General features: G+C 46.6%; 1 protein-coding gene across 1 annotated transcript; it reads right to left on the bottom strand.

Moving 5' to 3' along the window:
• Positions 1-16,527: 16,527 nt before the first annotated feature.
• LOC142801910 (ras-related C3 botulinum toxin substrate 2-like) lies at positions 16,528-63,160 on the bottom strand. Its single transcript, XM_075887565.1, has 6 exons — positions 62,980-63,160; positions 24,429-24,588; positions 23,508-23,622; positions 23,039-23,156; positions 21,205-21,341; positions 16,528-16,801 (listed from the first exon to the last, which is right to left on the bottom strand). Exons 2-6 carry the CDS (start codon positions 24,545-24,547, stop codon positions 16,724-16,726), a joined length of 567 nt encoding a protein of 188 aa, XP_075743680.1. The 5' UTR covers positions 24,548-24,588; positions 62,980-63,160; the 3' UTR covers positions 16,528-16,723.
• Positions 63,161-72,089: the final 8,929 nt, after the last annotated feature.

The following is a 72,089-nucleotide window of genomic DNA, read 5'->3' as shown; positions in this document are numbered from 1 at the left end:
GCAGGACACTAGCAAGCTTTTCCAAGAAACGAAGAATCTCATTAAGAAGCGTGTGGGGTCTCGGCGAGGCGAACGAGCGCATCGCCACGCCCCGCTCTTGAAGAGAACGGACACAGCAGATACGGTCGGTACAAAGCACACAACATACATACATTTATTAACTAATTTAGACGACGATATCATCCGCCGAATGTTACATCAATTTTAATTAACAGGCTACCATACAAACAACATAACGCAGTGACACACTAAACACACAATAACATGATAAACACACACTTACACACCCAACACACTAACACATACCCAAGGCGGCGTCGCCAACGCCTGACTTTGCACGTGGGACCCCGGCGCGAAGCCCGCGGTGCCGAGCACCGGGGACCCACGCTACAGACAACCGTTCGCGGCAGCCGCTATGCGCAGAAGAGGCTCGCTCAACTCTCGCCCACCACCAAGGCCTGCCTTCCGCCAGGGGCCACCGCCGGCGCTACCACTCTACCAACAGTGGTACTCAAAGTGAACACAACGCCATCTATCGCCCGGTGGTGGTCACCACCGAAATAAAGCCTTGGGGCGAGACAAGTGCGCCACGCGGCGCAGACAACTTTACAGGGGGGTGTCAGCAGCCCCACAAGCGTCAAATCATGAAAACCTCAAGTACAACAGACAAAATAGAACCGGCAGAGCTTTCGAAGCTGATTAATAGGCGTAAGGTATCCGATGTAAGAAGGTATAACATGGAGAGAATTGAACACGCCCTGAAAAACGGAGGAAGCGTCAAAGCAGTGAAGAGGAAACTTGGGATAGGCAAAAATCGGATATATGCACTAAGGGACAAAGAAGGCAAAATAACTACCAATATGGATAGGATAGTTAAAATAGCGGAGGAGTTTTACAAAGATCTGTACAGTAGCCGGGACAACCACGACTTTAATACTATAAGAACTAGCAGTAACCCAGATGACACCCCACCAGTAATGATAGAAGAAGTCAGAAAAGCTTTGGAGAGCATTCAAAAAAGCTTTGGAGAGCTGGTGAGGATCAGGTAACATCAGATCTGCTGAAAGATGGAAGACAGATTGTGTTAGAAAAACTAGCCACCCTGTTTACGAGGTGTTTCCTGACGGGAAGAGTACCAGAGTCTTGGAAGAACGCTAACATCATCTTAATACATAAGAAAGGAGATGACAAGGACTTGAAGAATTACAAGCCGATCAGCTTGCTCTCTGTAGTATACAAACTATTTACAAAGGTAATTGCTAACAGATTAATGAAAACATTGCAATTCAATCAACCAAGGGAACAAGCAGGATTTCGAACAGGCTACCCAACAATCGACCACATTCATACTATCAATCAGGTTATAGAGAAATGTTCAGAATATAACCAACGACTATACATAGCCTTCATAGATTACGAGAAGGCGTTCGATTCATTAGAAATATCAGCCGTCATGCAGACACTGCGGAATCAGGGCGTCGATGAAGTATATATAAACATCCTGGAAGAAATCTACAGGGGATCAACTGCTACCATAGTGCTTCATAAAAAAGCAACAGAATACCAATGAAGAAGGGTGTAAGGCAGGGGGACACAATCTACCCAATGCTATTTACCTCGTGCTTACAGGAGGTTTTCAGAAGCCTAGAATGGGAACAGTTAGGGATAAGAGTTAATGGAGAGTACCTTAGTAACCTGCGCTTCGCCGATGACATTGCATTGCTGAGTAAATCAGGGGAAGAATTGCAACTCGTGATTACGAAGTTAGACAAGGAGAGCAGAAAGGTTGGTCTTAAAATGAATCTGCAGAAAAATAAAGTAATGTACAACAACCTCGGAAAAGAGAAGCGCTTCGAGACAGGTAATAAAGCACTTCAAGTTGTAAAAGACTATGTCTACTTAGGGCAGGTAATAACCGCGGAGCCGAACCACGAGATTGAAGTAACTAGAAGAATAAGAATGGGGTGGAGCACATTTGGCAAGCACTGTCAAATTATGACAAGTAGATTTCCACTGTCCCTCAAGAGGAAGGTATATAACAGCTGTATCTTGCCGGTACTTAGCTACGGAGCAGAAACCTGGAGACTTACAAAGAGGGTTCAGATTAAATTGAGGACAACGCAGCGAGCAATGGAAAGAAAAATGGTAGGTGTAACCTTAAGAGACAAGAAGAGAGCAGAGTGGATTAGGGAACAAACGGGGGTTAAGGATATCATAGCTGAAATCAAGAAGAAATGGACATGGGCCGGACATGTAGCGCGTAGACAGGATAACCGCTGGTCATTAAGGGTAACTAACTGGATTCCCAGAGAAGGCAAGCGGGTTAGGGGGAGACAGAAGGTTAGGTGGGCAGATGAGATTAAGTTTGCTTGTATAAATTGGCAGCAGCAAGCACAGGACCGGGTTAACTGGCGTAACATGGGAGAGGCATTTGTCCTGCAGTGGACGTAGTCAGGCTGATGATGATGACACAAGTGACTACACTTGCTGCTAACGGTGGCCGCGAGAGCGGTTCGCATTCGAGCATGGTGGTTCGCTGCACATGCCTGCCCTCTGTGTGCATGCGCCACGGCATGACATGTTCCACTGGCTACCGCTAAAGCAGCGTCGATTCTCAGCGTACCTCGTAGTAGCACAAACTATGAGCAGGGATAGATAATAACAGCATGCATACCCTAATGACAGCATCATCGTGCACATGACAGCATCAGTGCACGTGAAGTGATCGGCTACATATTACAGCTTTAAAAGGACACTAAAGGCAACTAACAATTTATGTCAGAGCGAAAACTCAATATATGACAACATCTAAAGCGGCAATATAATCAACAGCAGTGCTCTACTAACCGAGAAATTATTGTAAACGTACAAGAATACATGTGCCACAGTCGGACATTCTCAAAATGATACCGATGACGTCAGACGAACCGCCTACAGTTAATCACTAGTAATCGAATCAGCTGCACTAAAAAAAGAGTCTTCCGTGCATCAAGAGCACGCAACAAAATGCTGCCTGTTTGTTTCTGTTTGTTTCATGGAAAAAAGAACCGCCGGATGTTACTGTGGAAAATGGCGCGAGAGCTTCAAAAATTTACTTTTCGCGTGGTTACAGTGGACATTTTGTGCCGTCTAGCGGGACCCAGTAAACTAAAACACGTCTGCGATCTCGGAGCGAATGGCAGGAAATTAATCAATGGCCGTTGTTGTTGCTGTGGCTGTCGCTTCTTTAGTTCTGTCTACCAGTGTCGGCGACCGCGCAGTAAAGTCGGGCAACGTTGTGCACGGCATAAGTGACGTGAGTCGCACCACTTCTTGAGGCGGATTATTTGAATAGTGCTAACCTCATGCAGGCCACTTAAATGTAATTGTATTTCAAAATAAGCACTTCCTTTGCAGAAGCACTACGAGCTTCCTGAACCGCTATTTCAACAATCAACGTCGACTTTATAGTTGCTTTTAGTGTCCCTTTAAGGCTATTTTGTTAGGATACTGCCAGTTTTGTGTCACTTTTAAACACGTCTTTATAAGCCCTACTCGCAACACGAAAAGGAGGATGGAATCTGTCACTACATTTAACGCCCTTTTCATTTAACCAAAATCGAACCCCACGTTCTGGCCACTTTTCGGTCCCTTTAATGTGTAGCAGCTCCACTTGCGCAAAACATGAGAAAGCGTGCAGCACATGCCCCGCCGCGGTGGTCTAGTGGCTAAGGTACTCGGCTGCTGACCCGCAGGTCGCGGGTTCGATTCCCGGCTGCGGCGGCTGCATTTCCGATGGAGGCGGAAATGTTGTAGGCCCGTGTGCTCAGATTTGGGCGCACGTTAAAGAACCCCAGGTGGTCAAAATTTCCGGAGCCCTCCACTACGGCGTCTCTCATAATCATATAGTGGTTTTGGGACGTTAAAACCCTACAAATCAATCAAAGCGTGCAGCACAGGCAGCCGGGCGATTCCTTTGTCAATCGTGCGCTTGCTGAGGTGGTGGCGCCACTTCCTGCACAACGCTCAAGTTACTCTATATATGCGCCATGCAGGACAGCTTGATGCTTCTAAGGTGTTTTTCATGATTTTTTGATTCTCGGTTATTTCTGCGGTTTATACCATTTTAGACAATATCAGCGTCTCCTGCTGTGGTTTTCGGCATTGTTTGCCAATAGCGTCACCAGAGATTTTGTGGGGGGAATTGTCAATCTATAGAGTTTTCTAAAATAATTACCGAGGACTGTGGCACTAACTTTCTTGTTGGCGCTGTGATTGTTCAGTGACCATGGGAATGATGGGTAGTACACGGATTTGCCTAGTCTTCGCTCTTGCGGGCCTCGAGTCGCACTTGTAGCTGCGTTCATTGCTGTGTTTCAGTTGCTGTGTTTCAGTTTTGTTTCGGAGGAAAAAAATTGCCCTTTTGAGCTTTGTGACTCTATATGAAATGATAAGGCTAAAAAATTATAGTGGTGAAGCGTAACCGCTGAACATTTGCTGATTTTTTTTTTCGTGACAAAACAGGTTCAAGCCACGCGAAGCCAAATGGAGCCAGAAGTACGACGATTAGACAAATCCGTGTACTACCATCATTCCCAAGCTCACTGAAGCGCCATGCGTTGCAAATCCCATAGACGCTAGCGCCAGAGTTCCCTCTAGGATATATATTGGAAACTCCATGGATCTTATGCATATTCTTTATGCACACTCGTGCGAAAGTTTGTACTTGTGCATTCATATATACAGAGGCGAAATGAAAAAAAAATAAGGCGAGACAAATTTCTCTGCCCCCCTTGGCTAAACCAGTGTTGTTAGCCTTTTTAATGCCTGTATTGACCACTGCGTGACAATGCGGCATGTAACAGTGGATAGACGACAAGCCGAGCCTAAAGAGTGCTATGCGCTCCTTGTGGGCCCAAACATGGGTTCGGCATCAGTCTTGAGAGCAGGCGGAAGTGCCTTTTGTAACAGGGTTGGAACATCCAGAAAGACGTCCCTGGGAGCAGGTGAAAGTACCCTTTGTAGCAGGGTTGGAACATCCAGAAAGACATATTTGAGAGCAGTCCTGGGAGCAGGAATAAGTGCCTTTCGTAGCAGGGTTGGAGCATCCAGAAAGACGTTTGGGAGCAGTCCTGGGAGCAGGCGACAGTACCTTTTGCAGCAGGGTTGGCATCCAGAAAGGCGTATTCAGGAGCAGTACTAGAAGCAAGCGGAAGTGCCTTTTATAGCAGCGTTTGAGCATCGATAAAGACGTATGGGAGCAGCCCTGAGAGCAAGCGAATGTACATTTTGTAGCAAGGTTGGAGGCATCCAGAAAGACGTATTTGAGAGCATTCCTGAGTGCAGTCGGAAGTGGTTTTTGTAGCAGGGCTGAAGCATCCAGAAAAATGTTTGGGAGAGACCTTAGAGCAGGCGAAAGTACCCTTTATAGCAGGTTTGAAGCATCCACAAAGACTTACTTGTGAGCAGTCCTGGAAGCAGGCAGAAGTGCCTTTTGTAGCAGGGTTGGAGCATCCAGGAAGTCGTTTAAAAGCAGTCCTGGGAGCAAGCGAAAGTACCTTTTGTAGCAGGTTTAACCCAGAAAGAAGTCATTGGGAACAGTTCTGGAAGCAGGCGGAAGTGCCTTTTGTAGCAGGGTTGGAGCATCCAAGAAGACGTTTAGATGCAGTCCTGGGAGCAGGCGAAAGTACCTTTTGTAGCAGGTTTCACCCAGAAAGAAGTCATTGGGAACAGTTCTGGGAGCAGGCGGAAGTGACTTTTGTAGCAGCGTTGGAGCATCCATAAAGATGTTTGGGAGCAGTCTTGAGAGTAGGCAGAAGCACCTTTTGTATCAGCGTTGGAGCATTCATAAGGACGTTTGGAAGCAGTTCAGTGAAAAGGCGAAAGTACCTTTTCTAGCAGGTTCGCATCATCCAACGAGACGTATTTGGGGGCAGTCCTGGGAGCAGGCTGGAGTGCCTTCTGTAGCAGGGTTTAAACATCTGGAAAGATGTATTTGGGGTCAGTCCTTGGAGCAGGCAAAAGTGCCTTTTGAAGCAGGTTTGGAGCATCCAGAAAAACGTTTGAGAGCAGGCGAAGTACCTTTTGTAGCAGGTTTGATGCATCCAGAAAGACTTACTTGGGAGCAGTCCTCGGAGAAGGCAGAAGTGCCCTTTGTAGCAGGAATTGAAGCATCCAGAAAGACGTTTGGGAGAGTCCTGGGCGCTCGCGAAAGCACCTTTTGAAGTAGGTTTGAAGCATCCAGAAAGGCGTATTTGGTAGCAATCCTGAGAGCAGGTGTAAGTGCCTTTTGTAGCAGGCTTGCAGTATCTAGAAAGACGTGTTTGGGAGCAGTTCTGTGAAGGCATGTTCGCACTAGAGAGACACGACACCGATTATGGTCTGCGGGCTGTCTTTGGAAGTGTTTTTCTCTTGTAGTCGTCATATGTACATTGCAACGACACAAACAGTCCGCGGGTGGTCTCTCGAAGACCCCGCCCGCACCTTGCGTGCTTACAGTCTTTGGTTGGCCAATTATGTAGTCACGTTGGAGATACACGATGCGGCACCGACTAAACTTGCACACCTGCACCTCATTTCCAGCCATGCTCCCCACTCTGCCATTGCCCCTCTCCGGCTACGTACAGGGCGCAGCCCCCGCCATGGTAACGAGGGACGGGGTGGTGCACGTGATAGGGACCCGAAGAAAAGACTTCCGTTGGGGGCTCGAGCTGCATATTCAGACGCCGCGTAAGCCTGGGAGAGGCCATCGTTAACTCCCCCAAGATTGCCCGCCTCGTGGTCATTTGAAGCAAACACATGGGGCAAATTTTCGCTCAGCCGCCGATCTCCCGAAGAAACGCCGATGACAGGTCTGCCGATGCGTTTTGCTGATGCTTTCGGTCTCTCATCATGTTGCACTACGATGACATATACTGTATTTTGAGGCGTCGTCGTCGTCGTCGGCCTAGTGTGGCTATGGGGTCTGGTGACTTCGTCGGCGGGCGAGTCGTCGGCCGATGGTTTGCGTCTGCCTCGTGTCTTGGGTGGGCTCGTGTCAGTGTCGTGTCACTCTAGTGTAAACGCGCCTAGAGTAGGCGAAAGTACCTTTGGAGCTGGGTTGGAGAATCCAGAAAAACGTATTTGGGAGCAGTCCTGGGAGCAGGTGAGAGTAGCTTTTGTGGCCTTATTGCAGCATCTAGAAAGACGTGTTCAGGAGCAGCCCTGGGAGCAGGCAAAAGTGTCTTTTGCAGCATGCTTAGAGCATCTAGAAAGACATATTTTGGAGCAGTTTTGGGAGCAGCCAGAAATACCTTTTAAAGCAGGTATGGAGTAGTCAGAGAGAACGTTCAGAGCAAATGTAGCCACATGTTTCACAGTACTTGTGAAGGAGCATTTGTCCAATGCTTCATGTGGCAAACACTGTATATAGGCTGACATATAACTATGTATGTGCGCACTTTCAGGCAGTCATTTTTTGTTCTGTTTTAAATAGTTAGTCTCCCAACGGCCGAAGCCGTGATATATAGTACAATGCCTGCAGAAATATGCTCGTATCCTGAAAGTTTTCATTTAGGTCAAAAGTCTCCAGAACTACAAAAAATAGCATTTCGATATTTCGGTAATATGCATTATTGTACACAATATATTCTCAATAAATTATTATTTAATGCAAAAGATACCTTGGAGAAATGAGATTAAAAATACAAGAACAAAAAAAGAAAGAAAGATAAGAACCTGACCTCAACACCTGTGAGACCTGTGTTCTTTTTTGTTTGTTTTTCTTTTCTTCCATGGCGCGTAGTGCCTACTGAGCCAACACCACCTAGAACTAGTTGACTGAGCCAACCTCCGTATTTGATCACAGCCTCGATGAGCCCGAAACCATAACAGTTTTGATGAAACCGAGAACGCGATGTTTCATCCATATTGAGGACACGGAGCTTGGTGGCTGTTGCATCTTGCGCACAAATTAGGGTGCGGCGGCGCAATAGGATGCTGACAATCAAGTTTGGCGCAAGAGGGGTGGTTCGTTGCAGAATGGCCCAGTTAAACAAACGTGGTGCAGATATTCCACCCCATTTCATATCCTGAGATGAAACGGTTCCTCCACTCTGAGGCGGAAGAGTTTGGACTTGTTTGGGTTCGTATATTTCACCAATCCAAGACACCCAGCCATTGTGCACAGGCAGTGCATGTATATAACTTATGCTAAGAATCTCTGTTAAGTAGCAATCGGAAACCTAAAAGTCTACCACAGTGATCACAAAGCATTTATCAATGTGGTTTCAATGTAAAATTTCGATAAGGTACATTTACTTTGTGGTAGAGGAGTGCAATTACTGAAACTTAGTACCGAACCGAAGTTAGGAGGTCCCGATTCAGTGTATGACTATAGGACCTCCTTCCGTATGCACGAATACTGAATTGATTTTATGACTCATAATCATCAGCCTGACTACGTCCACTGCAGGACAAAGGCCTCTCCCATGTTCCGCCAGTCAACTCGGCCCTGTGCTTGCTGCTGCCACCTTATACACGCTAACTTCCTAATGTCATCTGTCCTGTTAACTTTTTGTCTCCCCCTAACCCGCTTGCATTCTCTGGTAATCCAGTCAGTTACCCTTAATGACCTGCCTTAGGCAGGCTTGATGTCGGGAAAGCAATCACGTTAATACGACTTATAAAGCGTTTTAAAACAGCGAAAGAACTACCAGTCAACGTCCAATGCTCCAACCCATTACAAAAGCTTGTTCTTGTTCTCCTGTTAACTGTGGCACAGACTTACTTCAGCCATAATTCCTCATCGATCGTCATCAGCCACTGCATGAACAATTGGCGCAAAATCCTTTGCAAGCGTTTAGCGGATACTACTCTTCTTAAAAGAATGACGAAAAATAGCATAGTGAATTCTGACTACTACATTAAAAAATTTTATTACTAATGCCATAGTGGGTATCAATCAAGTGTGCTTGCAGTGGTTACCCAATGAGGTTGTGAAAGGCTCTGAACGGCCGCTCTTCAAGTTTTCGCAGTGACTGAGCAGTGCCTTCCACGCAGGCCTGTCGTTTTTTTTTAATTTAGGATATAGACAGCAATTGCTTCAGTTATCGAGGTGGCACTTTGTCACCAGCTTCAAAGTATTACCAAGATCTAAAAGTTAAATAATCTTTCGTAAATAAACACCATGAATCTCATGATGGGACACAATCGCTTTGGAGACGCTGTAGTTTTCGCATAGGTGAAAATTCTTTCGTCCATGCATTAGTAAAGCTTCGAAAGACCTTTGAAAACTTGAACTGCATGCATTTTGGCTAATCACTAGCTAAAATTATTTTCCGTACTTCCTACAGGTCGTTGCTTCGGAGTTTTCCCATCAGGAAAAATTATTTGATAAGTATATTGGAAAAATATTCGGTAATTCGAATATGCACTATTCGATTTGAGTTCCCAGTCAATATACAATGCTATACTGTTCGTCATCCGAGTATTTTCGAATATTCGCACACTCCTATATTGTAGTTTGTTCAAAGCGACATATTATAAAAAAAAACGAGGAAAAAAGGGGCGGCGGGCACGAGCAAAACTCGGGCGCTGGCTTGCTCAGTTCAGACGATCGGGTTCGGGTCTCCTCTCTGTTTTACAGCGAAAGCTGTTATGAGATCACAACTCAGGTCACGCGCAGTTGTCCGCCGTCGCCGCCCATATCCGTAACCTGGCACTAAAGACACAGTGGGGCTCGAAGCCAGGGTCTGCTGGTGGCCAGCCAAGTATTCTACAACTGAGCTACGCCGGTGCTTGTGACTTGTTGGCAAACCTAGCACCTAAGACACAGTGGGGCTCGAACCCGGTGACTGTGCTGTGCCTTCCGCGCAGGCTTGGTATTTGTCACACTACGTTCTGGAGCCGAAGCTCACCCGGTCGTCTGGCCCTCGACTTTCTACAATAGGCCAAATTCGACATCCTACTGGCCAACTCGATGACCCCGGCTCACAGGCTCCAGGAGATCATCGACATTATTGTGGCGAAACACGCTCACCTCATCACCTTCGACAAGGAGATTCAAGCTGCGCTACACCTTGAGGCAGACTTGACAACCACCAGCGAGCTTGAACTTCATAGGGGCTTTGTTTGTTGCTTGACATCATCTACGATGAGTATTTCGGGGCTACAACCGCCACCTTCGTTCCTGTCGTCACCAGGACACCCAGACATCCCATGGGAGCAATGAGTCCTGGTTTTCAAGAACTACATGGTGGCTTCGGGCAGCTCTGACCTACCTGCAATTCGTCTGAAGGCGATCCTGCTGAACAGCTGGGGCATGGAAGGACAACGTATCTTCCAGACCCTGATTTCGGACGACCCGTGCCTCATGACTGCGAGTGCTGCGGGAGCTACACTGACGTCTTCTAGCCCTCATGAGCTTGACCGTGCCATCGCGACGCTGGAAGGTCACTCCAAGAGCTCGTTGATCGTCACTGCAGCGCGTCACCGTTTTCATCGGCGTACACAGGCTCCACGAGAGACTTCGGCTGATTACGTCACCGCGCTGAGAAGTCTTGTAGGAGCATGCAATTTTGGTGACCTAACGGACGACATGATACGCGACAAGCTCATAGAGAAAACAAGTGGATGCTTACGTGAACGTATTCTGCTGGAAGAGTCTCTCACGCTTTTTAGGGCACTTACCATTGCAAAACGCATGATCAAGCGACTAAGGAAGCAAGAGAACTAGAACAAAATGACTCGCAAGTTCATCGTGTATAAGATAAGTCAAATCACAGAGAAAGGCATTGCAGTACGTGTACTTGCTATAACATGCAAACTCGAAGTCACAGATCTCTGAGAGAGCAAGAATGTAATAGTTGTGGTTCTGCGACGCACCTTGCAAATAACTCTCAGTGCAAGGCCAAGGCACATGCACATAAGCGTCGAAATTGTCAGAAAATGGCCATTTTGAAAAGCTGTGCAAGTCGCTGCGAAAGTTGGCGAGAAATGTTCAGCATGTCACGGATGATCACGATACAGTTGACCATGACAATGACTTAAGTGTTTTTCAAATATTGAGCCGCAAAAATGGAATCTACGCAGTATTAGAAATTGAGGAAATTTTTGTGTCATTCTTGATCGACACTGGATCGTCGGTTTCAATTCTGGCCGAAGACCTTTACCAGTGCCACTTTTCTAAACTGTACCCTCTGACGTCTACTTCTACCCAGCTCCTCGATTACTCCAAGTCCGCAATTCATGTTTAAGGATGTTTCATTGCTGCGGCCTGATTCCATGGTAGATCCACCGCTATATTACTGTACGTTGTGCCTGGAGGAACCACCATCCTTGGATTAGATGAAATCGCGGCTCTGGACATGAGAATTCAAGGCTCACCCCTTAAGTGTCTTCTCATGTCACAAGAAGCACCTGTACTACCTCCAGTGTTACGTTCTGAATTTCAGCATTTATTTTCGAAAGAACCCGGAACAGTTAAAGGTTTCTGCCACAAGGTCAGGGTCCGCGCTTCAGCGCAGCCAGTGGCCAGCAAGCTGAGACGACTACCACTTGTCATTTGTGAGCAAGTTTTGGCAGAAATACAGAAATTGGAAGCCCAGGGCATTATTGAGTGCGTTGACTCGTAAGAGTGCGTTTCACCAAGTGTGGTGGCTAGGAAACAAGATGGCTCCATTCGCATGTGCGTTGACTTACGGGAGCCAAACAAAGCTGTGGTTGTGGATTGTTTTCCTCTGCCACAAACTGAAGAACTACTGAACAGCTTGGCTCGGGCACAGCGATTCTCGAAGCTTGACCTAGCATCTGCGTACCACCAATTACCACTCAGTTCAGAGAGCCATGACATACCGCCTTCATAATTCACGATGGACTCTTTCGTTTCAAGAAAGAGTCCATCGCTTCGTAATTTGCTTCGGACTGGCGTCGGCGCCCTCGGCTTTTCAAAAAATGATACATATGATCCTAAAAGGGTGCAAGTGCGTCTTAGTTTACATTGACTATATAATCGTGTGTGTACGCTCCCGAGAGGATTATCTGCGCAATTTGCGCGCTTTTTTGAAGCGCCTCTCTGGTGCGGGCCTCAGGCTCAATCACAAGTGTGTTTTTAACGTCGCAGAGCTGACTTTCCTTGGTCATGTTGTCAGGGCTATAGGATTATTTCCACTAATTCCATCCATTGAGACATCCATTGAGATTATTTCCATCCATTGAGACAATAATCAAGCCACCATAACCTAAAAACATCAACAAACTGCGTTCTATGCTGGGACTTGCAGGTTTTTACTCCAAGAATATTCCACACTTTTCTGACGTCGTGGAGCCAATGCGTACCTTGCTTCGAGGAAATGCGCCAGCACAAACTGCTTTGTGCGGCAGCACAAAGCAGTTTGGAGCAACTGAAAGCCCGGTTAACATCTTGCGAAGTGCTTCATCTCTTCGATCTTCATATACCTGCGTATGTTACGACGGGTGCGTCAGGATATGGACTGGGTGCTGTGGTTCAGCAGGATAACGAAACCTCACTGCAAACTGTCGTATTCGCCTCGCGCACTGTGCAAACGCATGAACGACAGTACTCAGTCGGCGAACATGAGGCTCTTGCTTGCGTCTGGGCTGGCAAACATTGACACTTTTACCTGTAGGGGCGGCCATTTATCCTACGGACTGACCATGCAGCGTTGGTTACGCTCCTCTCAACAAAAGGTACAGGTCACCGTCTATTGAGGATAGCGCGCTGGTCCTCACAATTATACAGAAAGGGCAGTGAAAACTTTGTGACTGACGCTCTCTCCCGGCTGCCTGTACAGAGTTTACTCCCCGGTGCACCTGAGAAAGAATTCATATGCCTTTGGTCTCCAGTTGTGACCATGCAAGAACTTCAAGAAGCAAGTTCCAATGATCAGGCTATCTGTCAAGTTAAGCACTTCACGACTACCTCTTGGTCTGACAAGACATCCTTGTCAAATGAGTTGCTATACCTTACTTTTACGTAAAGGCTTCACTCTCTGTCGTAAGTGACATCCTATGTCGGGGTGACAGGATTGTCATGCCGGCGACTTTGACACGTCGTCTTATGGATCTGGCCCACGTGTCTCATGCAGGCATTAGTCGTACCAAAGCTCGCCTGAAAGAGTCTTATTGGTGGCTGTGCATGCATAGCCATATTGAGAACTCATGCGCATATGCGTGATTTGCTAGTCTTGTGACAAGTCCGCACGTACCTTTGCAGCGCCCCTGCAACCTGTTCCTCTTCCCGACATGGCGTGAGTAAAATTGTCATCGACATTGTAGGACCTTTCACGCAAGCTTCGACCGACGACCATTTTGCAATTACTGTTATTGACTACTATATCAAGAGGTGTGAAGTGGCTTTCCTGCGAGATGCGACCACGTCTACAGTGAAGAAGTTCTTAGTTGAACTTATTGCACGAGAAGGATACCAACGTAGTATTGTATCCGATCATGGACCACGGTTTTTTTCAGCAAGCTTTTCTGAATTTCTCACAGAGCGTCGAATAACGCACTACAACTCCTCTGTGTATTACCCACAAGCTAACGGCTTGGTTGAAAGATTCAACAGGGTGCTGAAGCCATATGTTCAACTAGCCCTGTTTGAAAGTCGTGATATACGAACTGTCATGCTTGATTACCTGCAAGTATATCGCTGTACACCTCAAACGACTACTGTTGTGGCACCCGCAGTTCTCCTTCATCGACGCCAACCTCGCACTAGACTTGTCATAGTGGGATTGCCTAACAGACGGTTCAGCACGGACCCGTCAAGGGCGATTGAGCAGTTGCGAGAGCGCGTAAAAAACAGGAAAATGATCTTGAAGAGCTATACCGATGAAAAACGTGGAGTCAATTGGCGCACCAAACGCACCAACTACAAGGAACCGGTTTCTCACGACCTGAACCACAGCTTGCGAAAGCAGTCCTACTTCCCAGACCCAAAGGACAAGCGCATGTACTGTCCCTCCTGCGGCACCATGTACCCCCAGGACTTGCCTCATGGAGAACAACATGCGGAGCCCTACTTCTGTTCCTAAATGCACCTCAAGCTCGATCCTGGTGGTAGGGTCTCGTACGGTGAGCAGCAGCGCTACTACGAGCCACACTCAACAAGGTAAATGGATCCAATGACCATCCACGATGCCACCGAACATCACAAAAAGATGGCGCCTGACGCCAGATACTTGCGCTGGATGTACGAGCACCACGCCGCACATCTCCAGCACAATGCCATGCGCATCATGCATGGACCCGGCGCAAACGAGAACTTTCGTAAAGCGGGACACACAGTAATCACCAATTTTGCGACTCCGGGTCCTGCGGGTCTCAGTTTGGTAGCGGGCCCCCGTCCTAGGACCCATCGTCGAACAAGTCAGATGAGGCGCTCATAAAAACGAGAACAATTTTATACATGGTTAGTAACTGAGAATTAGAAAGAAGGTGATCAAGTGAGCAGAACTGTATTTGAGAGCTGTTGAACTGTAGAACTTAAAATACACAAAAAGTCTTCCGCTCATATAGCGCCGCGTTGCCAACCCTGGGCACATTGTCCGTGGCTTCAGCCAATACGGCGCTCCATGGTTTAGGTGCTCCACCCACGAAGGAGGGGAAAGACACCACACAACGCATGTGGAGAGGGCACAGTCTACACGATGCCCAAACATAGTCACAAATGCACTGCACCGACGTTTCGCACAGGTCACCAAGTTTCGCGCACGTCCGATGATCTTAGCTGACCTTGGTTTTCAATACTCTCCTGGCAGCTGGGTGAGGTTCGAAAAACCGGCTGCCAGTACACGTGTCAAACTTGCCTGACTGTGTTTGGGTCAGACAATGTAGTGGCGTGCCAGAATATTGTCAAAATATGCCACATCATTCAGCCGATCCTATGGAGAAAGGGAGAAGGAGGAGTAGTCAACTAATCCCTCGTCGTCCAGGCGGGCTCCTGCAAGGGCTGCAGCAGATAGTGCCTTTTCCTTCCCTTCAACCCCACATTCCATTCCTCGTTGTTCGCCAGAAGCAGGGGCTTAGCTGCGAATATCCAAGGCTCCGCTTCTCCCTGCAAGATGCAACCACAACCAGTTTTGCCTTAGCTTCCAGCCTGAACTGCAAATAACATGCTGATTCCGAGATTTCCCGATCCTCGGTGACCTTGAAAATGGCCCAGCTGCCTCCTTGTCTGCCTCGCAGCAAACACAATGTCTTTTCTTGAGTGGCGCTCACAATGGTCTTTCTTGGCCCGTGCGTTTTCTTTGCGCGAACCAGCCCCGAACCCCTCGTTTAGGTTTTCAACCCGTCTTGACGGCACACCCTTGCTCTGAATGAGTCAAAATATTTTCGTCCCGTTCACAAAGGCCGAAAAAATTCAATAATAATCACGGTCGTAACACCAAGTCGTCGGCAGGCTCCCACATCGACGTTTCTAAAAACGCCGCCATGAGTCAGACTCGTGGTCCCGCAAATGTCATCTTGATGTGCGTGGCAGCGGAGCAAGTGGACGAATCTCTGCTGCTTTCTAACGCGGCCAAGATTCCCGCCCTTGGCGAGGTCACTGCCCGACGTAACCAAGATGCTTCGGCACTATCATCATCTTCTTCGAGCGAGAAAGCAGAATCACCGTCGATATTGTAGTCTTCATCCAGCTCGAATGCACCTGTGAGCAAGGCGTTCGCTCAGGACTACTTGACACTCCAAGTGGTCAAGCAGCGCACGATCATGCAGCTACTACGAAGGCTTCAGAAACGATACCAACAGTGGTTGGTGAACAAGGCTGTGAAGAAGCACGTGAATTATCGGACCTTGCGAGTCTAAGACAGCAGGCCAACATCTGACTCTTCCTGCTACAATCTACGCAAGAAGAGCAAAAGCCACCACTATCACCCGAAAATGGCTAACAACGTGACCACCAAGAATTCTCGACATCCTAGCGAGATTGGATGACTTTTCGCTCAAGACAAGCCACCGCCTCCCCAAAGCCTTTCATCGTTGCCTTCTAACAGCCCTACCCTTTCCATCGTTCATGTCTTGCTCGCCAATGTGCGCCTGAACATCTGCCGCTGTGCACCCGAACAATGTCGCGAGTTCGCCGGCCGCGAGAGTGTGTTGCAAGTAAAGGAGGAAGCAGGGGCGGCGGGCACAGGCAGAAGCCATGGGCGCTGGATCGCTCAGTTGTTCTGTTCACCTTCGATGTAGCCAAACAATCGGGTCCGGGTCTCTTTTTTGTTACTCACACATAATATGCTGATCGCAGTAGCTTTATCAAAACTAGTGCGACATGAAGCCTCGCTGGCCATCCATTCTGACAGCGCTATATTTATTTTAAGTTATCTCGTGTCAGGTCACATTTTCACATCTCTTTTTTTTTCTGCGCATAAATTTGTGTCCGCAGAGCGTAAGTGAAACATAGGTTTCACACACACATTGTGGTTAAAAGAAATAGAGGGCAGAGCAAGTCGAAAGAAGACCCAGGAAACTGTTCCACTAAGTTTTTCTCAAACGCTACTGAAAACCACGGCTAGAAATTCTTGCAAAGTGAAACATTTTCAAGACAGCTGGATGATTCACTTTCACTTTATTGCAACACGCGCATACTACAGTGCCACTGAGTAAATTGTGTGTACGAAGAATGATGCGCTGACACTGATATATGTACCTATTTACAAGAAAAAATAAAGATTGCCACGGCTTTTTCATGTACAGCGTGCTAAGTGAGTGAGACACATCTCCGATGTCACCCTCGAGGCCGTGCCTATAAGATCTTACAAGCTAACTTTTTCTTTCTTGAGGATTTCGGCTGGAGTACTGCCCGGGCAGCCTCTTCAAAGACCTGCGAACGGGAAAGACAAATGATAATTTAGTGTAAAAAAGGTGCTTCGCACGGCGTATTCTTAAGATGTGACAGTCAGAGCTAGCTACATTCAAAGTATAACCGCCCGCCACTGCTGCGGCACTAAGCGATTGAGCATGACGTGAAGGGCTCGATACCAATAAAACTCGATACCAATAAGTAGCGGCAACGCCATTCACGATGCAGACAGAAAAAGAAAATGTCGAGCGATAGCAGCATCTACCGCAGGAAGCATGCTGTGGCGGTGTTCCACCAACGCCCCCTAGATTCCTAAGGCCTTTCCAATGGTTGTGTGACGTCACACCATGGGTTCGTGCGGGTGCTGCGTTCCATTATTCCTGAGCGTCACGCTCGCTTCTACTGGTTTGTGGAGCGTCTGCTCGCGTGGCAGTTCGGGGTGTTGCTTTGCCGCGCTTGCAACAGATGGCGCGACACGCTTTCTAAATATGGCAGCAAGCATCGACACTTGTACACGAGAACACAACAACCTGTGTTCTCGTGTACAAGTGTCACTTGGGGCCCCCAAACAGCATTTGAAAATACAGAAAAACGATATGAGCTCATCATTTTCTTTTGGCGTTTTTCGCCTTTTTGGTGCACCTCGTGATGCTATGTAGGGGTATTCTCGTGACGTCGTTAAAATATGTGATCTCAACTAGAGGCCTTAGCCAAGAAATTTTTTAGGGGGGGGGAGGCACTTAGCTGAGGGCCTTGAATAACACCTATTTTCTTCATTTTTTTTCTAAAATACCCCCCTCCAACTGAATTTCGAGAAGGGTTAGGGGCCTAGGGCTTCCTCCCTCTGTGGCTAGGGGCCTACTAAACTGGTTCATATATGTGAAATATCAGTTGTGAAATGGTCGCCTATGCTGCTTTGGCGTGCAGTCACCTGCCCGTCTTTAGTTATCTCGCATGACTATCATGCGCGATCAACTGATTTCACTTCGCTTTTGTGTATTTTTGACCACGGAAGAGGAGATAACAGCGTGCGGACGACATGTACGAAATCCTGATAGATCAACGCTTAGTGCTCACGAAGAACACGTGTTTTATCAAGAAATATAAGAGGCGGGGATGAGATATTGCCTTTAGAAAGGGTAGTGATGGCAAGAAAGATGCCACTCTCGCATTTGAACTTAGATAGGCTCAGCTAGGAGCCCTTTAAGAAGCTGTCATGTGTACAGCATGACATCCTCAGCGGCATCATATTGTCGCGAAGGCAATGTCTCACGAGAGCTTTTTCTTTTTCGGCTACAGCTGGAGTTCGTTCTTTGCCAGATTCTCTTGTTGGAGGTGCCATTTAACGACTTGTCTCGGGGAGAGCGCCTTGAGGAAGAATGAGAGTCTGAACAAAAAGAGCTGCATCCGGTCGGTCACTGTGCACTTCGTGCCAAAGCAGGCACCACGCCGTGCTTTCAACCGGACTATAGAAAATAGGTGCTCTTCTCCTCTTTTAACCACTACCACCACCACCCCAACCGAGCACGCCACCACCCGCGTCCTCCGGGGTGGTCGGGGGCCGACATTTGAGCACTTTTGTGCGCGTCAAGGCCGTTTTAGAAATTGTGCCCGTTTCAAAAAGCTGCTGCAGTTTTGTTGCGAGGCAGGCTTCACACGACCATAAAAACTTGTGTTGGGATTGGTTATCCTCGGCTTGCCCGAATCGTCCGCGCACCCGTGGATGCTGGAAAACACTATTTAAGCAGCGACTCGGGCCATTTTTGGGGTGAGCGGACTCGGGGGTCAACAGCGCATCTCACCACCGGAGACCAGTCATGCAAGCCGAGGAGTATGCCATCATTTTCCATGTTTTGTATTTGTAACTTAGTGCATTGTGTAAATTTAAGTTGTGTTAGATAAATAAACCCCCAATGAGTGCCCCCCGAAATCATCGTGTTGACTTGTCATTGCTTGCCTGTGCGGAATCGCTCCCCCGCTTCTTCGGCTCGACGGTCTTCAGATGTGTCTAGCTTAAACAACCCCGACATTTTGCTACGATATAAACGTATACCGAGTAGGTTTGACAAACAAATGCAACAGCTGTTGGGTTAGTTGATAATTCAATCTGAGTTAAACTGCACGAAAAATGTAGATGTAAGAGCAAAAGAACAACGCATGCGAGTATACTAACAACTGAAAAACTTAGGCATGCAGTTGGCGAGTCGTCCTGTTTTGTCGTTAGTGCCTTACACACTCTGATTGATTGATATGTTGGGTTGAACGTTCCAAAACCACCATATGATTATGAGAGACGTCGTAGTGAAGGGCTCCGGAAATTTCAACCACCTGGTGTTCTTTAACGTGCACCCAAATCTGAGCACACGGGCCTACGGCATCTTCGCCTCCATCTAAAATGCAGCCGCCGCAGCCGGTATTCGGTCCCGCGACCTGCGGGTCAGCAGCCGAGTACCTTAGCTACTAGACCACCGCGGCGGGGTGCCCTACACACTCTGCACAACGGCAAATGTCATCTTCAGCCCCAACTGAGAATTGTTACGTAAACTTGCCGCATCAGTTTAAGTACAACACAAAAAGGTCATCAGCTGCGTCAATATCCTTCTTTCTACTAAGATGAAAAGCGCTTCGAGTGTCAACCAACGCACGCGCTGCTTCTAGGAAGGTTCGTCGAAACAACAGGTTCCGGTGTTTTTCTCCGTACTATGGAATCTTTTTGCCTTCTTCTTTATGCAAATTAGCATTTTAGTTTTCGTATACACTCTTAATACACCATTTTGCACTCTTTGGAAGTGCCTTTCGACAGACAATCGGCATATGCCTCCCATCTCATCCTTTTATTTTGCGCAGGATTTCACCGATCTTCAAGTTTGTACAACGAAATGAAGGAGCCTTCTCACTTCTCATCTCAACAGTAAACATGCCCAGTCGTGTGAAGCATGTGCCCTTTTGCATTTCCAGGTTTCGAAAACGCAGCTGCGTTACCTCGCGGTAAGATATCGGTGGTGTGGCGAATGTGAATCGTATCGCTCCCATTTTTGCTGCAACCGCTCGTTGCCATACAGGGAAAGCTTCAAAACTGGCGTGCATCACTTCATTTGTAGCCAGCTCCAGGACCCAATTTTGATCCCGCCACCACCTCTGTTTATCAACCATTGCGTGGCATTTATCCATAATTTCTGCAAAGGCCTCACCTGTGCGGATGAGCACTGGGCTTTTTCGCCTGTTCATCGATCCTGTGCTATGTCCAATTGTGCTCTCTCGGCTGTGTACCCGCAGTGTGGGGAGGAATTTTCCGACACCCATGGTGTCGAGATGACCCTCCAATCTAATTTGCCTAGAGTTACTGTATATGCTCACTACAGGAGCATATACAGTATTTCTAAACCTGCTTACTCCACCTCACCCCATCCGAGAGGACTGGAAAGCTGTCCTCCTAGCCTGACAGGCAATGGTGGTTAGAGCCAAACGCGCCGCGGAAACTAGAGGGATTCCGCGCTAGGGGTATCCCTCCGAGTCCTTGTGAGAGATGGGCACTTCCGACTTGGTACTCTCATTGAAAATACATGAACGAATGTTTTCTGCCACAAGCATCTACGAGATATCAGCTATAACACCAGGCGACGGACTTGTATTGATTCTTTTGCGGTAGCTCTCAACGAATTGATTGATATAATTGATATGTGAGGTTTAACATCACAAAAACACCCTATGATTATGAGAGACGCCATAGTGGAGGACTCCGAAAATTTTGACCACCTGGGGTTCTTTGACGAGCACTCAAATCTGAGCACACGGGCCTACAGCATTTTCACCTTCATCGAAAGAGCTCTCAACGAAATATAGTGCCATACGGAAGTGTCTTGATTATGGTGCCGCTGAGGTAGAATTACTGTACATGGCTCCTTTATGTCGTTCCTATAACAGAGCCATATACGGTAACTGTTTGTTCTGGTGAGGTCATTTGTTAATGCACCAGAACGGTAAGTTCTGGTGCGGTTACGAATCTTTGCTTCAGCTTTACCGATGCTCTTTGGCTAACTTGCGCCAGAAGGGCTTTTTTTTTGTATGCCTCTTTGTGACAGCAGCTCATCATCCTGACACCATTTGTCATGTTCAGGGCTCATAATGAGTTTTGTTTCTGAGATAGTCACGCAAAATTTTGCCCGAGCTTCGGACTTTTGACATCTGTCTCCTTCCTGCCACGTTTAGACGTGTCAAACAAAGTGCTTTCAGACAAGCTTTTACGAACTACTACCAACCATAAGTATAAGTGCGTGACACAACGAATTATGTGCTCTTGAATATCTCGGATGTATGCAAATTACATACAATATACTTTCACAAAAGATACTTGATAAATTAGAGCATACGCTAGATACAACTCACTGTTGTAAAATGAGCGCCGCAAAGCTAGAAACACACACCTCCCTGACACGTTCTCCAGTCTTGGCTGAGCACTCGACGTAGCTGTAGGCTTTGATCTTGGAGGCCAGCTTCTTGCCCGACGCTCGGGTCACGAGCTCCTCGGCTGAATCCTCTTGGCGAAGGTCGGCCTTGGTTGCTGCAATAAGTTTGAGGTGAATTGCTGACCTCAAGTAAAATATAGCTATCCTGTTTGTATGCAGCAACAAAGAACACAAAAAATGTGTGCTCCACTGTCAAAGCATACAGTTAAAAGGGCACGCGGCTCTTCATTTGCTGCATTTTAGCAGAAATATTGGCGGAAGTGACGTCTGTGCATCCCAGCAGTGTTCGCGAACGTGCTAGCGCCACCTAGCAGGCATGAAGCCCAGTGATTTCATAACTTTCAGAGAAGAAAATTCGCGCTGATGTGATTTCCCTTTAGCAGTGAACTACTCCGTAGTGTACATATCTTCAGACATACCAGCCATTTCTTCAATGCACTCACTCACAACAACAGCGTCAGTGAAGCGCGTACCTCTGTAGGTCGGGGCTGTATGAACGGGAATGCCAATGCGTATTTTTTTTTATGCAGCGGCCGTGGTGCTATGTACCTGTATAGCTATATATAAAGCGGTTGCTTTTGCCTCAGAATTCCTGCCAAATGTGTACAGTAATTTGTTGTCTCTACCTCGAAGTTTCATACTTTCAACTTGTGTTCTAAGCGTTTGTAATTAAAGCGTAACGTCGTCATCCTCGCCCTCTGTCACACATGGTAATCTGCAGTAATCACCACTGTCAGTTTGGGTAGGTCAACACACCAGTTTTTTCTTGGCTGCGGGTTGTATTAGTTTGTTTCTGGTCGCGGGCCGCCGCTCCACACTTCCTCAGTAAAAGAATGTACATAAAATATCGAGATAACGTGAGGCACACAACTTTGGCAGCCGTCAAGAAGATTCACGAAAAGGTCAGTTGTTCACTGCTTTGATCGGATGCAGATATTTTGATATGCCGTGGATGTACAACTTGTGCGTTTTTTCAGAAATACACATCAAGAGGCTGAACAGCTTGTTTGCATAGAAACTTGCTGTTGGGGGAGTACTTCATTATACTAAAGTGAGTAATATAATATTATGTGATATGTAGTTATGTAGCAACAGCATGGCCAGGGATTAGAAAAGATAATACCTGAATAATGCGAACCAGTGGTAATGTCGAGGCAACCGAATGAGAACAAGTAGAAAGAAACAATGCAAACAAGTGAGAACCTCAAAGTGACGTAATGAATGTCTCGTGATAGCATAATGTTTTACCTGTTCTCTCCTTAGCTATAGCTAAACGACTGCAACTTTTATTCTCCACCAGCAGTGTGTTTATGGCCAATTAAAAAAAATAACACAATTCGCTTTATGCAAATGTGAATGCGGCCGACGTGGCGTGCTCTCGTCCGCATGTACACTGATAAGACTTTAACGGCAAGAGCCGCGATAGATGCGGCAGCCAGTCCGGCCGACAGTCAGAACTTTCTCAGCTCAATGTCACTAGAGCACTCAAGTCATGATGTATTCTCTAGAGGCGAGAAGCGATGGTGGTAGATGATTGACAATGATGACGCTTAAAAGATAATACTAAACAAGCACGTGGTATGCATTATGAAGTAATTTTATCGGCGATTGTAATTTTATTGACAAATGCACGATTGCAGGAGGCAGTGTACGTGTGAGCGCAGTCCACCTTATCCGCAGTGTCAACCACGTGCTCCAAAAGTCCGTAGCAGCGGCAGTTACACACAAGTCCCGCAAGGTGCTGTAAAAGAAAAAAAAGTAAAAGGAAAAAATGATGTGACAATAACCGTACCCACTAAGACGTACGGCGTCGAAGGGCAGTGATGCTTGAGCTCGGGTTGCCACTTTGTCAAGATGTTGTTATACGACGCTTGGCTGCTGATGCTGTAGCACAGCAGGAACACGTCCGACTGCACGCAAGACACGAAGACGGATGAGCTGCCGTCAGAATAGTTTCAATGGAGCACGCAAGAGCGTTACTCGCAAAGTAGCATGAACTTCCTCTTTTACAACGTCCAACTCTGTTCTGGCATGCAGAAGTCTAACTGCATGCTAGAATTAATTAAGGGCTGCCTGGTGATCTCTATATGTGGCGCTAGCTGGGTGGCGTGGGACGCAAATTAAGTTTTCCTCATCATCATCAAGGGCTGGCAATCCTCGTAAAGAAACAAAACGATCATTTAACATTGTCAGTTACAGTTTCGTCTATTCAATCAATCTATCTATCAATCGATCAATTAATCAATCATTGAATCACTGACCCCAGGATAGGAAAGCGGCCTCAGCTTCTCGTAGTCTTCCTGTCCCGCGGTGTCCCACAGCGTCAGGTTTGCAGTGACGCCATCCACAAGTAGGCTACCCGCGTAGTTGTCGAAGCTGCGAGTCGGTCATGTGCCAGGGTGAATGCGAGAACGAGGTCGTCGCTTGTGGCAGAACGCCCCACACTTTGTATCAATCCGCAGCTCGAGCACAAACAGTGTTTGCAACAAGAGATGCAAGCATGAACCGACCGATGAATTGGTACATACGCATGCAAAATGGATAGAACAAAAAGAAATAAATAAATCAAATGACATACACGACAACATTAAGGAACGTAATAGCAATAACAGCCACAAATTAATTAATGAATATACGCAACACATTTATGTTTAACATCATTAATTAATTATTATCCATTACACGTACGTTTTTCAGAAAGAACATAGGAAAAAGGTACAGTTTGAATTCATTAAACAATCGTACAATTTCGCTTGATAACGATATTGCAACATTCAGGGCAGGAAATTGTATGAAACAGGAACATATCAATGAGGTTATAATGCATATTGTCAGTGTCAAATAACGCATCACTGTTCTGCCGCATTTTCTCGATACGTATAATTTTTGTTCTCTAAAAGCAGACAAAGTAATAAAGATTTGAATAACTACTAAAATGCAATGTTCTTTTTCTGTTTTGTTTCTCGAATTGACAGTGCATGAATGTGAACTGACTAGACACAACTACACAGTAGCATGTGACGGCGAAACTGCGCGACGCCAGATCTTGTACGTCCTTGTTATAATAAGGGCGCTCGGTACAAACACACCCTGTGAGTGAGCACATTGCATGCTCTTATCGAGTGAGTGGCCGTGGTTGCATGCACATATACACATACGAGTCGAAAGGCGCTGGTGCTCACACTGTGGGCTCGTAGTCGTTGCCAGGAAAGGCTCCGGTGGTGAAGGCGACCAGCAGGCATGTCTTGCCCACCATGCCGTCTCCCACCACCACCATCTTGATCGGCCGACTCTGCGCCATGCCTCGAGCTCACCGCTGACCGCGGGCCGCCGCTGCCCCTCCTACGAGCCGAGTAAGGACTTGCTCAGATACGTGCATGTTCATTATTATTCCGTTCTGTTGATGTTCAGTCAATATACGTTACCTTCAGCCTTACTACGTCCACTGCAGGGCAAAGGCCTCTCCCATGATCCGCCAATCAACCTGATCTTGTGCTTTCACGTTATACCTGCGAACTTTTTAATCTCATCGTCCCACCTAACCTTCCGTTTCCCCCTCGTCTGTTTGCCTTCTCTGGGAATCCAGTCAGTTACCATTAATAACCAGCTGTTCTTCTGCCTATGCACTACGTGCCCGGTCCTTGTCCATTTCTTTATTGTTAATTTCAACTACAATATCCTTAACCCTGCAATTTGTTCCCTGACCCACTTTGCTCTCTTCTTGTCTCTTAAGGCTACACCTATCATTTTCCTTTCCATCGTTCGCGGCTTCATCCTCGATTTAAGCTGAACCCTCTTTGTAAGCCTCCAGGTTTCTGTTTTATAGGTAAGTACCGACAAGATGCAGCTGTTATATACCTTACTCTGGACGGTTAGTGCTACATTGCCATTCATTATTTGAGAATGCTTTCCGAATGTGATCCACCCCATCCCTATTCTTCTGTTACTTCAATCTCGTGGTTCGGCTCCATGGTTACTACCTGTCCTAAGTAGACATACTTTTTTTACAACTAAAAGTGCACTGATATACCTGTCTCCAAGCACTGTTATTTTCCGAGGTTGTTGTACATTACTTTCATTTCCTGCAGTATAATTTTAAGACCTTCTCTTCTGCTTTCCGTGTCCAGTTCAGCCATCATAAGCTGTAATTCGTCCCCTGTGTTACTCATCAAGGCAATGTCATCAGAGAATCTCAGGTTACTAGGATACTCTCCATTAACTCTTATCCCTAACTCTTCTCAGTCTATGGCCCTGAAAACCTCCTGTAAACATGCTGTGAATAGCATTGGAGAGATCGTGCCTCCCTGCTTTACACTCTTCTTTAGTTGGATTCTGTCACTCTCATTATGCAGAGCTAAGGTGTCTGTAAATCCGCTGTATGTTTATGTAGGGTTCGTTGATGCCCTGATTCCGCAGTGCCTGCAGCGCATCACTGCTGATGTCTCGACTGAGTTAAACACCTTCTTGTAATCTATAAAGGTTATGTATAGGGGTTAGTTGTATTCCCCTCATTTCTCTATCACCTGATTGATAGCATGAATATGATCGATTGTTGAGTAGCCTGTTCGGAATCCTGCTTGTTCATTTGGTTGATTTAATTCTAATGTTGTCTTAGTTCTGTTAGCAATTACCTTTGTAAATTACTTGTATACTACAGAGAGCAAGCTGATCGGCCTGTAAATATTCAAGTCCTTGTCATCTCCTTTTTTTATCTATTAAAAGGATTTTGGCGTTCTTCCAAGATTATGGTACGCTTCCCGTCAAGTGACACTTCTTACATAAGGTGGCCAGTTTTTTAACACAATTTCTCCGCCATCTTTCAGCAGCTCCGCTGTTACCTTATGCTTACCAGCGGCTTTGCCTTTTTGCACTTCGTCTAGGACTTTCCTTACTTGCCCAGTCATTACTAATAGTATGTCGCATTCCGCTGTGCTATTATTGCTCCGTACGATTTCGTCCTGGTTGTCTCGATCGGCTTCTATAAAGCTCTCTTCAGAATTCCTCCACCACCTCTACCATCCTATCCATATCGGTTATGACATTGCCTTCCTTGTCCCTTAATGCATACATCTGATTTTTGAGTATGCATAAGTTTGCCTTCACAGCTTTTAGGCTTCTGCCACATTTTACAGCCTGCTCGGTTCTCTTCATGTTACACACTCTCATGTCGGCTACCTTAAACCTGTTGATTAACTTGCAAAGCTGCACTAGCTCTATTTTGTCGATTGCATTCAAGGCTCTCATGGTCTGTCGTCTCTTAATGAGATTTTTCGTCTCTTGATATAGTTTGCTAGTGTCCTGTCTAGTGACTTTACCCCCGACTTCCATTGCACACTCTTTAATGATACTAGTAAGATTATCCTTCATTGTGTCAACACTAACGTTGGATTACCTCGTTTAGAGCTGCCAATCTATTCTGAAGCAAAATTCAGAATTTCTGTAGTTTTCCTCTCACCGCTATCTCGTCAATTGGTTTCTTGCGTATCACTTTATGCCCTTGCTTTTTTTTTAAATTTAGGTGATACGAGCTCTAACCATTCTATGGTCACTACATCTGATGTTGCCTACTATATATACTTCTGCATCTTGTACAATGCTTGGGTGTGCACACAGAATAATTTCGCCATTAAGACTCCATCGCGTCCACTGATGGTTAGCCCGTTTTCTGAAGTAGGCATTCAAGATCCGAAAGTTATTAAGTTCTGCGAACTATGCTGCCTCCCCTCTGGCATTTCTAGAGCCGATGCCATATATCCCCCACTGCATGGTCTCCGGCCTGTTGCTTGCCTACTTTTACATTAATTTCGCCCATCAGTATAGTATACTGTGTCTTTACTTGTTAATTGCGGACTCCACGTCTTCATGAAAGCGTTCAACCAAACAATCATCATGGCTCAATATAGTGTACCACCTTCATCTTGTACCTTTGTTAAACTTAAGTTTGATACTCCCGATCTTTTCATTGATGCTATAGTATTTCTGCATGTTGCCAGCGATATTCTTGTGTATAAGAAACCCAACTTCTAGTTCTTTTCTGTCAACTGATCCACAATAACATAGGACGTTTCTAGCACTGTATAAGCCTCACGTGTCCTCTCAACTTCGCTGAGCCCTATTACATACCATCAAACACCTTCTAATTCCTCTAATGGCACAGCTAGACTAGCCTCACTAGATAGTGTTCTAGCATTAAGCGTAGTCAAGTTTAGGCTCTAATGGCGGCCTGTCCGCACCCAGAGATTCGTAGCACTCTCCGCTGCGTCGCAGGTCTGTCCGCCACCTTGGACAGTTGTTTCGCAGCCGCTTGGGACTGAGGGCCAAAGGTTAATTGGCACATTCATAATGGAGGTGATGGCCTAGTAGTATACATCAGGGTGGCCAATACTGCTCTGGTGAGGCAACTCCCCAGATGTGTTCTTTCTAATTTGTTTTAACGATTTCTTTATCAAGCTTTTTATATAAATATACGATTGGCAATGGTCCGGCATCTGCATTCAAGCTGAACTTTGTCATTGCATGCTAGGTTGCTGTGCTATCTCTAAGTAGGGTGGTTCTGTGGCACTTCCTTAGCATTGTAGAATACCACCTGACCACCTAATAGTTCTCAGCTTCGCATTACCCGTAGCTCACGGGGTCTTTTCCTAACTGTTAGGATGAATGTACCTCTGTCTGCGTGAAACAAACCCAGTACTAGCACACACAAACACTCTCTGTGAGAGCAAGTACACACAAACAGTTCATCCCAAATAATTAAGTCTCATAAATCTAGCACTTTGGCTTGTCCATACAATGCCCCACAATGGGGGGGGGGGGGCTCATTCCACGCCAACTGCCCCAACCAGGACGCTCGCCAAAAATCAATTTCAATCAAATGGATTCAGAAAATTACGCACACACAGGCATTACATCTAAAGTATTTTCCCAAGGTATTTTGAGCGACAAATATTTTTGGCACCCATGACCGCCACTTGAAAATCACGAAATGTTGAAAAAACCAGGTACAAGAAAACAATTGTCTATAAGTTAACCGTATTGCAAATTCTCTCAATACTAGCATTTTCTGTTTTTAGAGTAACTTGCTTTCATTATAAAACAGTTGCTCATGACAGCTTGAAAATGTTCATACTTTAGAGCATAGTCAAAACTTTGTAAATTGTAGTGTTTTTGATAATTTTACTACAAAACACAACCATCGATAGAATCCATAAATTACTTCTATCAAACTCTAAATAACACCTTCTATTTACGAATATTTTGTTTTGCCGGTTTTTGGTGCACAGAATCTAAATGAAATCCAGAACTTCGTGAAAATGCCCCATTGGTCTAAGTTTAGACGTCTGTAGCACCCTAAGGTGGTCCAATAAAAAATAAGGAAATAAGCACATATGATTTAGAATCATAGTGGCTTTGTTCACAGAAAGTTCAATTGAAGTCATTTTTGTTTTAGCGGAGAAAACATTTTTGATGTACAGTTCAATCATTGCAATCTTTTGCTATGAAGCCAATACAAGGCAACTGATTTCACTGCATAAAGAAGAGTGGTAGTGCATTTACAAAATCTTTAAAAGTCAACTTCTTAGTGCTCTCTTTTGTATACTACATACCAAGGTGATAGTAAACAGTGCTAAAGATATAACAATGTGAATGAAATATATGCCACTACGTATTATATATATATATATATATATATATATATATATATATATATATATATATATATATATATATATATATATATATATATATATATATATATATATATATATATATATATATATATATATATATATATATATGTAAGTACGTATCTGTGTGTGCTGTGCGACAATGATTGTACTGACAGAGATCACTCACAAAGGAGACAACTACACTGTTCGTTCTAGTGGCAATGACTGCAGCAATCGCGAATTAAGCTGTCGTTCGTGTGTGCCCATACTACAAACGTACTTTTGGCTCTAATAAAACAGTTTCGTTGGCTAGTGAGATTCCTGTAGCGAAATATAGCTCGCGCCGAGAGAGGTGGGAGGAGGAAGGTGAGGGCAGGGAGCCTGATTCGGAGGTAATTAGCTGCCCCTTGAACGAGAAAGAATGAGAGGGAAAGCTTGAAAGAAGCACACGTACACGTAGGAAAGTGTGCTTGTTTTTTTTTATTCACTTCATTACAATTCTTCGCTTGAAAGGGGACGCTTACGCCCAATCTTTCTTGAAGTGATCAGACAGTACGAAGATAGTGAGGTGGACATCTGGAACTCACAGGCTATAGCGATTTCTACCCTTGCCACTTGAAAGGACTGCACGTAGGTTTCACTTCTTGAAAGCGAAAAGTGCAGGGGAGTTATAACAGTCCGCGCTAATTTCATTCGGACTATACGTGTGGTTCGTTTTGAGCGGTACTTTCCGTTACAAATATCCCAGGCTGTCTGTCGAATAATAAATGTCAGTGGTTTCAACGCGCACCACGCAGCTCTCCATAGGACTATGCGCGCTAGTCGATCATTCCAGCGACTATAGGCGGCGCAGCGGAAGGTCCAAATGGCGGACGAGACGGTGATGTCGCGAGCGTTTACGTCAGCGTCGCAGAGCGTGAAGACGCGTTCACTGGTTTATGACTATACTGCAGGGGCGGCGCCAGGGGGGGGCAAGGGTGGGCTGGAGGCCCCCCCCCAAAATTCTCGCCTACCCCCCCTATGCCCACCCAAGTGCCCGGAAGCACATATTGAAAACCTAGCAGGAGCAGAGCTAGCAACCGACGGCTTGCCCCCCGGAGGAACTCACTTTTCGTGGTTGCCCCCCCCCCCCCCCAGTAAAAACATCCTGGCGCCGCCCCTGGACTACTGAGAGACCGAACTGCGTCGCATTTTTATCACCATGTGACAGCTATGGAGCACGGCTACATGGTGCCGCCTGCGTCGCTGGAATGACCGAATTAGAGGTCATAAAAGAATACAGAATAAAGAGCGATGCGAGCGAAGAAGGGATATGAAGCCGCAGCGACTGCCGCAGTCACAGCAACAACCGCGGATCCCGCAACGTACGTTTCGGGTCACGCTGTACACGACTCCATCCTCCGCACACCTGCCAGCCTACCACTCACGCGCGAATCTCCTCCTTGTCCCCGAAGCGTTTTCGGGGCGAGCGCTCACGGAGTAAGCACGTCACGGCGTGCACAGTTGCACGACCGTCAGCTGTGCCGGGATGTATCTCTTACGCAGGCATCACGCATATTCGGCCGTATACGCACAAAAAAAAAAGAAAGAAAGAAACGCTCCAGTGTGACGCGCGGACTGGAAGATAAATGGAAAAGCAGAACAGACGCACACGTTTCTGCGTGCAACGATTCGCGATCTCGGGAAAGAAAAAAGCCACGAAAATTTCACTTGCGTGCGCACGCTCCACGTAGCCTTCGACTAATCTCAACTTTTCCTCGCTCTCTACAGCGAAGCATCACCACCGACCCGAAACAGCACCCAGTGTTCCCGAACAACTGACCAACGCATTTCTAACATACAGTCGTAGCAAAACAGCAGTGTGGTTTAGTTGGGTAAACCAAATGTTCTGGTAATCAGTTCTGATAACAGCCCGCGAAAACCAGGACGCATCGACACGACAGAAAGGCTCGCAATCGGATTCTGACTTATAAACGTAAGTCAGCGCTGCATTAAACGCCGCAACGCGGTCAGTGCTATAGCGTTCGAGCACGCCCGAAGTTGAACCACGTGATAGAAAGGCGCGCTAACGTTACGGAATGCCCGCGCGCCTCTCCAGTCAAGGAGCGATTGAACGTACAAAGTCGACCTTCATGTAAGGGAAACACCGTACTACATCTAAACCAATCTAGTAACGTTGATCTAAACTCCGTTTCACAAGCTGCTGGGCAGTGCAGTGGAAGGTACGGACACCCTTAGCCAATCATGACAGAGTGCTCTACATAATTGTGTTCCTACGCGAATGTCACTTCTGTGAATCAGACAAAGGGCCCCGTCCGCGTGGAAAGGTGTGCACCATACTAATTAACATTTTAGTTTTGTAGCAGGTGTCACTTGGCAGCTTCATGACCAGTCAAGTTTATCTTCTGACAGACCGAAATTAGTTCCAAGAGAACTTGCCTGGATTTGTCAATTTATATTTAATGGTGTCTGCTTCTGTGAGTTCTTGCCACATCAGAGCTTTTTTAAATGTTCATGCCACAAGTATAGAAAAAAAATATTTACTTCATTCGTTTAATACATCAATTTACATGAATAACTGAGTCAGACAATCCGAACATTTATTCCCGACGTAATAGAACATGCGTTACTTTTTTGTTCTCATGTTTTATACTCTCACTGTGTAGTATTGAATGATCCCGTCCTTCACGCACCTTGTTATGATTGCCGTCATCTCGTTAGAAGGGTTCGCCTCTCATTGTACTCGTCCTAACTTGAGAATGTCATGACGATAGTTATAGCGCGAGAACAAAACGACGACACAGAGACAAGAAGGACACGAAAGAAAGGCATCGCAGCTCCGCTGAAACAGGCTGCGGCACTGCAAAATGTGCGTGGCTTCTGTGACAAATGCGTTCCGAGAGTATTCCTTGTCGATGAAGTCAAGCTGCTTCAACATCCTCTGCATTGTCGTCGTGAACACTATATTGAGGAAAGCGTGGCATGGTCGGTAGCGCCTTGTCCTCTTCGAAACGCCGCAAAATCTTGGCGATTGTTGAAATTTCAACTCTCAAAAACGATGTGCTACGCCCATCGAAAGACGCTGAGGTCAAAATTGTCCGGCTTTTTCGCTCAATCACGGTCTTTCTCATAAGATCGCTTGCTCAGTGGTATAGGACTTTGCCCGCGTTATCTGCCATCGTTTTCCGCCGACGAAGCGTTCGCTCACTCACCTGGTCAGGTTTTTACGACCTTCCAAATTGACATCCCGAATGATGAAAGATGACATCTCGAATTGTTTTCTTAAATGCTATGCGGAATGGGTATCCAAATATTTAAAGGTCTTGTTTGCGAAATCCTTGCAATTTGGCCACGTGCCGGACGACTGGAAGATCGCCAGAGTCAAGCCACTCCACAAAACCGGAAATAAGTAGCACATGAAAAATTACCGCCCTATTTCATTAACTTCAACTGCATGCAAAATCTTAGAACATATCATTCACAAACCCGTTTTGGAATTCCTTGAAAAACATAAATTTCTCACAATCAATCAGCATGGATTTCGTAAAGGCCATTCAACAATAACCCAATTGGTACAAACAGTATACATGACTTTGCAAGTAATATAAACAACGGAAAACAGACAGACGCTATATTCATGGACTTGAAAGCTTTTGATACAGACTCTCATAAGAAATTACTGCATAAATTAGACGTAATTTTTAAATATCCTAGACTAATTAATTGGATTTTAGACTACCTTATTTGGCGTAGACAATTTGTTACCTTTCAGAGTCACGACTGTGAAAAACTTTCTATTGAACTCTGGCATTCGCCAGGGTTCGGTTCTTGGGCCTATCTTCTTTTTGCTCTATATAAATGACCTTGCGAAAGATCTACCTGTTAAGATTAAACTTTATGCCGACGACTGTGTCTTATACTCCAAGATAGATAGTCCTAGTGATCAAATCTTACTAAATGATGCATTTAAGAAGGTTGTTGCCTGGTGCAAAGATTGGCAGGTGTCGATCAATTTCGAGAAAACTGTTTTCATGTGCATCACTCACAAAAAGAATAAGCACAGTTTCAATTACACAGCTAACAATGTTTCTCTATCTGAGGTAACACAATTTAAATACCTGGGCCTGTGGATAACTAACAACCTAAAATGGAATCTACACATCGATAAAGTAACCGCCAACGCCTACCGTAAATTGTTTTTTTCTTAGGAGGGCGTTAAAACTGTCTACATGTTCGGTATGCTTATTAGCATATAAAACGATTATACTTCCAGTCCTTCACTATGCCGCCATTATTTGGGACCCCTATACGCAAACTAATATTAAAAAACTCGAGCGGGTGCAGTGCAAGGTAGTTCGCTTCATTTTCAATAACTTCACCCGTACCTCTGCAACTGAACTTCTAAAACAAGCCAACTTGCCTGCACTTACGGATCGCAATCAGGCTTCCCGACTAAAATTTTTATTTCAACTTATCAATAAACAGTACAATATAAACATATCTAATATAATTACTTTTTCTTCTGGTTATATGCCACAAGCCAGAGACATTGCCTAACAATTACTCCACTCAGCGTAAAAAAAAACAATTGTTTCAAAGACTTCTTTTCCACGAACGGTGACTGAATGGCATAAACTGACTAATACCCAAGTTACACTACCTTCACTGTATTCATTTGCTGCACACATCTGTTAATTATTTTCCAATATGACCTCCTTCATAATATGTATTTCTTTTTGGCGAGTTTTTTTTATTATTTAGTTGATGTTTTGTATAGGGCCTGTCTTTGTACGCGCAATTGCCTAAAATAATGTATTCGTTCGCGTAACATGTATTTTTTCTACCCTGTTTTGTTTTGTTGCCTGCATTTGCTCGATAATATGCTGTATTTCCACCCTGCTAAAATCCCCTATTGGGATTGCACTATCTGTAAATGAACAAATAGTATATGGTTAATCCAGATAACACTCTTTATATCATCTGCATTCTCGAGCTTTCGATTTGTGACTCTATTTTCTTGTGCGTAGCCCGTTCATTACGTCTATGTGGAGAATAATCTCCCACTCGTCGCGCCCATGGTTGTCCTGCTTCTCGCTTCCGCAGTTTGGGATTCGCTTGCATTCGGCATTGTGCTCAGACAGACGCTGAAGCGCAGCACAAGCACGGGCTTTTTTTCGCGGAGGCATAATTGTGCGGGCGGCCGGCGCTGAGAGCCGCTCCATCGCTTGGCTTTTCGCCGCCAACTATAGCGCCGCCGACAACAGCCAACGCCACAGCAACAGTTTGACGTAAACGCGCAGTGCACGCACCCTCTCTTTTGCGCGTAATACACATTAGACTGCAAAGCAATGCCGATGGGAGGCATCGGCTGCTCTCATACGCTTTCTTCAGTCACACACTCACAGCTGTTACCGCACACAGGACTTTTTCACACCTGCGGCTGAAGTCCTTGCCACTCTCCTGCATGCAACAAAAGTCGGCTCAATGGCAGGAATGCCTCCACGCTCAATGGCGGGAATGCCTCCACAAGTTCCATCGACCTCTTTTGGAAGTTGTGCACAACGATTATGTAGGTTGACGCGCGTACTGCGTTGACATATTTGTTCTCTGGACGTATGCACCATGACCACAGGCAAACATCGATAGTGAAATTGTTAATTATGCCTCGTTTTATGCATAGAACTTCCGGTTTCGGCTTTGCCCAGTTTACCGATTATATATTTTGCTGTGACGCTTATCAGGCTGTGAATATGCGCGAGCATTTACGCAACGTGCCGAGTAATCGCTGCACAGAGAATGTCGCTGGACTTGATGTTTCGACACTGTCGAAACCTTTATCAGTTCCAGCAACATTCCATTTTCAGCGATCCCTTGTCACTTCCAAGAATCCATCTTCCCTTGAACTTCTGTCGTGTTCGGATCAAAAGCTCGGCGGCACGTGGAATCGCTCTCGTAGCAAATGGTCTGAGCATGCGCAACACCTTAGCCGCAGAGCTATAAGCGGGTTAAGGTGCAGTGGAAAGCATACTACCCATGCACGGTTGCGTGGATCACTTTGCACTTAAAAATTCGCAGATCCCACGTACAATGGGAATCGATGATATGTGAAGCACGAACGAGAAATGTTGATGTGTCATTTTAAAATCAGCACAACGTTACGAGGTGCAGGTAAATGATGCCATACATGACTCCCATGTCACGATTATCATGTTTAGATCTGTCGTTTACCTTCATCATCTATTGACGACACGTGATACCAAATTTAGTATATGTGGAGCTAGCGAAATGGCCGCGAGCACGCTATGAGCATGGTATGTTGTCATGTTATTACATGACACGCGTGTCAGGATTATCATGTTTGCACCAGCCATATATTTCGTCATCCATTTAAGTCACGTAACACCAAATCTGGTATATGTGGAGCTAGCAAAACGACCGCGAGCGCATCATGAAGGGCCCAATATACTCCAATGTAGCGTTGACGTGCGCGCGCACTGGGCACAGCGACGCTACGTTAGCAAAACGCGAGCGTCTGATGCCACACGCAACCAGCCTCCGTCGGCGCGGCCCAACGCAACCGGCACGAAACACGACATGCTGCATTTCGCGCCGATGCGTTACCCAGACAACACTGCGTCTCCCTCTTTTTGTGACAGAGGGATGCCGGACGCGCTGACACGCGCATGCGTCGAAACAACGCAGTGCGGCGCGCGCCTGCGAGTGTATGGCAGGACCAGTGCCTGGCGGAGCAACGCCGGCGTGACGCGACGAAATGAGCGCCGGCGAGCACGCACACCACGTCATGTCGAAATGTATTGGCGCATTGACTGTGGCATGTAGTAATGTTCTCACATGACACGCACCTCACGATTATCATGTTTGCACTAGTTACACACCTTCGTCATTCATTGGTGTCACGTAATACCAAATTTAGCACATGTGAAGCTAGCGAAACGGCCGTGAGCGCATCATCGGTGTGGCATATAGATGTTGTTACATGACACGCATGTCGTGGTTATCATGTTTGGATGTGTCATTCACCTATGTCTTCCGTTCGCATCACGTCATACAAAATTTGGCATATATGAAGCTAGCGAAATTGCCGCCAGTGCATCACGAGCATGACATGTATTCATTTTGTTACATGACACGCATCTCATGATTATCATGTTTGCGCCAGTCACATACCTTCGTCATCCATTCACGTACTCTAATACCAAATATGGCATATGTGAAGCTAGCTAAATGGCCGCCAGCGCATCATGAGCATGACATGTAGTCATGCTGCTACATGACACGCATCTCATGATTATCATGTTTGCGCCAGTCACATACCTTCGTCATCCATTCACGTACTGTAATACCAAATTTGGTATATTGGCACTAGCGAAACGGCCACGACTGCATCATGAGCGTGGTATGTAGTCATATTGTTAGACGACACGCATGCCATGATTTTCATGTCAGAGTTTGTCGCTTGTATTCGCCATGGAATCATGCCATACCATACCAGTTTTGCAACATGCCACGTGAACGAAACCACCGCAAGAGCTGCAGGGCCCATGATATGTAAATGATGACATCCATGACATACACATCATGATTTTCATGTTATGACTAGTCAAATAGGTTCTTCATACAGTCATGGTATGCCATACCAAGTTTGGTATTGATACCATTATCGAAACGGCCAGGAGAGCTAAAAGTCGTAGGCGGCTAGACAGACAGACAGACAGACAGACAGACAGACAGACAGACAGACAGACAGACAGACAGACAGACAGACAGATAGACAGATAGATAGATAGATAGATAGATAGATAGATAGATAGATAGATAGACAGACAGACAGACAGATAGATAGATAGATAGATAGATAGATAGATAGATAGATAGATAGATAGATAGATAGATAGATAGATAGATAGATAGATAGATAGATAGATAGATAGATAGATAGATAGATAGATACGCTGAAAGTCGCCGAAGTTCGCTAAGAAATGCTTCACATTTAAAGCAGAATGAAGACTGCACTATACACTTTTTCACTCAAGGCTCCCTGGGCGCCACCATAGTCCTCTCTGGGCTGTTGCTACTACTTGTTAGTGCGCTAATCAGCCTCCCCCCCCCCCCCCAAAATGCACTGCCGAGGCTGTGACATCGGCTTTCGTACTCTCATGCACAGCCCAGAAAGGAAGAAATCCTTCTCTCCGTAAAAAAAAAAAAAAAAAGGTCTGTAGTCTGGAAGACCCAGCCCGCAAAACGAATTTTCTCAATACGAGTTTCTTTTTTCCCTGTTTACGCTTAGTCTTGGTGGACAGGTATGTGGGAGCCGCGCCTCGTGGGAGCAAGGCTTGGCGGCAAGCTATGCGCTGACGCATCGAGATCGGTGGCGTTAGAGAAACAAATACAGAAAGAGGGGAGGGGGGTGCGTATAAGTAAACCGAAGCAAACGAAGCCGGCAGAATAAAACAACGAAAGGAAGGCTTCTCAGTGCACGAGGGACGGAGGACGCGAAGGAAAGGAGGGGGGGGGGGGTTAGTACACATGACACGACGCCGAGCTCAGGGCGCCTCTTATTTCACGTCGTTGAATGCTCCCACGCCAACTCAGGTGCGGAGTCTACAGAGACGGCGGGGAGCCGTACAGCAGCACGTCCGAGGAGACGTGGCGTGGTAAGGCCCCGTATCTGCAGGCGCGTCTTTTGTTTAGCGCGCTTGATGGACAGACATGGGTACAGCGGCGCGGCTCTGGTTTCCCTTACCTAGAGACAGGGAGCATATACAGTAACTCTACTCTTACCGACCTCACCGCATCCTCTAGCGGCGTTGCTTTCGCCAAGCGCTCGCAATGCAAGCATGGCCGCGAATACGTGGAACTGCCGCGGTGGAACTGCCGCGCTTGACTGTATATACAAAAATAGAAGTCAGTACAACTATATACCGCGTTTACTCGATTACAACCACCACGTTTGTGTTTTCTATAGCAGCGATTCTGAGTGGCAGGAGTTCTGTGTATTAACGCGACAGCGTTAAAGAGCTCGTGTCGCGAAGAAAACACGCCGCTGGCGACAATCACAAGCTTGTCGTTGAGTGTTCCCTTACTTTGTTTGTGTGTGTGTGTTATTTGCGGCCAAATCATGTCATTAAGCAAGTACCAACTTGACCAAATATCAGTATTGTTACATGAGGGGATTCTCTGACAGACATTTCGGATTTCGTTGCAGGGTGCGCGATTGGTTGCATGCGGTTAAACAGCCACTCTTTTGCACGAAATTTCTTGGACAAAGGACCAAACAGACACGGGCAAGCACGTCCTTTGTCCAAGAAATTTTGTGCAAACAGCTGATCATGCAGTACCAACTAACTTCAACCCACGCATGGTTAAATAGCTCTGCATCACAGTGCTAAACATGATTAAATCTCTCACATTTTTTCCTTCTCTCTTTCAAAATCGTGTAGCATTTTTCGCTCTGCCGGACCGGCGTTTTCTCCTTAAACAAAGGAAAATTCTTCCTTCCTTATCTAACTTGTCGCGATACACCCAGAAGAGACACACTTTATCAAATGCGTTATCAAAGAGTCCTGATAACGATAAACTGGGCATTTGATAGTTGGTGCCGAGCAAGGGGAACCAGAGGGTGATCAAAGATACCATTGGCAAATGCACTCTGAGGGTACGATAGGTCATTGCGTCCGAATGTACTAGTTACCTTTTTTTTTTAGACTTTGCTAACAGATGTGCGTTCTTTTTTTTTCTTTCTTTCTTTCTTTCTTTCTTTCTTTCTTCAGAGCCACCATGTGAAACAAAAATGACAAACTCAGCCACTTTACTGACGTTGCATTACACCTTTATATTTTAAAATTATTTTTTAGTATCAGCTGTCGCGTCAAGCTTTGCCTCATGCTTGCTGGTCTTTGTTTATTTTTATCTCAAATGCTCCGTTTGTACCATTTCTTTATGTTAAGTTTTTCGCTTCTTTTGTTTATTGTAGTTTATATTTTCTGGCTTTTAAAGTGGTTTATTTCAGTCATAAGCTATCTAACGACAATCCCCGTAGCAGAATGTATTATGAGGACGTAGCAATAAATTATTTAATTAACTACATATTAATTATAATTCTGCATGCTTACCGCCCGGCAAGCATGAAAAGCTCGAGTTTTTGCATAGCTTCGCAGCATGTTGGAGGTTCTCGTTCCCGTTCTATTAGAGCTCCGTGTTTACGGAGTTAATTTTTGTTTCGCGGGAATTCGGCGTCTATCGGAGTTTATTTCAGTTCGATCCTCCATTTTCCGGAATTCCGGGTTCAATTCCTGCATTATTCTCAATATTTCAAAACGAAATTATATGTTAAGCCCGAATACATGAGAAGACACGAAGCGTGTTCTATAATTGATTGGACAGTTTAGACCGCGCGCGCAAGGACATCTCGAGTTCGATGATAATGATCAACCTTCTCACCTTCCACGACATAATGACCAAATGAAAAAAACACAAGAATATACATCCACAACCCCACCCTCAACTATAGATAGGTCACAAGAAGTAGACTGGAGACGGTTGCGAACGAGAACATTTCAAAACCCAGAGCACCTCAAAGGCATACACCCCAGGCAATTCCCCGATGCTGGCTGTATATCCTAAGTAAACATGATTACGCAGACATAGAGCACATCCTTTGCAAATTGCCACACGCCACGCGGCTTTTCGATCACCAAAACCCGGACCTTGTTGGGACATGTTGGCTCAACGCTCTGGTTAGCTCAGAATTTGAAGACCAGATTTGGGCCATCCAACAGGCTCGGGAAGTGGCGGAAAGGCTAAAAATTACCGCGACCAACCCAAATCGTGTGGCCTATTATAGGCCGGCCGCTAATCTGCAGGTAATTAATAAAGTTGTGTCCATCCATTCATTCATATACACAAAAGCGCCAATGCTTGGTTACAAAGAAGAAAAAAACGTAGGTTTGCGCGTATTAAAATTTTAAAGCATATTGTGATAGATGCACGCATATATAGCTTTGAGAAAAAACTGAACGCCTGTACCATCACCAGCAGAAATAACTACATCAATAGTCTGGTGCTTAGGCTCAAGGTTTTTTTTTTCTTTTAAGTTACGAGCGAGCTGGCCCTGCAGTCAGAAGTACTGCTGAGATATTTTACGTGGACGCTGGCTTCTTTCGATTGATGATTGCCAGCTTTGAATATAGGAGCCGAACACCGCTACTTCGGCTAAGGCCTTTCCAACCTTCTGGAGAGCGGTTTGTATCACCATGCCAGCTGCCTGCCATGAGAGTCCGACATCCGGCCGGATAAACTCATCGTGTATAGAAGGTTGCAAGCACCACCACTGACGGACGTCCGGCAGTGGTGGTGCTTGCAACGTTTCTACACGACGAGTCATCGATGGTGATTGAAATGGGGACCTCTTCTTCATCGAAAATGTTATCATTACAATGTCTACCGCACTGACCTTCTTCTTCTTGTAGGTATTTCCTACATAGCTTATCAGTATTTGGCATTGCGCGTGGAACACACTTGCTTAGAGAGAGGCAGGCGGCCAATGGACCCATCATCTGGTGCAGTGGATTCTCAGCATGACGAAGTGCACTGCGGCTAAACTGGTGTGCGAGGCAAAGTTCGTATTGGCCAAACCGGTAGGTGTGAACATGCCCTTTTCGATAAAGAATAGAACAGAGAGTAATATTGAACATTGAAATCGGCGTTTATCGGATAAGTATAAATTTTCAAATATTCGCCAGCAAGTGTTTATCAGAGTTTTTTTTTTGTTGTTGTTACAGGATTTAACCGAAAACACGGACCGCTACGTGTAATGCACGACGCTGCTATACAACCGTTACAGGTAATGTGACTTCCTACCCACCGCTGTGGTCTAGTGTCATGCTGTTTGACTGCTGACCCAAAGGTCACGGGATCGAATCCCCGCCGCGGCGACCGCATTTCGATGAAGGCAATACGCTAAAGGCCTGTGGGCTTAGATTTAGGTATACACGTTAAAGAATGCCAGATGGGCGAAATTTCTGGAGCCCTCCACCACAGGGTCTCTCATGCATGGGTTCGGGGCGCAAAACTTAAACAAATATTTATTATAAATATGGCCTCTTATAACCATGTATAATTGACTGCACGGATTACGTGTTGTTGCTAATAAACGCTAGTTCTCTCTTACGCAACTACCTCTGCAGATTAGTACTGTTGTGTAAAACCTGCATGCGACCTTCCCCTAATGGGACGAGTTACAATAGAGAAAATGCGGTAGCGCCGGCTCTCCGCCGGAAGCGCATCGTTGCGGAAGCGCTTATTGGAAGCAGGCGGCTGCAGCTATGTTGCCGGAGTGCGTGAAATGTTCCGCTATGAGCGCAGATAAACAACCGTCGCTTCTCTTTACGCGTTCTTTAGCAAACGCGGAGTTTCCAAGCAGCGATATACTATGTCCTCTGGGATGAATTCAATACATGTCAGTGCACGCACGCACACACAAACACACGAAGGCTACGGAAACTCGGGCCACCAGGTCGAACGTATACGTTGATGACATCGCACAGCGCAACGGGAATCTAATTTTTTTTTTGCCTCTTATCAAAATGCGACCGTCGCCGCTGGGATCGAACCTATGACATTTGGCTTCTATCTAAAGCAGCGACAATGACCCAGTGATAACCCACGAGGGTCGTAATTTCTGTCTGTGCTTGTTGCGCCCAATGTTCTGATCTCTTGTACGCGTGCATTGGATAACAGCGTATATTACGCGGTACTTGTTGCGCCCACTAACAACCGAAAGGCGATGATAGCAGACCGGTTATCTCGTCGACCTTTGCGCGGCTTCGTCTCCCCGTACAGATGCGCCAGACCCCTCACGCTTATTGCGCTCCAGAGCCCTTTACTCGCTATGCGGAAATACATGTGGCGAAAATGTAGATACTAAAATTGTTGGCTCACACACCTTGGGGGACTGGCCAATGGCGTAACTAAGATGAAACTATTTGAAATATATACAAGAAAGTAATTGTTTTCATTGTTTGTTTAGCGGGTCATTTTATAACCTTGCAAAGATGACAGTGACTTCTTTCGCCTCTTCCACACAAGTTCTGTAATGCCACAGTTCTGTAATGCCACGAACGCCCGGCCGTCCGCCTCACTTTCGTAAATGGACACACGGTGATTTGTATCGACTCAAAGCGAGATGTTAGCCGTGAAACAGGAGAGCTTTATATATCTATTTAGGATGTTAGCCGTTGCATTTCCGATAGAGGTGGAAATGTTGTAGGCCCGTGTGCTCAGATTTGGGTGCACGTTAAAGAACCCCAGGTGGTGGAAATTTCCGGAGCCCTCAACTACGGCGTCTCTCATAATCATATGGTGGTTTTGGGACGTTAAACCCCATACATCAATCATCAATCAATCAGTCAATCAGGATGTTAGCCGTTAAACAAAAGGGCTTTATATATTAATTTATGTCACAACGAAGAACGTGCCTGTGCAGTTAAATATATTAATATATTATAATGTAATATAAATAATAATATATTATAAAATATATAATATATTATATATTATAAAAAAGCGCTCCCTTGAGTCATCAGCCTTCAGCTATGCCCTATTTGCTTGCGTACTACTTGCAATGCTTAGCATTGACTCACAGTGGCTAAATGATGACCAATATTGGCGGACATAGGCTAAATGATGGTAATGTAGGCTGTCATAAGAACATGACGTTGTTTTTGATGAACCGAGTAATACTGTTGTCCTTTTTTTTCTTTTTTTTTTGTTGCACAAAGTACAACAGAGACGTGTCGTCATCCGTGACATATATGCACATGCCGCACTGTTGAAGTGCGCAGTTTCACAAAAGCACCGAGTATTAATATCTATACAAAACTCTGAATTGTGAAAGTTATAGATCAAGCGCGCACCCCTTTCTATAAGCACCACAATCATCCGGGATAAGCATCCTACTATGACCGCTACGAGACCTCTGTAAGAAATTGCCGGAACTTCATCGCGGTAGAAACGGAAAGACCGATGGGAATGAAAACTACGTAAAGTGACAATGAACAGCCCCCGGAGAAAAAGAAAACACAGTTGACGCAAAGCTTTTGCGAGACGGGGCTTGGGTCTAGACTCAAACAGATAGACGTTCGTGCTTCAGCACTTTATAATCACTATAACGTCAGACCATGAGTGCCAAGATGTCCGTGTCTCTTTCTTGTTTCTTTTGCCAACTCTTTCCAGTTATGCGCTAGCTTACCATACCATCGTAAATTGAACATGCTGTCTTCGATTCCGTAGTCACATTAGCCTCATGGCCTCGAAGTTTTTTGTGCCTGTCATCTTAGTTTCTTTCCCCTGCTGCAAATGGACAAGTCCTCAACTTGGTTAACTCACCTCACCTTGAAAGTGGGGCGAGCGGTTCTACGGTATTTCTCAGTATGTTGTAGGTATCGATCTCATGGAGGAAAGTTATGACATCCGCCGCTTTGTCCCCCTCCTGCCTGCCCAATTTTCTCAATCCTCTCTGCATTTCCTTTTTTGTTTGTTTGTTTAACCGATAGTCAAACGTATACCTTCAGGCGTTGTGTTGGCGTTGTCGTTCCAATTCAGAAGGTGGCCCGCGGTCGAATTCACTGAATAACTCTACAAATGTGTTCTATTAACTAATTCACTCCTAAAATTATCCGTTTTTTCTCCACAATAAAATATTGGGAGCGCAAACTAACGGGACACAGGAGCTCTCTTCTGTCCCGTTAGTTTTCGCTCCCAATATTTCATTATAAACATGTACCAACTAGCCAGCCTATGAACCCTTCCACTGTTTCTTCTCCGCGCGCAGCAGATGAACTACAAATTCGGAGCCACACCCACTTGCTTTGTCCATGGCAGTACAACAAATACAATGTTCAACGCCAGCTTGGTTATGTTTAGACTTTATCGAAATGCTTGACGCTTATATATATAATATACATGTAGGTAATGTGCGATCCCGATATGATATCTCCAGCTTATAAGTGTTCACTGACGCGTGCGCGGGATTGTTAACCTTCCATGTGTTCACCTAGCTGTTTACTCGCTCGGTCGACATTCGTGTGGCATTCAGTGGTCACGCTTAATGGGTAAGAGGGAGACTTCCTCAATTCCCCGCCGTGCACCATGACGTCAGGCCTTACTTCGATGGCTCGTATAAAAAGGATCGCCTATGCGCCGTCCTCGCTTTCATACTGTACTACAAGTGTTTTGTTTTTTCTCATATGATAAAGTACTTTTCTTGGATAAGGTCAGACACGGAAATAAGTTATGAACTTGGACTAATTAAGTTACATTTTTCTGTGCAGTGATGTAATAAATTACTTTTTAGGGCTGGTAATCAAGTATTCTAATGAATACTTGATTACCAAGCGAGTAACTGTTCTGAAATTTTCCATTGCTTTTGACTGAAATATAGTGTGTCCGCCTCCTTTTCGGCACAAAGAAATTAACTTAACAAAAAATAACAAAGTCAAGTTAATCTAAGGGCCGAACCTCAATCATGAGAAGATGAGCAAAGATATATATATATATATATATATATATATATATATATATAGAGAGAGAGAGAGAGGGGGAGAAGTGTATACTTAAGGGCTCGTTTTTCCATGTTTTTACACAACATTAATGAGATCTCACCGACAATAATGCCAAGAAAAGTATAAAGGAAGGTATATATATATATATATATATATATATATATATATATATATATATGTATGTATGTATATATATATATATATATATATATATATATATATATATGTGTGTGTGTGTGTGTGTGTGTGTGTGTGTGTGTGTGTGTGTGTGTGTGTGTGTGTGTGTGTGTGTGTGTGTGTGTGTGTGTGTGGACGGACCAATCAATAGCTTACCTCTTCAACGACTTCGCAAGACGAGTGCTGCCTATAAGAGACACGAACTCCACGAAAGAAAACAAAAAACGCGCCCGTTATTTGCGTCTTCAGAGGTGGTTTAGAGGCTCCTTACGCGAAATAGGCACAGCGGCGTCGTGTTAAGCCTCATACTTCCAAATACGAAACTCGCTACAACATGTGGCTGAACGAATTCTCTACTTCCAGCTGTCTAGAAAACCTCGCTCCGCCACGGTCGAGGTCCACAGACAATGCACGTCCATTGTCCCGCGAGCGCCGCTAATTGAGCGACGACTTGGGTGGCCTCCAGCAGCGATCGACGACCACGACACTACGGCAGGCCCTCAAAAGACGTGGTTGTCGCGCCAAGACATTGCATCACAATCGTGCCTTCGCGCGCCTGTCGCGTTTCAGGGTGGAACGCATGTGGAATGTGAAGCACGCCAGGGGGCTTGCGTGTTAGACGAGCAGCTGCGGGCGGGAACTTTCGCATCGCGCCACTGAAACCCTGCATCGTCTGGGAAGTCGGTTCAGTCCTGGCATTCTCCCTATTTAGGCGTCGCGGTGGGGCTGTCATCACACTTACAGCACCCAGGACAATCGCTATTGTGACAGCGTGACTACAGCTGGATATTAACCGACGTTCGTCGGCTATTGTAGCTTTCCGTTCCCGTAAGCAGCAGCGTTTCAGAATGCGAAGTTTATAGCGAGCGAAAGAGGCTAAATCATGTCGACGTAACAAGCAAAGTTTCGAATCATCTATGATCGGACAAGACTGTCCGTAATCTGGAAGTGTCATAGTGTCAGTGCTTTGCATGAATGGACGAGGGGTCGTGTTTGCTTGAATGTCTTATCTCTTATTTTGATCGTAACCCTAGCGGCTCTTGTCGGCAAAATTGGGACGATAAATGGGATGCTAAGCAGCGCCCTCTGGTCATTGCGTCATCGTCGATGGGTCAGCAACCATAAACTATTCTCACCCACGCTGACGTGCGGAATATCTTTACAGCATCCACAGTTCCCAACCATCGCAACGCATGATCGTGAGACGGAATTAAGACGAAATGTAAAAACGGACCTCTTCGGCACGGAATTATTGTAATCTGCGCCCGCCAACGCGACATATAAAATCCGGGCATGCATCCTCCTTTTGCACTACGACGACTGGCCAAGTCACCGCAGCGAGGTGACAGCGGGGACAGCTCCGAAAGCGAGCCAGCAGAAGTCGCCCGCCGAGGAGGCGGCGTACGAGTATGCATTGCGCGCATCGAGTGAAATTCAGGGGGCGCAGCGATCGCTTGCAGCGCAGCGCCCCACTCTTCTTCGCACGACGGCGACGTCACACGCACGACACACAACCCACACGCTCGCTCGAGCTCTGCGCAGACCTCGCCCGGAAATGAGATAGCGGCAGAAGAAACGACGCGTACTATACATCAGATATGTCACGTTTCCGGTCGCCCCGCGTAACGCCCGGTCCCGCTCGAGCGACGCGGACACGGCGTGCCCCAGCCGACCACTCCTTTTCGCAGCCTCCGCCCTGGCTGCACACCCTGCGTGTGTTGTGTGGCGTGGAGGTCCTTGTGACATCCCATTCCATTCATGGCGCTAGCCGGCGGCCGGTTGAGGCGGCGAGGTCTGTCTTCCTCCGACGCTCTGTTCCGTCCGTCTTTGTGCGCCAGTATACTGCGATGGAAGCCGGTTGTTTGTTATGCGCCGCAGGGACTGCAATTATTGACCTCCACGCAACTTCAAGTGGCGCGCGCCACGCTGGCCTTGGGGCGGACACACTTATGGAGGAATCCTGCCCTAACGTGGCGAGAGAGCGAGTAAAAGGTGGTCACAACACCTCTCGAACCACCACCTTTAGTACTCAAAGCCGCCGTTCTCTACGTAGCAATCGCGTAACGTCATTGTCGTTGTTATTGCGCAAGCAAAACAAAAACGCTCAGACAAGGCACGAAGCAAGCGCTCGTATGACTACAGTCATTCATTTTAGTGTGGATGCACGCTTCAACAAATATGAGAACTCAAACTCACTGAACGCGAGACTTATTGCTACTGTACTGAACACGAGACTTATTGAACGCGAGACTTATTGATAATGAGACTTACATAGTCATTTTGATAATTTAAGGAAAAGGCAGCAGTCCCAAGCAAATGGCAACAACTCGTGTACGTTAATTTCAACAAAAGGACAGGATTCCGTAATGACCTCCGATGATAGACTGCGAGAGGCAGGCAAGGCCTCCGTGACCTGCCTTCGAAACTGCAGAACCCTGCAGTAGCTCAGGCAATACAATAAGAGCCTTCAGTTTACAATTCGCAGCAGTTAACTGCATGGTGTTGCGAGACGTTTACGATTCACATTCTCGATACATCTATTCAAAGGAAGCACACGACGCATGTGCAGATTATAACTAACCAGGAATGAAGCCACGCACAGAAGATAACCTATTTGAATCAAGTACCTTGGGTATGGTCGGGAATTCAATACTCCGTGGTATTATATGAGAATAAATCGGCCTTCAAAAACACTTGAACACACACGCACACACACAAACACACACACACACACACACACACACACACACACACACACACACACACCACGATTTATGAGCCAGCATGGGGCGAAGGCACGGGTGTTCGCCAATGTTTTCGTTTGCAGGTGCAGCAATGCTTCCCAAGATATGTCTAAACAGTCCTTTTTTTTTTTTCATCAGTAATCCGTCACATGTGGTATCAGTATCTTAGTGCCATAATATATAATAGCGGTGTCACACAGGCGCTTTTAATCGCGATCAGTGTCGATCCGGATTAACCACGATCGAGATGAGCTGCTGCTACATGGTCACTTCTAATTACGATCAGGCGCGATCGGGATGAAGACTATCGCGATCCGCGCATAGCGATCTGCCTGAGAGATCGCGATTCTGCTGTCGTCTGCAACCGCTAGCTGAGCTAGTTGAAAGCACAATAAACAAGAAAATCAAGCATAGTTCTATAAAAACGCTTTAAAACAGCTAGATTTTTATAAAAGAAGCAAATTCTAAACTGTTTAAATTGAAACAGTATCTAAAGTATTGCATATTTCAGGAATCTCATCGACCGCATGTAGTTCCGGGAGAAGCAGACGACAAGCAGTCGACCGTTGCCTTCACAGCGCTTAGTTCAACTCTCGCTCCGTCGGAGCTGTTGGAGCGCGTAGAAGCAAACTGATTATTAGTGTCGCAAGCCTTTTGACTACATCGCAACGTACGCGCACTTCGTGGTCGAAAGAAGATATCTTTACAACAATTGACCACTCGCAGGATTGATTGATTGATTGATATGTGGGGTTTAACGTCCCAAAACCACTATATGATTATGAGAGACGCCGTAGTGGAGGGCTCCGGAAATTTAGACCACCTGGGGTTCTTTAACGTGCACCCAAGTCTGAGCACACGGGCCTACAACATTTCCGCCTCCATCGGAAATGCAGCCGCCGCAGCCGGGATTCGAACCCGCGCCCTGCGGGTCAGCAGCCGAGTACCTTAGCCACTAGACCACCGCGGCGGGGCAACCGCTCGCAGGAGCGACTGGAGCAGACTTGAGGCGCCATGGCGCGTACAACGAGACTGACGCTTCGCTGCGACTACACGGTTACGAGCGGAAGCCATCAGAAATAAAATCGAAGGTTAAAACTCTCACACAGCAGTACAGGTAAGTGCCAGGAAAAATTTATCGAGTGATGGACTTATGAAATTACTATCGTAGTGGGATGCAAAGTTTTTGACGTTCGAGCGGTTCTTGCACGAATAACATTGCTGATAAAGGGCTCCATAGATATACCGTACGTCTAGTTTTGTCAGTGGCACGTTTCACGGCACGCAAATGCCACCTGGGGCATTTCATCTGACCCAATCTCGAGCCGGATTAATTTGGGCCGTGTAGCAGCGGTCATAATGTATATCGCGATCAAGATAACTGATCCTGATCGCACTGATCGCGATTAAAAGTGCCAGTGTGACACCGGTATAATACATCTGCCTACGTGTTCGCACAATTGTTAAAGTGATTCTTTGTTGACCGGTAGAGTATTGCTTACAAGAAATGTAGTTACCAATATGCAAATTAACTTCCCTGTGTAAATTTATGTATATGCGTGCCCATCGTTCGCTCCTCACTGTGCACATAACAATGTAATCGACTGAGATCGTAAATGTAGTGTCATCAATGTCTCTTAAACTGCGGCTTGCTATGCCTAGAGCGAAATCCGACCGGCCATGATAGTCTAGTGGTTATGGCGCTCCACCGCTGTCCTGAAGGTCGCGATAGAGCATTCCCGGCCGTGCATCTCGGCGGCCGCCTATCGATGGAGGCGAAGAATGCCTGAGGTCAGTCTATACTTAGATTTAGGTGAACGATAAAGAGCATCATATAGCCTGTACTTCCACAGTCCAGCATTGATGCGCCCTCCTTATTCACATAGTTACGGATGAATCGAGTTTAACTGTGTTTATTAACAGATGATGTCGCGCATTGAGAGGCGATGATGCTTGCTTGCTTGATTGATCATTTACAAGTGGCTCGTACCCACTGCCGGGGATGAGCCATTTATACAGGCATTTATTATAAGGAGAATTTAGAGTTCAGATGAAAGAAAGTTAAATAATCGGTCGTATAAGGATTGAATAAGTATAGAATTTTAGTATGCAATAGTGCGAATTAGTGTGAATAAGTTAACAAAAGCTATTTGATTCTCTCCATAAACAGGAGCAGCTATAGCTTCCTCCTCATTAGTCCCTGTCGTGGGCCGGCTCCTACCACAGCATTCCCCGGTTCACCGATGCTCATGGGACGTAAAACCACAACAATTATCATTATTACAAGTGCCATCCCCGATCGCTTAATACGGAAATAATAACTGCTGGGTCTAACGTCCCCAAACCGCCATGTGATTATGAAAAACACTGTAAAGTGGAGGGGCCCCGGAAATTTTGACACCTGGGGTTGTCTAACATTTACCTAAATTTATAGGTACACGGGCCTTAAGCATTTCCGTCTCCATCAAAAAATGCGGCCGGCGGGGCCGTGATCCGCTTACGACTTGCAGCTCAGCATGTCGAGCACCAATGACCGCTACAGCGAATAGACCACCGTCGCAGGTTCCAAGTGAATGCACTGTTCATTATAACATGCGTGCACATTACACGTGCGCACAGTGTATTGTGGAAGCGAGAGATGGTAAAATGAAACAAACGGAGCTTGTTTTCTGACTAGGCCTATACACCCCGGTTCGTGAAAAACAGTACAGCCACTGTGCGGTCCACAAGAAGAACAACCCAAAACTACTGGATTCAAATACATTACTACGAAAAATCACGAAAGACTTCAACACAGTTACATTTGAACATACGTGGTAAAAATAATAGAAAATGAAGAAATTCAACGCCGATATCTTTCATTTATAATATCATAAATAAGCATTATCAAATGAAGATTTTAAAAAATGCCTCAAGTTGTCAACTCTAACGATGTATATGATGTTACCGTTGTAATGTATAGTGAACTGCAGTTAAGTGATACAGAAGAGGGTGAATGGATGTATATGGACGCGCGTAATAATAATAATAATAATAATAATAATAATAATAATAATAATAATAATAATAATAATAATAATAATAATAATAATAATAATAATAAAGAAATGAAAGCGCCTCAGTCTGGATCATGAAGTAATCATTATCTTTGAGATGGTACGCAGATGTGGTCAACTGTGCGATTCCCACTGCAGTATGCAGCAGGCTTTCGTGTTCTTGTGTGGCAGAGGGTAGTTAAATTTCCTGGGCAGCAATGAGTGCGAAACGTATCGGAACTGTACGGTATAAGAACGTTGGACATCAAGTGATAGTAGGTTCGTCCTGTTGGATGAGTACTGCAACCGTGAAGCCACATAGGAGTGTGCACAGAAAGGGGCAAGGCGGAGGCCTCCGCTTTCCGCCCCCCTTCCCCCCCCCTATTAAGTTACTGGGGTCGCCAGTCTTCCCCAGGGCCGTACTCGGGAATGTTTTTCGGCGGGTGTTGTTGGCAAGTGGTGTCGATGTGAAGGAGAGTAAATACTTTGGTATCATCCGAAAAGTAAAAGTACGATGAAATTCGGGGGGGGGGGGGTGCCCGAACTTCCTCAACACCCCTCAGTTACCGCCCTAGTCTGCCCCGTACATTTACTTCGTCCCACCGGTCATTGTTTAAAGTGCAGGGTCAGGGGCCACGCAGGTTTGTTTATGTAATCGCGGCCGACGACCGCTAAGGCTGCAATGCAAGAACTGTTTACTTCCGAAAAACGTTTACGAGCATCCCTACCCAACCATCTCACCATGCACTTAAAACAGGCCGTTGTGAGAAAGCCGTCATCGCTTTGCTTTTTTTTCTTTTTTTTATCCATTAGGAAGCTTGACATTTTTTGGTCGCTACCAGGGGAAGGCACACTGAGCCCGTGTCTCCCCCCCCCCTCAAAATTTTCTCACCATGGCATACAGGGCTAAACATTTTCCTTTCAAGGAGCCCCCGAATCCCCGAGTTCACCCCCCCTCCCGAAATCAAGGAAGTGCCTCTCCACTCTCGCAAAAAAATTTCTACCTACGCCCCTGGGAAGAAGGAGAACTCGACATCCCCCACAATTGGGAGCCACGCACAGACCTGTATGCGTCAAGTCAATGAATGGCATCGTTATCTGCTGTCCTCACAAGACCAAAAAGGAGCTGAAGGCAATGCCGGGATGCGTGCGTCAGTGAAGCTTCCTTAGTATGTATCGATTAGGGCACTTACATTTCCACGCGTGGAGATGAGACTGATTTTTCCACGGGCGTCAGCAATTGGATGAGTTGGTTTCACCAATACAAGCGCTTACGCGTGCTCACACTTGTGTTCTGTGACCCACGAGGCAGTACGAAGAAATAGTATATAGGAAGGACGAATGAAGAAAAAAAACATATAGTAACAGAAAGGGGTTCGTGGTGCGGGGCCAGCTAGTCCGCAAGTCTCATCTAGCACTCCTGGCTGTCCTCATTACAGAACGATACAGGTGGTTGCAACGCTGTGGTCGCCACTTTGCGTGCCCTATCGAACCAACTGGTCTCATCGTCAATGCTATCGCTAATCGGCAACTCTTCCCACTCCGCCACCACACTCGCTCGGTGAATGGGACGGTGATACGGAGGGGAGGGGGGGGGGGTGGAATGTCCCGGCAGTAATATATACGCTGTGTCAGTGACGGCACTGAATCGCGACGACGCTTGTCCCTTCTTACGTCTGCATGGACCTCAGGCTGCTTTTTTTTTTGTTTACTCTACATAATTATAGCCTCATATAAGTGCTTACACAAGCACATCCTTGGCACGCAATAACAAACGTCCCTCGCATCGATGTAAAACCGGCCCCATTTTCAATTGTATGCAAAGTGCGTCGCAGCGTCACGCACGAAGTGGACACAATGCAGGCCTGTCATCATGCTTCGTTGTGTTCGGTGTACGCGTCTACGGCTGTAAAGAAGTGGAAATTTGAGGGTTTTCAGCAAGAAAACAAAACGAGCCCTTAAGCGTCCACTTTTTTTCCTTCTTTTTTTATCGCGTGGGTCTCATTCTCGCATACCCGATGCCTTCAGGTGATATGCCAGGTACGTACGGGTCAGCTGCAAGCTCGTATAAGATGGCGTGCTACGTGACGACAATAGGCAGGAGAAAGTGTTCCGCACTTACCGTCACGGCTACTAGCGACGCTAACACACCCAGTTTTAAATGCCCACCACCACCACCACCACCACATCATCATCATCATCATCATCATCATCCTGACACGTCCACTGCAGGACAAAGGCCTCTCCCATGTTCCGCCAGTCAACTCGGTCCATACATACCTTATAAAGCCGACGGGGGGACGATCGCAGCTGTAGCCCAGTTGGTAGGGCATGGGACGCGTTTTTCGAAGGTCACAGGTTTGGTGCCTGCTAGAGACAAGTTATTTTTTCGCCCAGTTTTCTTTCCTCACGTTTAACATTACAATTACTGCTAATAACACCTCCTATACATTAGTGTCATTGTTCGTTAGTTATAATTAATATTGTGTCTAACGAAGAAAAACGAGCCCATAAGTTTCCACTTCTTTTCTTCACCCTGAATAAATACATGCTTATTCATGATGGTGCAACAGGAGCTAGCTGGCGTGACTTCATCATTACCCGCGCTGCCACATATTGACGAGAAGACAGGAACGAAAGAAAAAAAAGAATTGCGGGACCCTTAAGCTTCGATTTGAACGCAACAGCAATATTTTGTCCCTAGTGCGTACTTCAACCACTCAGTGCATACTTTTTTATTGTATGATGTTGCTAAAGAAGTTTAAATGGTGGATTACTGCAATGTAATCAATAAAGTTGTCAGCTGCTTGTGTTAGTGAAGCTTTGGCATATGACTGCATTCTGTGTATTGGGTAGCATGCTTTAAACCACCAAGAATTACGCGCGTGGATTGTTTTCGCACACGAACATTCAAAAGAAGGTTATCAGACCCTATCTTGGCAGCTTCTCCGGAATGTCAGCACGTCTCATTTCCCTGGCGCAGTGGTTTATCGCGGTCGACAATAATGGAAGTGGCTGTAACCAAACATCGCTGCCGGGTTACCTTTTTCAACATTTACCTGCATAGAGCAAGTCTAGCACTACCCCCTCTGCGCCTCTTCAGTTATGAAGAGGAAACTGTTAGTCATTACTTTCTATCCTGTTGCCGGTTTACGTCATTAAGGAGAAAATTCATAGCACCACTTCTTCGAAATCTGGGTCTGGAAATACAGGCTGAATCAGTTGTTCTTTTTTTTTTTTGGTGCCTCTACTCTGGGCTACATTCACAGGGATGTTTTCTACGCCATAAAAGAATTCATCAGTGAGTTTGAAAGAATGTCGCCTAAATTCTTCATTATTTAAATATTTTCTTAGTAATATTTTCTACTTAAGGCGTAAAATTAGTCATAGTTGCTTTGGTATGCGAAGGCACACACTTTCATCAATATACTACATGCACAGTTGGCTGGTTTTTGAATTCGGATGTATATTCTACGCTGGCGCTCGGGCCTATAAGCTTCGCCCTCTTGTAAACCTCGAGAGGCAAGCCTCGCAACAGTGCTTAGGTCTTCCTAAGTTAGTAGCAAGTAAAGTCTCCTGTCTGGAAGCTAGATTCCCATCGCTTGAATCGCGTTTTAAATTGTTGGCGGTACAATCATATTTAAACCTATATGAATCCTCCGTAAGGCGTTCCGAAACAGTTTTTATCTCCCATCCCGAGTTTTATTTGGAGCGTACTGGCCGAGCGTTCACATGCCTCAAGTTCTACACATACAGAGCTTTCTTGACAAATTAAGTGTCCATATTAGTGACGTATCTTCAATCAGTGATAGCTACATCATCATCAACATCATCATCATCAGCCTGACTACGTCCACTGCAGGACAAAGGCCTCTCCCATGTTCCGCCAGTTAACCCGGTCCTGTGCTTGCTGCTGCCAATTTATACCCGCAAACTTCTTAATCTCATCTGCCCACCTAACCTTCTGTCTCCCTCTAGCCAGCTTCAACTATACCAAAATACAGTTTGACGTAATGTTGCCAAAACAAGCAAAACTAATGTTGCACCGGCTTTTAAATTCTATTTTGCTCGATTATCTGGTTTATTTACCAATAAGGACAGTCATTGCGACATATTGTTAACAATATGAAGAAAAATATGGATTCAGGAGGCTCATTCTTCACGAAATGCTAGTATTATTTCCAGCGTAATGGTCGTGCATGACGATAGCACGAAACCATCTTGGAAAAGGGGGCGGGGCTTCAACCCAACAACAGCACTCCTCTAACTCACGATAAAGAGAGAACACGGACACACTGGATCACGATTGTCCTGTTCTGTGCGTCAGTTTTTTTCTGTGTCCTGCATGAAAGCCGCTCTGTCCGGCATTATACGAGTGTGAACCAGCGCGGCGACGAATTTCGTTAACCCATTTAAGTCCCCTCCACCCACCCTTCCTGGCTGCGCTCCTGCTTACTCCATGTGACAAGCGGAGAGAAAACGTCAAGCCGGCTATGGCCCGTGTCCGTTCGCTGCCCTACGGATTCGGAGCACAGCCGCCGCCTGGGACGTCTCTTTATCTATGAACACACACCAAGCAACGTTATCGTGTTCGTACGCGTGTTTTAGGGCCAACGATGCATGCACAGGCGATACTACAGTCGCGAGGGTGTGCTAGTTTTTTCTTGTCGTTCTTAAACCGTGCAGAGCTTGAAAGCTGCGCTGCGGCGTACAAAACGCGAGCCGAACGGTAAAATGGAACTTCGACGTAAAAAAAAGAACAAGCTAAGACCAAAAGTACGCAGGCAGGATCGCTTTGTGCGCATGGTGAATTTTCGCCTCTCTCTCTCTCTCTCTCTCTCTCTCTCTCTCTCTATATATATATATATATATATATATATATATATATATATATATATATATATATATATATATATATATATATATATATATATATATATATATATATATATATAGATGAAATAGATGATCCGTTTCTTCCGGCTACCGTAATAAAAGTTATAAACTTCGAGAATAGTGCAGTATAGGAAACAAAACAATAAAATATTTATTTAATCCTAACAGTTTCGGCTGGTGGACCAGCCTTCTTCGGAGGATGTAAATTTCACTTACATCCTCCGAAGAAGGCTGGTCCACCAGCCGAAATTGTTAGGATTAAATAAATATTTTATTGTTTTGTTTCCTATACTGCACTATTCACGAAGTTTATAACTAATATATATATATATATATATATATATATATATATATATATATATATCGGATCCTGCCCAAGGCAAGTTATCTTTTCACCCACTTTTCTTTCTTCTCACTTACATTACAATTGGCCTAATAACTTCCCCTATACCTTCTTTGGCATTATTGTCTGTTATATCTGATTAGTATTGTGTAAAACACGAAAAACGAGCCCTTAAGTATACACGTATTTCCCTTATATATATATATATATATATATATATATATATATATATATATATATATATATATATATATATATATATATATATATATATATATATATATATATATATATATATATATATATATATATATATATATATATATATATATATATATATGCGGGCAGCATTGCTATCATTCCCTGTTCGTTTGACAAATGGGGTCAAACGATTTTCTTTCTGGTTTCATTGTGGTCTCTTTCCCTGTCTACATCTGCGTTTTTCTTTCTTTTTTTTATTTTCTTCCTTCGTTGCTGAGCATTCCTTCCGCATCTTTTCCTTCAGTGAACTGACTGTAGTAGGCGTTGAGTCCTTTCATTACAGTGGCTGTTGACTACTCGTTTTGCTCCCCTCTTTCATGTTGCAAGTTCAACAGCAACAGTAACGATGACAATGACAAAATAATAATAATAATAAGGAGAAGAGAAACAACGCAATTAACAATATGAAGAAAATTAATAAGAACAAAATGGTATTATGATGGTCAAGAATTGAAATGGTTCTATATATTCATATAAAAGTTAAGAGAGTGGAAACGTTACGAAATTATAGAGAAAAAAAAAACTCACAGTGGGTGCGAGCAACAATTAGTAAGTGACACCAAGAACAAGAACAAGACACTGTTGATGTGGACCGTATCAACGCATCTTTAACAAAAAGAATGCCAACTGAAATCGCGTAGTGACGTCAGGCAGGAAGACGGACCAGCCTCACATCTCGACTGGTATAGCTGGCCTTGTTGTTTGAGAGAGCGCGTTGAACGAATTGACAAAGGCACGGGCCGCCCACATGGATATCATAAGAACGGTCGCTTCCTGTGCGATACACCGCTGACGACAACACGCCTGCCTGGACCAACTGCACAAAGTTTGCGCTGGCTGTCGGGTCAAGGTGACGCCACGACCTGCAAACAAAGCCCCCGACCCGAGTAGCCTTTTTTGCCATTCTTCTTCGACTGTCGCGTCTGTCTGGGCCACTCCTCTAGCCAATGGGCGTATACAGAAATGAATCACAACGGGCACTCTTTAAGAGTTTGCTCCGACCGCAAGGCAGCCCCGCCGCGGTGGTCTAGTGGCTAAGGTACTCGGCTGCTGACCCGCAGGGCGCGGGTTCGAATCCCGGCTGCGGCGGCTGCATTTCCGATGGAGGCGGAAATGTTGTAGGCCCGTGTGCTCAGATTTGGGTGCACGTTAAAGAACCCCAGGTGGTCTAAATTTCCGGAGCCCTCCACTACGGCGTCTCTCATAATCATATGGTGGTTTTGGGACGTTAAACCCCACGTATCAACCGACCGCAAGGCATCGCCATTTCATTAGAGGCTTTCTTCGATGCAGCTCACGACTGCATGTTAATGGCTAAAGGCACACTAAAGTGAAACGATAGCTCCGTTTAATTGATCCGTTGATTAAGTGTACTCTGAGAGCTCTAATGACGTTACTTTTACCATGTAATGCTCCTTAACAAAAGGCAAAAATCAAGGTAAACGAATCATTCATAAATTCCGCGCCAAGAACTCCACGCATGACGTCACAGATTTCAGTGTTTTCTTTGTATTTAGACGACGTTGGCTCAATGAGGTTTCTGGAAACTTAGTGCATGAAGTCTCAGGCCAGCTCAGAGGGCAATCTGCTTCACTTTCGCCTATTAGGAGCCACGTAGACCCTACCAGACGTCGTCAGATTCTGTGACGTCACGGTGATTGATGCGGGAAAAGCAAGGAGGTGCCTATTATCCGCATTTGCTTTCTCTCTTTCTTGAAAAAAATATATAACTGCGCTGAAGACAAAACACCAGAAACGAAGTGCACAGGGCGATCGCAGCTTAGGCTGTTTCATAAGGGTAGTGTATGTTTCAATGAATGAGTTGTTAGGCTGAGATCGTCCTGTTTACTTCTTGTCTGGTGTCTCATCTTTAGCGCAGCTATATGTATATTTCTCAATTATGTCTTACCAACTACCCCCCCCCCCCACAACATATGCATATGCTGCAAAAAAGAAGTGCACAAAGCGCGCACGAACGAACACACGAACTAACGCATACACACAAAAGCAAAAACACGCGCGCGCGTGCACATGCATGGGTTGGTGGAGCATTGGACAAGACTAGTTGTCGGGTGCTTTGTAGCAATGGGAACGACCGACTGCCCCCGCGAAGAACGGATGGCGAGGTAAGAGGGTCTTTCCGAAGAATTGGAAATTGGTGGAAGGCGACGATGGCGACACGCAGCAACAATGCGACCCAATCTTCCGCAGTTATCTTCACAAGCATCGCGAGTACGCTTCACGCTGCTTCGCTCAACATTACACAAAAAAGAAGGCTATTAAAAATATTGAAGTGGTCGACATATCGAACTTCGTTCTCTTATAGAGCGCATCTCGTCCTACTTGTGCTTATTAGATATCTTCCTACACTGTAGCTTATTAAGCAAATCAATGCGGCTTTACGAGTTTGTTTGTTTTCTTCCTTTTAATCCTAGTTTGTCGTTGTATGCGCAGCGTCATTATATCTGCTTTTTTCAGCCTGCTTCTTCACTTAATCAGCGTTGGCGTGCGCCACGGATGCAAGCATCTACTCCACTCGGCGCGATCGGCAACGGGGTCTTTGCAGGAGTAAACGAACTTCCGTTACGGCAGCGGAGTTGCAGAAGCCCACTTACGAACATTTGGAAAATGACTACGTTTCTTTTGTTTGTCTAATTATAAAATTTTCGTTTTCTCGCGTTAGCTTGTCCCTATTATGAAGCCAGATATATAATAAATGTTAATGCACGCAGCCAATATGCACCAGTTGCTTAGCTATTCGGTGGCACATCAGGCTCGGGCTCCCCCCCCCCCCCCCCTTCCTTCTGAAGTTTTTTTCCGCCATGGAATACAAGGCACGAAGTGACACTGGGCCACATCTGACTGCCCTGCCCCCACTTCAAACCAATCAAATACGGCGCCCCGAAAAAAAAAAAAAAAACCTGCCTAGCTCCTGAAATGCACGCCCGGACAGGGGGTGGGCGTGAGGTAGGCATGAACACGATATGTTCGATCCTACACCCTCTTAGATATGCCTTATAATAATAATAATAATAATAATAATAATAATAATAATAATAATAATAATAATAATAAATAAGCGAGTCCAAACAGCCATTCCTCAATCAACGCTGAGTGGTCCGCTGTACAGCTAATTCGCTTTTTTTTTAATTTTTCGCAGTTGTGCAGGAAATACGGAAACCCAGAAGGCCCACCTCTTCTCCTGAGGGCGGGCGCTCGCCCGATGCTTCACATCCGTATGCCATGCCCGCGCATAATACACGTATAGTTATGAGCATAGCCTCCTAGATTTCCCTTGCCTGCCGGATGAGCGCGAAACGCTGGTCATCTGTGGCGGCGCTGCCTACGTAGGGGTAAGAATTTTTATACTTGGCCTTTGATATCGGCAATTTCGGCGTTTGCTACCAATTTTAGAGGATACCTTGTATTGAAAAGGTTGCCTGCTGAATGACGGTGTCACTTACTTAGGGTTAGTTACACTTACGTTTACGGTTCTTTTTTAACTTTTTTACGGTATTTTTGTTGCACATAAGCTCCAAAAAGGTAAAAATTTATTTGAAGACACCCTACTTAGGTGGCGCAACCACCATAGTTCCGACGACAGCCGCTTTCCAAGTGACCGCCGAGAATCCGGCAGGCAAGGGAAATCTTGGAGACTATGGTTATGAGAAATGTAAATACGCCAGAGGTGTTGCCCTTGGGAATTCCACGTGAAGTAGCACGTGCTTACACTGCGAACGTAAGCGCGCACTACAAGATACGCGTGCCCGCCCTTGCCGATCTCCTCGGCCAGCTGGAGCTGTGGTAGATCTCTGCGATGGCACTAAGCCAGGGCCGAGTGAAGGGTATATATATGTGAAGGACCAGACGCGCTTTCAAGAGCTCTCGGAAGTGCTTGCTTTCTACATGCATGGGTGCTGCAGTTGCGCAGGATGCGATCAAGACAAGCATGGGCGTCACAATAATTCTTTTTTTTTTCCTTTGGGGGAGGGCGGCAGGTTTAACCATGCATTATGGAGCCTGCGTTCGCATACGTTTCTGTATATATATAAATGTAACATTTGAGGGTGGGGGAGGGGGGGAGGTAAATAGATGCCCCAACCCACCCCTGGCTATGCCAATGTGTGTTTGCAAGTGTGCGTCATGTGTATGCATTCAAAAATGAAGACTTTCGGTCGCCTCCCTTATCGTATGAGTCCGAAAGTAAAAAAAAAAGTTCTCAATGGAAGCGAGAATAAAAACGAAGTGATGACGTAATTCTCACAACTGCCCGCATTCGGTCCCCGGCTTTCGGAGATGATTGCGGGAAGTAAACGGTTTCTGGGAGGCAGCGTAAAGAATCCTCAGCTGATATTGTCGTTTAACGACAGCGTGATCACAACCCCACTTTTTGAATACACACTGCCCCACCGTGGTGGTGTAGTGGCTAAGGCACTCGGCTGCTGACCCGCAAGTCGCGGGTTCGAATCCCGACTGCGGAGGCTGCATTTTCGATGGAGGCGAACGTGCTTTAGGGTCAGATTTTGGTGCACGTAAAAGAACCCCAGGTGGTCGAAATTTTCGGTGCCCTCCACTACGGCGTCTTTCGTCATCATATGGGGGTTCTGGGACGTTAAACCCCAGATAGTATTATTAAAGCGACACTAAATAGAAAAAGCCCCGCCACGGTGGTCTAGTGGCTAAGGTACTCGGCTGCTGACCCGCAGGTCACGGGATCAAATCCCGGCTGTGGCGGCTGCATTTCCAATGGAGGCGGAAATGTTGTAGGCCCGTGTACTCAGATTTGGGTGCACGTTAAAGAACCCCAGGTGGTCGAAATTTCCGGAGCCCTCCACTACGGCGTCTCTCATAATCATATGGTGGTTTTGGCACGTTAAACCCCACAAATCAATCAATCTAAATAGAAAAAAAAAACTATCTTTCGCGTATAAGTACAGTACAATTTCACAATCCCGAAAACACCGCTCTTACCGTGACACAATCCTTGGAGAGCGAGAAAACACGTGAAAAGAAAATACGGCTGGAAACGCCACCTTGTGATTCCCCCACCAAACACACCGTGACGTCATATATTGTGAAGGCGTCTACTCAGGGGTGGCGTCATGGGTGTGGGTACGTAGAGACTGGAGCCCCCTTCCCCCAAAATTTTCGCCCGCCCCCCTGCTGCCCCCGCCCCCAACAGAGAACATAGTCATTACACAATAACTAAGTTCTCGACCCCCCCCCCCCCATGAAGGATCTCACTTATGGTGGGTGCCCCCAGGTAAGATAAAAATAATCCAGGCGCCGCACCTGCGTTTGCTAGCTCCAACGCAACTTCCAATCGATAAAACTTTTATCGAGCCAACGTTGCGAAAATACGAAAAATACATTTTGAAAATTCTGACGTCACACGTGGCAATATCGGCGCGAAATTTAAAAATTAAACTTCAACCTTGATTGTATCCTCTAATAATAAACCTATTATAGTGAAATATATGGCATTAAAATTCTCAGAGTCTCATTTGGGCCATCCGGCAAGCTGAAGATGCCGCCCGGGTGCAAAGGCTTCGAGCGGTCACCTGAGGCACCGCCATCAAAATCAACGGAGAGGGGGAAGGGACAGGGGTTAATCCCCTCTTCCGCCACCTCGCCCGGTAAAACTGCCGGACTTTAAATAAAGTCTATTTATTCATTCATTCATTCAGTGTAGTTTGTCAACCTAAACCAAGTCATTGTTTCTCTCTAGTGTCCCTTTAAACAGTGACGGGACTGACCAACGTTACTTGCGGGCAGGCGTGGCGTCCCTCTGGTTAGGGGGTCTGCCGATTAAGCTGTTCTGCAGATTAATATGGTCTGCCCCCCCCCCCCCATTCTTGCCCTTTTCATGTGCACACGCCTATGAGTAAGAATGAACGGACGAAAAAACATTGAAGTTAGTCATTTTTAAAAACGACTGATTATCCCATGATAGATAGATAGATAGATAGATAGATAGATAGATAGATAGATAGATAGATAGATAGATAGATAGATAGATAGATAGATAGATAGATAGATAGATAGATAGATAGATAGATAGATAGATACGCATTGGGGAAAGGGAGGGGCGGGGTGTGTACCTTCAGGCGAGTTACGTGACGTGGCAAAAAGAAAATACACAAAAAAAGCTGTTTAACTATTTCAACTTCCGTTCTGACACCGCGGGTTGCGAGAACTTCCAGTGTGAGTGGTCGGCAGGCCACTTTTTTTTTTGTCGTCTATGTGCGTAATCCCACGGGCGAGTTGCAAGAGCTAGCTAGCATACACAGTTCGCGCTTGTAACGGGATAACGTCCGAGCGAATGAGTGGCTTGTCGGGCAATACCCCCGGTGCACGAGTCACGATATCGAAATTTGACCCACGTGACGTGATCGTCGCTGCGAGGGGAAGGTCTAAAAGGAGGAAGCATAAATAGTAAACATTTCGAAAAGAACTATATATATATATATATATATATATATATATATATATATATATATAAAGAAAACAATTGCTGTGTGTGCTAGAGCAGGACCATACTCAGGCATATTTTTTATCGGGGAGTGCTTATGTGTAGTACGGCTAACTTTGGCGACTGGTAGCCGCCGATGCGAAGGCGAGTAAGTATACCTTAGTATCACCGGAAATGTTAAAGCGTGAAAGAAATCTCGCGGAGTCTCAGAAGCTCCTCAACTACACCCCTTCGGTGGAGGGGTGGTTGAAGGTGAGGGGGTCGTATACGAGAAGATGTGCACCCGCGCGCGAGACACGACGCGAAAACGTGCGTAGTGGGGCACATCAAAAGCGGCGCGTACCGCGAGACGCACAGCACCGTCCCTCTCAATAAAAGAAAAGGGAAAACAAAGAAAAATTACGACAGTCGTCTTCCCTCCACTTATAAGTACGACAACGTGCCATCGTTTCAGCGCGTGCGCGTTGTGGGCTTTTACTTTCGACAGGGGTGCTGCAGCCGCACAAGAAGCGAAGGGCTCGCACGCCCGAAACGTAACGCAAGCCACACTCACTCACCTGCGCTCAAAGTGGCATTCCAGTCAGTAGGTCGACGACGAAAAGTGGCGCAAGAAGTGTTTTTCTCCGCTTTCTTCCGGCGATGAAGTGCAGATGCAAAAAGAAACTAGCTCCAAGCAAGGACCGTTCCACGCTCAGCGTAGCAGCTCCCGTACCGCGTAGCGATGACAGGAGCACTGACGACGCTCACTCGGTGGCGGCGAGTTTTTTCGAAACCACAGCGGCTTCGCAACAGTTGGTTTTCCACACTGCACGGCCAGTCGGTCGGTCGGTCGACGCTTTTGTCGTTGACGGGACAACCGCAGCAGCTCCGACGGGCAAGCGCTTCGTATCTCGGTAATTTCCCGGATATCTGACTGCCCTTGCAGTGTGGCGGCAGTTGCACAGAGGGAGGGAGAGAATACGGACTCGAAAGCGCGCAGGAAGTGAACTGAGCGTCGGAGGGAAAGGGGCAGAGAGAGAAAAAACGCTGGTGTTGGGTCCGCGCGGAGTGACACGCGGAACAAACAAAAAAGGGGCGAGAAATTAATTGACACTGGTTCCGAGAGAGTTAAGCGTGAGCGCGCGCGTTGCGTCGCTCATGGGGTGCGGCTTAAAAGTGGCGGCGGCGAATGCGAAGAAAAGTGCTGCGCTGCGAGAGTAGGAGAGGAGGCAGAGGGGAGAGGGGTGGTTACTCGCGAGGAGTTTTTTTGATGGGCGGTGGCTGAAGCGGGGAGTTTCGTTTCTGCATCGCGCGAGGAGTCGCGTGGGCGAATCACCCGCTGAGCGAGGCGTTGGCTGAGTGAGATTAGATGAGAAAGAAAGAGGGGTGAAAGTTGCGTTTCCTAAGCTTTTTTTTTTTACTTCGTGTCTTTTATTCGACTCGCGAAGACCTTATCTATCTCTCCCGCGCGACTGCTGCCCTCTGGCCACAGTTTCTTTAGACACTGCAGGATGGATGGCAGACGATGCAGCTCGTTTGCACGACCTTAAAGAAATAAAAACAGCAAACAAAGCAGAGCGTGCCAAGTGCAAAAGGGGTGAGCGAACGCTAGCTTCGAAAGTCCGCTTCGGTATACACGCTGTTCGCGTTTAACAAGCTGCGCCGCGTCGCTCAAACCTCCCTCAACGCCTGCTGGGTACTCCAAGATGCTGTCCCATACCGTTTCGTGAGGACAACGAAAAAAACGAGGGCTATAATGCTATTGAAGCAAATTCGCGATAATGTAATAATTAAAGTACAGCGACTGTCGACAGTCGTCTATTAGTCGGCGTAGTTAACCTCGTAATTATCCTATACGCAGCGGAAGCTAGCTTGCAGCCAACAACAATTTCCGCATTCAAGTACATATGATTCTTATTAAAAGCGCGTCTTTATACAGCTCTGCCACGGGGCGAATTTGAACATTTGTTGCATGTGAAAAGTGAGTTCAAATTGCAGCAAGTCTACCAAGCGTAATTCTCATTTACAATGTCAGGTTTTTTTTTTCAGAAGGCGGTGCTAGAAATTAGCAATTTGTGAACGAACTATAGAAGCACTATGTTTACAATAAAAATTCACAACTATATAGTGGAAACAGTTAAATTATTTTAGTAAACTGTCTTTATTATATAGCGCATCTTGAAAGAACAACTCTGATACACATTCACAGCTTGCGCAAAAGTATTCGTTTTTTTTTTGCTGTGATTGTGTGAACTTTACACTAATGCTTTATAGGCACATTTAAAAGTGGTGCACACCAATTCATTGCTAATATGATAAGCTATGTATATGTTATGTATGTGTCTGATAGACATTCAGAACGTCACGTGCGTATGCGCGCAACATTCCGAAGAGCACTCGTTAAAGCTGGCTTCGCCGCATTAAGCGTCACTACGCGGGGAAGCAAGCTTTACAAGCTATATTCACGTTTTAGGAGGCGGTCAACATGAAAGCTTGAAGCATACGCCGTCATTCTCAGCCTGTTTCCACTGCAGAACTAAGGTTTCTCCAAACGGTCTCTAGTTTATTCCACCTTCACAAAACAACAATTGTAATGACAATACTTGTCATGTAAGAAGAACTATTTATTTCCTTTCGATTGATCTATAAAACATTGTGCTTCAATGTAAAACAGAAAGATTATTTCAAATTTACTATTTTTTTTCGTTAAGTTCAGAAACATCCATGGTCTGAAAAAATTTTAACGCAAAATATACATTATATAGAGTAAGTATTCATTGCTCAGATTTTACATAGAGCAATATTATAAGGGAGGGAAATGCAAACATAGAACGGTCTGGTGAAACTTGTGGAGGCGTGTATGACACACAAATCGGTGTATTATTACTGGGCTTCAAATGCATAGCACAAAAGTCTTTGCTTACTACATATGTAAAGCAATTGAATGCGGTGTCAAAACAAGAAAGAGTACTCCCTGGATAATTTTTCTGATAAATCACATTCAGATGAGATTTGCGAAATTATGAAGGGTTCCGACCAAGCATATATTTTACTCTCCGAAATGTTCTAGCCATGCGCTGTTTTTAATGCTATAAAACAGCACGATTTCGTTTTTCGAGTACGTCTGAGGGCGCCAGAATCGCTTGGTGCATCGCTTGGTACAACTGCCACGGCACGTCGGGGAGGAGCTTTTCGCCAGTGCTGACTGTCTTGCATGCGCAATCACACAAACGGCAATTAAACTTTGCAGCCGGATCTCGGAGTTCGTATACATGCTAGAAGAGTTCTTCAAAGTTGAGCACCGCATAAGTGCTACTGCCTCCAACTTTCCAACGCAAAAATGCTTGTTAGCTGCAGTCACTAAAAATCAATTACTAAATCATCGATAATTACTGTCTCACTCTGTGTCCCCCTGGATATAAGTTATCTGCAAAGGTAGCTTTTACGTTCTTCCCAGTTCTAAAGCTTAAGAAAATCATAAAGCTTACTTTAGATGCACCGTGCATACAGAACGCGCCTTTTATACGACCGTTTTGATTACCCGACCATGAAGGTGACGCCCGTATATGACGCCTCTTTCGAGCAGTTCTGAAATGTGTGGAGCTGTTTTGCGCTTTGCTTTATATATGTTAACTGACGCGGGTCCGAGCACTATGAGCTCCGCATAGGATGCCGCGGTTTCGTGCTTGTCTCGCGCCGTCTGTATACCGATTGCACCGTGGGCGAGAGCTTAGCCTCTCACCGTTTCTACTCGGTCACTTATTGGCGGGGTTTCGGCGCAATGACATTCAACGTCTTTACAAAAATAATCTAATCATAAGTGAAATAACTGTAGTGCATACCAATTAGGCAATACGAAGTCAAAATATAACAATTCGTCACTGCAAACGGCGTACATTGTAAGCAATGGTAGGCGCCGTCGACACGTGCTTGTAGCGACGTGGCGGCGCGCATGCTCCGTGCAGCCCAAAGCTCGCCACCGCCCTCCATGATCACGTGACGAGCACAGCGCGCTGAAGTGCCTCCCGCTTGATCACCAAAGGCGGTGGCGAGCTTTGGGCTGTGGGAGCTAAATTGCCTAGATTTTCCCCCACAAAATTTAGAAACTTTAGGCGGAGCCTGCGCGCCGCCACGTCGCTACAAGCGCGTGTCGATGGTGCCTACCGCTGCTTACAAAGTACGCCGTTTGCAGTCACGATCAGGCGGGAGGCACTTCAGCGCGCTGTGCTCGTCACGTGATCGTAGAGGGCGGTGGCGAGCATTGGGCTGCGCGGAGCATGCGCGCCGCCACGTCACTACAAGCGCGTGTCGATGGCGCCTACCGCTGGTTACAAAGTACGCCGTTTGCAGTCACGATCAGGCGGGAGGCACTTCAGCGCGCTGTGCTCGTCACGTGATCGTAGAGGGCGGTGGCGAGCATTGGGCTGCGCGGAGCATGCGCGCCGCCACGTCGCTATAAGCGCGTGTCGATGGCGCCTACCGCTGCTTACAAAGTACGCCGTTTGCAGTCACGATCAGGCGGGAGGCACTTCAGCGCGCTGTGCTCGTCACGTGATCGTAGAGGGCGGTGGCGAGCATTGGGCTGCGCGGAGCATGCGCGCCGCCACGTCGCTACAAGCGCGTGTCGATGGCGCCTACCGCTGGTTACAAAGTACGCCGTTTGCAGTCACGATCAGGCGGGAGGCACTTCAGCGCGCTGTGCTCGTCACGTGATCGTAGAGGGCGGTGGCGAGCATTGGGCTGCGCGGAGCATGCGCGCCGCCACGTCGCTACAAGCGCGTGTCGATGGCGCCTACCGCTGCTTACAAAGTACGCCGTTTGCAGTCACGATCAGGCGGGAGGCACTTCAGCGCGCTGTGCTCGTCACGTGATCGTAGAGGGCGGTGGCGAGCATTGGGCTGCGCGGAGCATGCGCGCCGCCACGTCGCTATAAGCGCGTGTCGATGGCGCCTACCGCTGGCTACAATGTACGCCGTTTGCAGTCACGATCAGGCGGGAGGCACTTCAGCGCGCTGTGCTCGTCACGTGATCGTAGAGGGCGGTGGCGAGCATTGGGCTGCGCGGAGCATGCGCGCCGCCACGTCGCTATAAGCGCGTGTCGATGGCGCCTACCGCTGGTTACAAAGTACGCCGTTTGCAGTCACGATCAGGCGGGAGGCACTTCAGCGCGCTGTGCTCGTCACGTGATCGTAGAGGGCGGTGGCGAGCATTGGGCTGCGCGGAGCATGCGCGCCGCCACGTCGCTATAAGCGCGTGTCGATGGCGCCTACCGCTGGCTACAATGTACGCCGTTTGCAGTCACGATCAGGCGGGAGGCACTTCAGCGCGCTGTGCTCGTCACGTGATCGTAGAGGGCGGTGGCGAGCATTGGGCTGCGCGGAGCATGCGCGCCGCCACGTCGCTATAAGCGCGTGTCGATGGCGCCTACCGCTGGCTACAATGTACGCCGTTTGCAGTCACGATCAGGCGGGAGGCACTTCAGCGCGCTGTGCTCGTCACGTGATCGTAGAGGGCGGTGGCGAGCATTGGGCTGCGCGGAGCATGCGCGCCGCCACGTCGCTATAAGCGCGTGTCGATGGCGCCTACCGCTGCTTACAAAGTACGCCGTTTGCAGTCACGATCAGGCGGGAGGCACTTCCGCGCGCTGTGCTCGTCACGTGATCGTAGAGGGCGGTGGCGAGCTTTGGGCTGCGCGGAGCATGCGCGCCGCCACGTCGCTACAAGCGCGTGTCGATGGCGCCTACCGCTGCTTACAAAGTACGCCGTTTGCAGTCACGATCAGGCGGGAGGCACTTCAGCGCGCTGTGCTCGTCACGTGATCGTAGAGGGCGGTGGCGAGCATTGGGCTGCGCGGAGCATGCGCGCCGCCACGTCGCTACAAGCGCGTGTCGATGGCGCCTACCGCTGGTTACAATGTACGCCGTTTGCAGTCACGATCAGGCGGGAGCGTCACCCCCGGAAAATCTTTTCAGGCCTGCGCCCAGCAATTTGACGTCATTTCCGGCCGGCCGACTCTCGGGGAAGCCGCAGCGGCAGCGAGCACAGCGCGGGCGGCGGTGGTGACGGTTCGGCGGCGTGGTGTTGACGGTGTTTCACGTTTGTTGCTTTCCGTTGTTGTTTTGCGGCAATTTCGTTTCCGTGCGTGATGCTGGAGTGATGCGACAATGCCGAATAAGTGTTGTGTACCCGGATGCACCGGCAACTACAAAACAGGAAAGAAGATACAAGTGTTTTCCTTCCCTAAAGACGCCGACGCTCTCAAACAATGGCTACTCGCCATTCCTAGGAAGGACTTCGTGCCGACTTCGTGCACTAAGGTAAGAATTTGAGATGCTCCTGTTCTTAGCTTGTCGTTGCTTGTTCGGGTAGAAATCACCTATGATGGGAAATACTTGAGCGTGTGGCCGCCGGGCCTCGCGAAGCGCTGACGCCAGCAGCGTTCGCAGCAAGGATGGTCAGCTGCGCTTTGTTCACTAACAGTGCCGTGGTGTCGTCCATTCTTGCAAGCTCTCGGTGGAAGCGCTTTGTGGAGTGCGGTGACATCACGCTCCCGTGTTTCCTTTCATGTTGCTTGTACCGCTTAGCGCAGCGCTTTTATTTAGATGCTTGCGAAACGTAGGTAGACTTTTTTTTAGCTACACGGACTGTAAACGCGGTCATGCAAACGGGAGCGCATTTTTTTCTTTTGAGAAGTGGCGTCTCAGACGTTCTTGAAACGTTTTTGCAGGTGTGCGCGAATCATTTCGACGCTTCATGCATTGAGAAGACGACATCGTAGACGGATCCAAGGACAGGGAGAGTTATTGAAGTTGCACTCCCAGTACCACGGTTGCGTCCTGGATCTGTCCTAACGGTATTTTCCGGCTGTCCGTCCTACCTATCAGTACGAGACCAGAGCACGAGAGAAACCCCTGACGCCAAGAGGAGCCGACAAGAAGCCTCCCAACTCGCCCGTGCTGTAGAAAAGTCGCTGGCGTCATATGAAGCGGAGCAAAAACGAGACCGGTTTTCGTCCCTCGAAGAACTAAGGGCTCGCCTGCAAGGGGTGTCAGTGTCTCCGAAGTGGACTGTGATTCATAAAGAAGAGTGCTCCATGTTTTTGAACATTATCGACTATCGTGAACCTTGTTTGAATGCGTCATTGACCGTGTTTGCAAACCTTGAAGTCTTTGCCTGCTATCAAGGTTCACCAATCAAGAACCTTGGTAGCGCTATTGTACCAGACTCAGTTCAAAAAGTAAGTTCCTTGTTGGAAATTTTGAACAACCTGTCGATGCTGTCTGAGGAGCGCTGCACTTATTGCCACCTGGCTCAAGCAATACATTCCCTTGTTTGAGCCTTGTTTCCAGTTTTGTATCTCTTTACAAGTTGTTAGCTTTTAAAGGTGCTGTACTTTTTTCTTTTTTTTTTTAACTCGAACTGCCTCGGTGCCCACTGTAGCAGTTGTACAGTCCGTTTTGGTACCTAAGCTGTGTACACTTTCCTTGTGCACTCTGTGTACAGACATGTTGTGCACTGTGATTTGTTTTTTTCTTAGATTTTTGTTTGATTTTTTCCCTAGGACATGCACCTACCTGTGGCAGTACAATTACTTTTCTTTCTGTCATTTATCATGCTGTGGACCACAATTTAGTCACCAGTGTTCTTTTGTATTGTATTTTTGGCAAGTGTTTGAACCTGATACCTTGTGTTGCTACTGCTACTATGATAAACGAATGGTATGTTTTCCTCTAACCTACAATTTAAATGAAAGTGTGCTTTTTCTGTTCCAAAGCTCGGGGATGTTTTTGCTGTTACAATCTGTTTTGTTTTCTGAGTTTTATGTGGCAAGATATTGTGTTTTGTACTTTTGGCATATTTTCAGCATTAAGGGCAACATCTTGTGTTGCCTGTCGTCTGCCTGGACCGAGAACAATGTGCACTGTGATATTTGTACAGACGGCGTCTGGCTGTGATAAATAAATACGCATTATTCCATTCACGATATTCATTATTTCTTGATACCTTGATAAGTTCCCCCGCAACGGTGGCTCAGTGGCTAAGGCGTAGCGCTGCTGAGCACTAGGGCGCAGTTTCGATACCCGGCTGCGGCGGCCGCATTTCTGATGGAGGCGAAAAGCAAAAACGCCCGTGTGTACGAGATTTCGGCACACAATAAAGATTCCCAGGTAGTAAAACTTGATCCTGAGCTCTCCCCTACGGCGCGCTTCATCGCCTGCGTTGCGTCGGCGCGTTAAACCATACAATCAATGGATACCTTGATAAATCGTGCGGACATGGTGTCAAGGAACCTCGCCCGAGTCGGTAGGCGTGAAGGGCGCTCGCGGCTGGCGCAGCCACCCAGCGAAGGGCGGCCGGCCGGCCGGCGCGATGTGACGTCGTCGACGTCACGTCACGTGACGCGCAGGCCTGAAAAGCTTCCGGGGGTGACGGCGGGAGGCACTTCAGCGCGCTGTGCTCGTCACGTGATCGTAGAGGGCGGTGGCGAGCATTGGGCTGCGCGGAGCATGCGCGCCGCCACGTCGCTACAAGCGCGTGTCGATGGCGCCTACCGCTGCTTACAAAGTACGCCGTTTGCAGTCACGATCAGGCGGGAGGCACTTCAGCGCGCTGTGCTCGTCACGTGATCGTAGAGGGCGGTGGCGAGCTTTGGGCTGCGCGGAGCATGCGCGCCGCCACGTCGCTACAAGCGCGCGTAGATGGCGCCTACCGCTGCTTACAAAGTACGCCGTTTGCAGTCACGATCAGGCGGGAGGCACTTCAGCGCGCTGTGCTCGTCACGTGATCGTAGAGGGCGGTGGCGAGCATTGGGCTGCGCGGAGCATGCGCGCCGCCACGTCGCTATAAGCGCGTGTCGATGGCGCCTACCGCTGCTTACAAAGTACGCCGTTTGCAGTCACGATCAGGCGGGAGGCACTTCAGCGCGCTGTGCTCGTCACGTGATCGTAGAGGGCGGTGGCGAGCATTGGGCTGCGCGGAGCATGCGCGCCGCCACGTCGCTACAACCGCGTGTCGATGGCGCCTACCGCTGGTTACAATGTACGCCGTTTGCAGTCACGATCAGGCGGGAGGCACTTCAGCGCGCTGTGCTTGTCACGTGATCGTAGAGGGCGGTGGCGAGCTTTGGGCTCGGGGAGCTAAATCGCCTAGATTCCCCCCCCCCCCCAAAATAGAAACTTTAGGCGGAGCCTGCGCGCCGCGATGTCGCTGCAAGTGAATCACTATGTTGACGGCACATAACGCTGTTTACAAACATGGGATAGGTCTATATATAGACTATTTTAAGGGGCGGTTTTAGTGCCTCCTTGTTGGGTTGTTAACCTTTGTGTTGCGCATTTTTAGCAACAAGACGAATAGTTTTACAGTAGACGCATACACACGAAAATGGTTGAAGTTGTGCATACGATGTTTCATGGCCTTATCGATTCACATTACCGTATCCAAAAACAATGACACATTAACTTCGCAACTCCAGATGGTGGCGCCCACGTGTCTTAGGTAAAATGGTCTATAGACAAGAAAGTAAAATGCGTTGCTTGGCGAGTTGATGCATGTATAAAAGTAAAAGTAGAGCGCAAATAAAGACGGGACCCAGGAAGCAAGTAGACAGGACGGAACGCTATTTATATTTATAGATGAAAATCTTGCAGGACTGACCTAGCTGTTCGACCAGCGCTCCCGCGATCGG

Source organism: Rhipicephalus microplus, chromosome 1 (assembly GCF_043290135.1).
Source record: "Rhipicephalus microplus isolate Deutch F79 chromosome 1, USDA_Rmic, whole genome shotgun sequence".
NCBI classification, from domain to species: Eukaryota; Metazoa; Arthropoda; class Arachnida; order Ixodida; family Ixodidae; genus Rhipicephalus; species Rhipicephalus microplus.
This window is presented reverse-complemented; position numbering and strand designations above follow the sequence as displayed.

What these genes read in the sequence shown, in the direction of transcription:
- LOC142801910 (XM_075887565.1), bottom strand. Translation starts at nt 24,547, where the DNA reads ATGGCGCAGAGTCGGCCGATCAAGATGGTGGTGGTGGGAGACGGCATG. An exon ending in AACGACTACGAGCCCACAGT is followed by an intron (nt 23,623 to 24,428) that starts GTGAGCACCAGC and finishes ACCGACTCGCAG; the next exon opens with CTTCGACAACTACGCGGGTA. An exon ending in GACGCCGTACGTCTTAGTGG is followed by an intron (nt 21,342 to 23,038) that starts GTACGGTTATTG and finishes AACTTATTGCAG; the next exon opens with CAACCAAGGCCGACCTTCGC.